The following is a 69,018-nucleotide window of genomic DNA, read 5'->3' on the forward strand; positions in this document are numbered from 1 at the left end:
TAGAATGCTAGCCTTGGGGTGGAGGGCAGGGGAAAAAGCCCAGGACAGCACCAGGACCTGAGTTCAAGCCCCAGGACTGGCCAAATAATAAATAAACTATCCTTTCTTTGAAACTTTCAGAAATGATCATTGGAAAGGACTAGGAATAGAAATGGATCCCAGGAGTAACCTGTAGAAAAGCTATCCATCCCTCCTATGTGGTAAGATTTTAGGGAAAAGGCCTAAGGCTTCCTTTGAGGAACAGTCCATTTAGGTAAAGCTGTCCTGTCCTCTTTGGGAAGTTACCTGTCTTTTCTCTGGAGCCGGGAGTGTGCTCTCAGATCACGTGAATTCAGATGTCCCTGGGAAGGACACCATGAAACGACACAACGACTATCAGGAGCCTGCCCCCATGTTGTATGTCCGTAGTTCAGGAGGACTGGGCCACGGGAAGGCAGAATGGAAGCGAGTGGTCTGTACGCCTCAGGAGTGTTCCGGGGGGAGAATAGTACTACAGGCTTCCTGGAGGGGGCAACTGGAGCCAGGCTGAGAGAATGGCACTGGTGGCAGGATAAGGAGGGGTTAGGAAAGTAAAGACCCATCTGTGGGTCTGGGATTGTGGCTTAGCGGTAGAGCGCTTGCCTAGCGTGCATGAAGCCCTGGTTCGATTCCTCAGCACCACATACACAGAAAAAGCCGGAAGTGGCGCTGTGGCTCAAGTGGCAGAGTGCTAGCCTTGAGCAAAAAGAAGCCAGGGACAGTGCTCAGGTCCGGAGTTCAAGCCCCAGGACTGGCAAAAAAGAGACCCATTGGTGCTACAAAGCAGAGGGGAGCTTCAGGAGGGCTTTGAGGAGAAAGGGAGGTGCTGCATTATTGGCTGCTGACAGTGTGAAAGAATGACCGCCCGGTGTTAATGGGGGGGGGGGGGGCGCAGAAAGTGGCGGGCCTGAGACCCGAGGCGCTGGTGTCAAGGCCCCGTGGTGGGACTGGAAGGTGAGCTCAAGCTGTGCAGCCTCGGGGGACCGGAAGTGGTTGCTGCGCCTGAGGGGAGGGCGGTCCTCACCACGTGCCCCAGAGTCTCCAGCTGGCACCTCACCTGCAGGGGTCCACATGGAAAAGGGGCACGCAAGCGCTGAAGGGAAACAAGACTTTGGGCCTACATATTCAGATAGCTCAGTTTTTCCTTTTCCTGTGCATTTTTTGTGAGCAGCACTTGAATGAGGTTTGTGCAGTGTATGGAGAGAACAAAAGCCTTCTTTTCGTCAAGGCTAGCATTCTACCACTTGAGCCACAGCTCTGCTTCTGCGTATGTGGTGCTGAGGAGTTGAATCCAGGGCTTTGTGCATGCTAGGCAAGCACTCTGCCACTAAGCCACATCCCCAGCCTGGGGGTCTTTCTCTTTTTAGTGCTGTTTAGTGTTGCCATGACTGGATGGGTATAAAATTTCTGTCAAGGCTGGGAATGTTTTACCTCTGTTCCGTGGTTCTCTGTAATGACTGTCCAGCCCGGGTGGCTGTGATACCTCTACACCCTGGTAGTTGGGTCCCGACTTTCTTACACATGGTTATACACCTCTATAGTCTTCCAGGTACAGCTTGCTTTGATTCTCTGCTCCTCCTGTACCTCAATGAGCAAGTCTGTCTTTCAGCAGCTGCCGCCACGAGGCTCCTTCCAATGGTGATGAAGAAGGCGAGGGCAAAAATATAGTATTGGCCTAAGCCAAATCAGCTAGGCACCAGCTGTAGGGAAAGGAGGAATCCGTAAGGAATTATGTCCTCCAGGTTGTCTCTAGCCAGTGTGGAAAATGGGGGCAACTCCTGCCTGAATGAGGCAGGGTTGAGTGGGGCTGGCACAGACTACGTGGACTGTCAGTACTATAGCCACCATCTCCAAAGATAAAAACACAGACTTACATGAATTGATTTTAGGTTATCAATTAAGAGGAACCGGTTTGCTCTGAGAAAAGAGATTTCACCACCCAGGGAGCAAGGAGATGAAGATTGTAAGCATTTTCTGTTCTGAATAATAGATGAATAGAGCTTTGGGTTGCATACACATTTATAAGGAAATAAAAGGCATTTATTGTTGTCTGTGGCCTGATAAGAGATCAGGGATTATATCAGACTTAAGTTCTTAGGGGGAAGAGACCAAAGCATAGACATCATAGACAACAACTTACAGCAGGCCCATGTAACCTCTGTGGAAGGTGGGTCCTCGGGTGTAAGGCTTGAGAAATGACTTACAAAAAGCCAGGCATAGTGATACACACTACTTGGAAGGTAAAGCAGGAGTTCTAGGTCAGCCCAGGCAAGGTTAGTAAGATCCTATCTCAAATGCAAAATAATAGAACAGCTGGGGGTGTTGTTCAAGTGGTAAAGCACTTGCCTATTGAACACAAAGCCCTGGACTTGATCTCCAGTACTGAAAAAAATTGTCTACCTGTTGTTGCTAAGACAACATACAGGTACTTCCTAACTCTGTGAGAACCTCAGACTGGGGGACATGGTCTCTAGCCTATGATGTGACCTGTGGGCCATGAGGAAGGGCAGGAGATGGGGGCAAGCATGGCTTTCTGCTTAGAGGCATCAGAGATAAAGCTGGGAGGAGTAGCAGAGCTCCAGCAGTCTAGAAAGAGCCCATGTGTAGGCCCACCACGAGGGCAGGGATGCTCCACTGAGCGCCACGACAGTCTGCTTCAGGTTGGCTTTCACAAGGTTGGAGATGAACATGCAGGAGACTGGAGGCGAGAGGAACATGGCGGGAAGGGAGTTCAGGGTGTTTGCTGGTTTGATCCTTAGGGAAAGCAAGCTGTCTTGGTCAGACAAGGTATCGGGCTGCAAAGAAGTCTTGACAAGCATGTCACCTGACCCCACACAGACCTGAAGCTGTCATTTAGAATGGTCCTGAGCAAGGTGTGAGCTGAGCCTTTAGACTCAGCCTCAGCTATGCACTGGAGGCTTGCTGTCCCGAGACAGGGTATGACTCTGGGTAGGGAGGCTCTCTTCAGTTGGGAGCAATTTCTGCAGAGAGCTGCTCTGCAGTATACCCATGCAGTTTGGAGCTAAAATTCTGACACTAAACTTGGACATGGGTGATAATGGCCCCCCTGATTCAGTCTTCTGTGTAAGTTCTAGGAGTACCTCTTCTGAAGAGATCTGAGAAGTGCATTCTCACGGCCACTAGTTTCCAATGCCTTTCAGGTCCTTAGTGTAGTAACTCACGAAGCTCAAGTGCATTTCCTGCTCATGAGTTCTGGGTGTCTTGAGACACCCTGGTATCTTTCAGTATGTTCCTTATTTTTACTTAACTTTCAGTGTATTGCAAGTACTTACAACACCAAAAACAGCAAAAAGACCTATGATCAAAATAGTAAGATGAGAGCTGGGCACCAATGGCTCACACCTATAATTATGTCTATTCAGGAGGCTGAGATCTGAGGGTTGGGTTGTGACGCCAGCCTGGAAAGGAAAGTCTGTGAGACTGTTTATCACCAATTAACTACCAAAAAGTTGGAAATAAGATGGGCACTAGTGGTTCACACCTGTAATCCTAACTACTCAGGAGATTTGAGATCTGAGGATTTCGATTCAAAGCCAGACGCCCAGGCAGATAGGTCGGTGAGACTCTCATCTCCAACAAACTACTCAAAGACAGAAGCAGAGCTGTGGATCAAGTGGTAAGTAGAGTTCTAGCCTTGAGCAAATGAAGCTCAGAAACCGCTCCCCGGCTCTGCATTCAAGCCTGAGGACTGGCACTAAAAATCAATCAATCAATCAATAAACACTAGTAGTGGAGTGGTGGCTCAAGTGGTAGAGATTTATCTTTAAGTGAAAAAGCTAAGGGACAGTGCCAGGCCCTGAGTTCAAGCCCTAGTACTGACACCCACCCTGCCCTCCAGAAATAGTAATCTCATCTTTTCTAGTACGACGAAAAGGAGGTAGAAATTATAGTTTCTCCCATGCCTTGGGGTTCTAGAGTTACACTGCACCTTAACACACTCTCGCTTGAGCCTTACATTAACCCATGAGCACAGGTAGGACGGGCACCTCTCTCTGTATTTTGTAAAAGAGCAGTTTACTTTCAGCAACAACATAAATTACACTTGAATGGAAAAGCAGATGTAAAATAGAGAATGGAAAAAGATCCACTATATGAACACTTGCATCTAATAATAAAAACAATAAACCAAACTGGGCACCAGTGACTAATGTCTGTAATTCTAGCTACTTGGAAAGCTAAGATCCAAAGGATCATAGTTTGAAGCTAGATCAGGCAAAAAAGTCTGTGGAAAAAAAAAGCTGGGCTGGCCAGGTGCTGGTGGCGCCTGCGTGGAACCATAGTACGCGGCAAGCTGAGAACTGAGGACCACAGTTCAAAGCCTGCCCCGTAGTCAGTCACAGAAAAAGCCAGAAATGGGGCTGTGACAAGTGGTAGAGTGCTGAACAAGTAGAATAGCTGAGTTCTTATCGGGGTTCGCGACCCCTCTCCCCACTTCTCCAGAGGAGATGCTCAAATCCCAAACTATGAAAGAACACTCGGCCTTACCCTCCCGCCCGCGGAAGGAACAAAGCGTGTTCTCATGGCCTGCGCTGAGCTGAGGAAAGGTTGCCGAGACCCCCCTCCCCCCTCACGTGTCCGAGGCCGACGCGGGAAAGTCAGTTCCAGGTTGTTGTGCCAGTCTGTCTCCTCCCAAAAGGAGGGCAGAAGAATTTATTACGGTGACGAAGGTGGGAAGGAGAGGGGCTTGGGGTGACTAGATGGAGGCTGGTGATTGGCTGAGCTGGGCTGTTCCGCCAAGAGTGGCACCCTGGGACTCCCCCACAGGCTGACGTCATGCCCCAATAGAACCGCCCCTGGGCTCCGGCGGCGCCATCTTGGAGGTATCCACATGGACCTGAGATCGAGACGGGAGGCGGGCTGAGCCAGAACTACTCCTTCCGGTTCCGGACCCGGAAGGCGTGGGAGTGGCTTCCGGCCATGCGGCCCCAGGGCGGGAGGAGGGGAGGGCCGGTCGGGGACCGCCCTCTGTGTATACAGCCAGCATCCCCACAACTCCTTCTCCTTTATTTTTTGAACAGCAGGAGGCGCCTTACTCGAGGGCGCACCTGTCTTAGGTTGCCTCCCCCGTGGGAGATCGTACCCGTCATCGGCAAAAAGAACGCCCTGGCACTTCAGGCTCACCTACCTGCCGGGCGGCCAGCCCGATGGGAGAACTCGGGGAGAGCGGCATTGGCATTCGAGAGAAAGCCCTGATGTTTCTGCCTCATGCCTCTGGGCCCCGGCCAGTAGTGGGTTCTAATGGGCGTTATGACTAACCTCGTGGGGTTCCCAACTGGTCAAAAACAATGCCACTGTTGACCCGAACAGCCCTAGCCCGTTGCCACAGAGACCTGTTTTGACTAACAGAAGGTAAGGCAAGCAGGGTGCAAATGTGAACATAAGGCACTTATAACGTGAACAATTGTAACACAGGGCGGATGCAAACATGAACAGTTGTAGCACATGAGCAATTATAACACAGGCACAATGCAATAGAGGCTCTCTTATCTGGCTCAGTCCATAAGAGATAGAGAAGTCCTGATCCGATCTGGTGCCACCCGAGATGACGCAGACAACATTCCCTCTCTCCAGTAGCGAGGTAGAAACAGGTCCAAACTTTGGCTCTGGCAACTTTCGTTGGTCCACAACAGCCAAGGCGCTGGTAGCTTAAAGCATTGGTTAGTAAACACTTTAACGTAAACATTTGGACCAAGGTGCCAATTTCTTTGCTTATTGTAAACATTTATCATAAAACATTAAGGTGTCAAAACCCTTTAAGCTCCTATTTCCCTGCAATGGGGTCCCTAAGATAAGCAGCAAGGGGAGGAGCAAAGGAAGCAACAACAGTGTGCAAAATTTTCCTTTAGTTCATGTGCGACGCTGCAGACGACGGTGCCACAGCAAAACACTGTGCCACGGGACGCCAGGCGATGCCCAGGAAGCAAGCCGAGCTGGCACTGGTCCACCACCAATGTACACAGGCAGGCTTTCCGTCTCCCCATGGAGAATCCACCAGGGTCTCTGTTTTTCCTAGAGAGAGTAAGGGGAGACATCCCTCAAGGGCAGGTGCCCTTGGGTGGTCGGTCAGATGAACAATATTTTAAGTCTCTAGCTGGTATCCAGATTGGATTCGGTTCCCCAATTGGGAAAACGCATGCGAAGCCCCTTCCCGCACTGATAAGTGGGTCCGGGCCTCGCCATGCTCCTGTGAGGGGGTCCTTCCAACGGACTTCCACCTTTACGTAAGGTGTTTGGCTTGACCAGTGTCTCTGGAAAGCCGACAGAGGTTGGTCCTTTGAGAAATTTAAAATATTCAATGTAAACATCGCTGTCCTCAGCTGGTCATGGGGGTTCCCCCCCTTTTTGTTTTAATAATTGATCCTTCAGGGTCTTGTTATGCCTCCTAATTATGGCCTGACCCCTTGGGTTGTATGGTATTCCAGTGGTATGTTTACTATTCCACATTTGGAAAAAGGCCTGTAAAGGCTTGCTGGTGAAACAAGGTCCATCCATTATCTGTCTTTACTTGTAGGGGGAGCCCCAGGATAGCAAAACAGTGTAAGAAGTGGCTCTCAGCGTGCCGGCTCCTTTCACCCGTATGGGCGGTGGCCCAGCAGGCATGAGATTGGGTGTCTATAGACATAAATATATATTTCAACCTTCCAAAAGGAGCGTAGTGGGTTACACATCAGTCTGCCAGATAACATTAGGCTGTAAGCCTCTGGGGTTGACTCCAGGAGATTGCAAAGGAGGGACTTGCAGAAAGGGCATACATGACTTGCAAGTCCTAATAATCTTTTTTAAATCTTTTATAGGAACTGAAGGAAATCTCTGATGTAACCCTCTCCAGTTTAAATGCATAGGCTCGTGGAATCCTTGGGCCATTTGAAGGTTTTGAAGCTGTTAAGACAGCCATAGCTGTAATAATCCCGTTAGTGGCCAGCTGGTCGGCCATACAATTACCTTGTGCCAGGTCCCCAGGCAATCCTTGGTGTCCGCGAAGGTGCTATAAGAATATAGGCTCAGCCCGCTCTTTTAACAGAGACCTGACTTGGATCATTAGAGGGGTGATTGGGTTCTCATCTAACTTAATATATGAGGACACTAGGTTTGGTAACAAATTAACCACATACAAACTGTCAGAAAACAAATTCATCAGCTGTTTGACATGGGTCAGTGCCAGGGCGACTGCGTACAGCTCCTTAAACTGCGCAGACCCGGTAACTGCTTCAAAATAATGGGTGTTTCCTTTCCCACAGGCAGGGGAGGAGGCAGGGCATACCACCACGGCAGACCCCGCACTTCCTCCATCTGTAAAAACATGTGCAGCCTTGACAAGAGGCCTGGTAGAAAAAAGCACAGGAGGGGTCCATTGTAGCCTGGAGAATGAGGTCACCCACCTCGAAGTTCCATAATGGCAATCTAACTTCCCCATAAAACCCTCCAGGGCACTAGACACCCGTTTATGGTTCCTTCTGACCCATTCAAAATCTGACAGCCAGTAAGGGAATGGTTAGCACATCAGGATCTCGCCCATAATGCCTTAGGGACCTGCCCTTAATTATTAAGTCAGCTAGCTGGTCCAGCTGGGAATAAACCCTGGGAGCTCCTCCCACCGATGTATGCACCCATTGAAGAGGCTCGCCAGACTGGGTAATAGCGGCTGAGGAAAGCTCAGACCCGGGGAGGATCCAAAGACAGAGTGGACACTCAGTCTTATAGTGAGCTAACTGTGCCACATTTAGGGCCCTTTGGATTTTCTGGAATATTGCTTGAAGTGATGGCGTTATTGTAATAACATCAGTGGGCGCTTTGCCCTTTAAGGAGTCATGGAGTGGAAGCAGCTCTTCTGTAGGCAGGTGAAGCCAAGGCCTTAGCCAATTAATCTCACCTAGCAGTTTTTGCATCTCTACCGGAGTATAAGATGACTTGAAGGATAACGGGGGTTTAAGGGGGCACACGGAGTCTAGTTTAAGTTCTGCCCCTAAGATCTTAAAGGGGTATACGTTCTGAATCTTGTCACTGGCTATATGCAGTCCTCCTCCTTGTAGGAGTGTTTGTAATTTCCTATAGGCCGAGTCAAACACTTGGACGTCGGCTGCCCCAATAATGATGTCATCCATATAAACATAATAGAATAATATCTGGCTGGCTCCAAAGAGGTTGGAGGACTTGTGACACATAATGCTGACAAAAGGCTGGACTATTAGCCATGCCCTGGGGCAGAACCACCCACTCATACCTTTGGTTTGGCCCCTGGTGGTTAACTGAGGGCACGGAAAAGGCAAACTTTTCACAGTCCTGGGGGTCAAGGGGAATGGAAAAGAAACAGTCCTTGATGTCAATTACAATCAAATGTCTATCTCGAGGAATGGAGGGGGATCCATGGCAGCCCCCTCAAGGGGTGCCCGCGGGAATTATCCGCTCACTAATTTTCCTTAGGTCCTGTACCATCCTCCATTTACCTGAGGCCTTTTGTATAACAAATACAGGGCTGTTCCAAGGGCTCATCGAAGGTCTAATATGCCCTAGGGACAGTTGTTCTGATACTATTTCCTTTAATCTCTCTAACTTGCTTGAGGGGAGCGGCCACTGTTCCATCTACACCGGGGGACCCGGGAGCCATCGAATGGCAAGGACGGTAGGAACAGTGGCCTTTAGAATTGGGGGTGAGGCCCTGTAGAAGAAACAGGAGCCTCCTGACTTGAGGTCTCAGGAGGAGGCACTCCCTGATGGCCATTAGGGCCACCTGACGGGCCCTGGCCTGAGGAGACCATGGCCTCGGCCTTCTCTAAGCTATCCCGTCCCAGCAGATTGTCTGGTAAGCCTGCCATGATCAGGGGACGCACTTCTCCCTTATTACCATCCGGATCATTCCAGGCAAGCCGGTTCCTAGTTACTTCACTCTCAACTTCGCCCCCTACTCCTGTCATCTGGGGCCCAGAGATCAAATCCAAACAAGGAGGAATTTCCTCCTTCCTTAATGTAGTCTGGTCAGCTCCGGTATTGATTAGGCATCGGAACCTTTTCCCGGCTATAGTAACCTCCATATTTGGCCTGGTTCGTGAGACTATCGGGACCACCCAGCGGGCCTCAGGTTGGTCATTAGGCAGGTCGCCGGGTTGGTCACAGGGCTGGTCACTAGACTGGTTGCCTCCTTTGGGTGATGGGGCTGGAGGGCGCCCCACTGCTAGTTTAAAGGCTTTCCCCCAGCATCAAACCTGGACTTGCACTCATTTTGCCAATGATAACCCTTCTTGCACCGGGGGCAACGTTTCTTAGGCAGCACCTTAGTTTGGCCTGAGTGTCCTCCTGATGAGGCACTAGGTCTTACAGAGCCTGAAGGACATTCTCTCTTGAAATGGCCACGGCCACCACACCCATAACACTGCCCTCTGCTTACCTCATTGGCCGCGGCAGGCGCGGGGTCCTCATCAAGCGAGGCAGTCAGCGCCTGTGTCCGGCGGGTCCGAGTACTGAGATCCCGACAGGCAAATATCCAGCTTTCTAGAGGCTCATCCTTCATTCCCGCACAAGCTAGTTTGTGGTCTGGGCTCATTCTGTCCCACACCAGGGACCTGACAAGTTGGTCCAGCTGGAACCCAGGAACCTTCTCCTGAAGACTTCCCTCCACCCTCTCGACAAAGGAGGCGAGGTCCTCTGCCGCCCCTTGAGTAACTTCTAGTGTTGGGGTCTTTGGGGGCTCTCTCTCTAAGGATCTCCATGCCCACATCCCCAGGGCCCACACCCGTCCCCGGCAGGGGGCAGGAAGAGGGACCTGTTGAAAGTTAGTAACATGTGGATTGGTGGGCCCATACATCATTTCGAAGGTGATGGGGATTGGGGGATTGGCTGCTCGGTAGTTCTCAGCCTGGGCATAGCACGCATTCCTAAAGGAGGCACACCATTTCAGGTATTCTTTCCTAACAAGCAGGAGCTGACCTACGCGCCTCCACGTCTGTGCGGTGCAAAGCCGGTGGTTCAGGCCACGGAGTAGGATGTGAGCCCAAGAAGAGTTCGGTCCCTTTTCATCGACCGCTTTTCTAAGATTTCGAAATTCCTTGACTTCCCCAGGCTCCCACCCAATCGTTACGCTTCTCACATGAAAGTCTACCGTGTCACCCATGCCTGGTAAGAAGTCCAGCAGCGGCGGAAGCGGCGATGACAGCAGTGGTTGCGGCGAAAGCGCGGCGGGCTTTCTCGGGTCCAGGGCGGGGTGTCTGGTGGAGGATGGGGGGAGCGACGGCAGGGGCTGCCGGCTACCGCCCTTCCTGGCCGCGTGTCTCGGGAGCGCGGCATCTAGTCCGGGATTCTGGAAGCTAGGCCCATCAGGACGGGGCAGGTCCGCGGGAGGGTCGCCTCCTTCTCCCCGAGGGCTCTCCTTTACAGCCCCCGCCCGACCCAATGGATTCTCTCCTGTGGAAAAGCAAGCGTTAACAGAGGTGATGATCGGGAAGATCACGAGAGGGAGATCGTCTCCCAACTCCTCTTCCTTGCCATCCAGCTCCCTCCCCAGCTGGCCCCAGGCTTCCCACAAAAGTGGGTCAGCTTTAACCAACCATGGGATGGCCTGGGTCAACTTTTCCCAAATCCGCTTGGTGGCAGAATCTGAAACAGTCTGTCCGGTATTTTTGAGCATGAACCGTAATATCTTAACAGCTGGTTCACTCCATTGGCTATGCGTTTGACCCATCTTGGTGGGGACCCTCTCCTCTGACAATCCACTTACTCAGCGCAATCTGTGGAGTCACTGAACCCCGAAATTCCCGGCCGTGCATTCCTCTGCCTGCCCCGCGTTCGGGCGCCAAGTTCTAACTTCAGTACTGGCAAAAACAAAAAGGAAAACAGTGAACCAAGAGTAATAATAGTGTCTTCTTGGAGTGACTGCAGTTTACTGCCACCACTAACCATGTGATTCCTACCACATGCTCATTCAATTTAGCTATTTGGCTTCTGATGATCCCAGATGGATCATGGAGTATGAAATAGATAACTATAAATGTAGTTTTTATAGCTGGCACAAATCAATACTGCCTTTGGACCAATGTATACAGTTATTGTTTTGGTGAATAACTTGTGGTAAAGACCAACAAAAAGGTTTCTTTTTGGAGCTAGCAGAACTAGTAGTAGTCATTCATTCACTTAGGACTCTATCAACTTTTTTTTTTTTTTTGGCCAGTCCTGGGGCTTGGACTCAGGGCCTGAGCTTCGTTTTGCTCAAGGCTAGCACTCTACCTCTTGAACCACAGCGCCACTTTCCAGCCTCTTCTGTTTATGTGGTGCTGAGGAATTAAAGCCAGGGCTTTGTGCATGCTAGGCAAGCACTCTACCGCTAAGCCGCATTTCCAGCCCCTCAGTTTTTTTTTTTTTTGGTCAGTCATGGGGCTTGAATTCTGAGCTTGAGCTGTCCCCGAGTTCTTCAGCTCAAGGCTAGTGCTCTACCACTTGAGCCACAATGCCACTTCTGGTTTTCTGGTGGTTTATTGGAGATAAGAGGCTCATGGCCTTTCTGCCCAGACTGGCTTTGAACCATGATCCTCAGAACTCAGGGTCTTGAGTAGCTAGGATTACAGGTGTAAGCTACCAGCACTATTAACTCTTCAGCCATCATAATCTCATCTGCAGAGATCCTATCCTCCTTTGCACTGGGTTAGTATATTGATATCATGCTAATTGGAAGTAGCACCATCTTAAGATATGTGTACTAAAGAGTGAGAAGTCAATTTTTCAGTGAGATGTTTTTATGAGGTAAGGTGAACTATCCCTCTCAAGGTGAAGCGTAAGTTGCAACATCTGGCCTCTCTTACTGCTAAGAAAGAAATACAGTGTCCATGGGATTTTAGATTTTGGAGACAACTCATAGCTCACTGGATTCTTCTAACTCATCTTCTAAATAGCCTAAAAGGCTATCAACTTTGAGTGGGGCCCAGATCAAGAGCCATATTATCCAGCTGGGAATGTGGCCTAGTGGTAGAGTGCTTGCTTAGCATGTGTGAAGAAGCCCTGGCTTTGATTCCTCAGCACCATATAAGCAGAAAAAAACAGAAGTGGCGCTGTGGCTCAAGTGGTAGAGTGCTAGCTTTGAGCCTAGAGAAGCCAGGGACAGAGCCCAGGCCCTGAGCTCAAGCCCCAGAACTGGCAAAAGGGGGAAAAAAAAAAAAAAAGGCATTATCAGGAGCCCTGCCTGCCTGGCTAGCTACTCTACCACTTGGCCCATGAGCCAGTAAAAGTGGCGATGTTTGGAGTACTAGTGGTAAGCAAGCTGCTGTGTGCACCACAGACAGCCCTTAGGAGTTTAAGTCAAGCTACTCTCTCTGTTGTGAATTTTATTTCAAGGAGCTTTGGCATCTGTTTGAATATTAGACTCATATAAGAAGCTGGACTTACATTTAAGGGAGTTTAGTTTTCATCTCAACATAATCTATCTAGTTGTCTGCCACGTGCAACCACCTTGTAACCATTTCCCATGGGTCAGTGAGATGCGCCGTTGACCCCTTTTCCCTGCATGGACCTGCTTCACTTCTGCCTCTCAAACCGGGTACAAGGTTCTTTTTGGTTAAATCTCACTAGACTTATACTATATGGAAGTCTGGGTAGTGCTCTGTTGACCATAATACAACACAACATATACACACACAGTTAAAAACATTCTTTCGTTATTTACTACTTAAGTATGTAAATGTTTTCTTGTGCTAGCTTAACTTTCTTTTTAAAAAAGTTTTGGTGACTAACATTTTTAACCTCCCTACAAATGATATTATTCAACCAGTGATACTAATTGAAAAGAATTATTAGTTCTATTTCATTATGAAAAGTTTCCAATAATTTTTTTTGTCCTGTTTGCCAGTCCTGGGGCTTGAACTCAGGGCCCGAACACGGTCCTTGGCTTCGTTTTCCTCTTATGTGATGTTGAGGAATCGAACCCAGGGCAAGCACTCTACCACTAGGCCATATTCCCAGCCCCTCCAATAAATTTTATGCTTGATAAGTATTTGAAAATGGGTGCCAGTGGGTTACACCTTTAATTCTAGCTACTTGAAAGCCAGCTTAGGTACATAAATCTAGCAGACTATCTTGAATTAAGCAGCAAAGTGGCAGGCTGTATGTAGTCATGGCTCCAGTGGTAGGATGCTAACTATGAACAAGAAAGCTGCAAGAGCAAAAGGTCGTGAGTTCAAGACCCAATACTGGCACAAAACACAAAATAATTGTTCCAGGTCTTGGGAAAATAGCTCATGGTTAAGCATTTGCATATTTTGCAACAAGCTCTGAGTTTAATTCTTAGTATTAGGGTGTGTGTGTGTGGAGGCGGGGGTCATGTATGCTAGTACCAGCTTCAGGCTCTTGCCTGGCTTCTTCATTCACTGCCAGGGCTCTACCACTTGAGCCAGAGCTCCATTTCCAGCTTTGTGTTGGTTAACTGGAGGTAAGACTCTGCAGGATTGGTCTGCCTGAGCTGGCTCCAAAACTCGATTTTCAAATCTCTCTTTCCAGAGTAGCTAGGATTATAGATGTGAGCCACCAGCAACTGTTTAAAAAGTGTTTTAATGTAAATATATCTCATTAGAGTAAAATTCTGTGCGGAAAGTAGATAAAGGAAAAAAAGCAACAAAGTAAAACTTACAATTTTTGAAAAAAAGTTTACAGAGTGTTAGTGGTACAATCCTGTAATACTAGCAGTTGGGAAGAAAAAACAAGAAACTGAATTAGAGGCTGTTAGTCTGATTTCCTCCCTCTCCATCTCAGGAGATACTCTACCATCTTAGGCCTTGCAGTAAAGCACAGCCCTTCTCTGAAATTAGCTGACACAGGGCCTTTTGAAGCAGGCAGCTGCTCTACCACTTGAGCCACAGGGCCACTTCTGGCCTTTTCTGTTTATGTGGTGCTGAGGAATCAAACCCAGGGCTTCACCCATGGTAGGCAAGCACTCTATCACTAAGCCACATTCCCAGCCCTTGTGAGACTCTTATCTCCAATTAACCACCAAAAAGCCAGAAGTGGCTCAAGTGGCAGAGCACTAGCCTTGAGCAAAAAAGCTGAGGGACAGTGTACAGGCCTTGAGTTTAAGAGCCAGGGCTCGTTCATATACACACAAAAAATTACAGAAGCCAGGAGCATGGGAGGCTCATGCCTGTAATCCTAGCTACTCAGGAGGCTGAGATCTGAGGGTGGCAGTTCAAAGCGAGCCCCGGCAGGAAAGTATGTGAGACTCTGATCTCCAGTTAACCATCAGAAAACCAGAAGTGGCACTGTGGCCCAAGTGGTAAAGTGCTAGCCTTAAGCTGAAGAGCTCAGAGACAGCGACTAGGCCCAGAGTTCAAGCCCCACCACTAACCAAAACAAACAAACAAAAAATTACAGAAAGAGTATTGTTGCAATCACTTAAACTCATGAAGAATCTAGAGAAACAACTTAAAAATGAAAGAGAATATGATTTGTCAACAATGTTTTTAGGATATAAAAACTAAAAGAGCTATACTGAGTTCCAGTCCCAACACTAGCATGTACAAGTGTGCGCAGACACAGACACAGATGCAGAACAAAAGCTTAAAAATGGGGCTGGGGATATGGCCTAGTGGCAAGAGTGCTTGCCTCGTATACATGAGGCCCTGGGTTCGATTCCCCAGCACCACATATACAGAAAATGGCCAGAAGTGGTGCTGTGGCTCAAGTGGCAGAGTGCTAGCCTTGAGCAAAAGGAAGCCAGGGACAGTGCTCAGGCCCTGAGTTCAAGGCCCAGGACTGGCCAAAAAAATAAATAAATAAAAGCTTAAAAATGTTAGAAAGTACTGTGAAGGGTAGAGAAAATGATGCAGGATTGGTTTAACAAAAATTCTAGGACTGGGAATGTAGCTTAGTGGTACCAGTGCTTGCCTACCATGCATGAAGCCCTGAGTTTAATTCCCCAGTAATAAACAGAAAAAGCTGGAAGTAGCGCTATGGCCCAAATGGTAGAGTGCTAGCCTTGAGCAAAATAAGTTCAGCAACAATGCCCAGGCCCTGAGTTCAAGCCCTAGGACTGGGGGGAAAGATCTAAAGAGTTAGAATTGATTCGGAGGTATAGAGATAGCAGAAACATACATGCCATATTTTAAAGTTGTAGCTCACTGATAGAATATGTGTACTTAGCATGTGCAAGGCTCTGGGCTTAATCCCCAGGACCAAAAAACAAAAACAAAAAACGCCAAAAGCAAAGCAAAAAGCCTGGCTGTGAAAGGAGATAAGAGTCTGAAAAACAACACAATGATAATCGCTGGGTGATAAACAGTGATAAAACTCTGGAGGTAACTACATTCTACTCCAGATTTTCTAGCTAACAGTCACTATATTCTACCCCTTGAGTCACCCCTCCAGTCCAGGTTTTCCTGACTCAAGCTGGCTTCAGTCCCCCAGGTCTCAGCCACCGGAGTAGCAATCACTGTGTTCCTCTGATCTCAATTTTAAACCCAGGTTCCTGAAATCACAACATTACTAGCCAATGTCCAGCCAAGGCAGGATAGATGTGGAGACAGAAATTATATTACGTTTTAGTATCAAAAGGATCAGATTCAGAGTTAAAACTAAGATATCAACTCAACAAGTAGTTAAGTGGCCCTCCCCCCACAAGTACTTCTGGATGTTAAATTACAAGATGGGAGCCCTACTACAATCTGCCTTCTCCTGGGAAATAATAAAAATCTGGGAACTTTTCAAGGATGGGTAAAGACAGAAAGAAAGGAGTATCTGGCAAACGGCAGACCAGTTCCCACTTATCTTACCCTAACTCACTAAGGCTAAGGACTTGCCAGGTCATGTGAACTTGCCCAGCTCAAAAGGTACAAAGGTTACTGATAGGAGCTGCCATTCTTGTGTCTTTCACTGCCAAGTCCTGCATGGGGAGCAGGAAATGCTTCTCTTTCTACCTACTTTAACTCTGCTATACTAAAATAAATACTAAAATAAATCCGTGCTAAAACTTTCTCCTCGTGAGACTCTCCTTTTGTGAGACACTTAAAATGTTTTTCATGAGTGGATCTCAAAGGCCTGTTGAAGCTCAGCCTGGGCGCTGTCTCTGAGCTTATTTTTGCTCAAGATGAACGCTTTGGCCATGTTTCATGGATTCCTACCAAGGCTGGCTTCGAACCACGAACCTCAGATCTCAGCCTCTTGAGCAGCTAGGACGAGAGGCATGACCCACCTGCGCCTGGATCTGTCCCCCTGTCTTTAAGTGGGTGCCATTATAGTCTGCTCTGCAGAGGGGTGGGATGGTAAGTCTCTACAATATGAGTATGCATAACCCCCGCCCCCCCCCCCATAAAGTTCTTTTGCTCCCTGTTTGTGGAGATTCTGCTTGGGGAGTGGTTCCATGCTCTCCTCACCTGCTCTGCGGTGTTTCATGGTTTCAGACTCACCTAGGGGCGATTGTTCCGTTACAATCCTCTCGGTTTTGTCAATCAGCCCCGTCAGTGGTAAGGAAACCACTTCGCGTAAGGGTTTCCTATTGGGTGTCCAGCCACGCGTCGTCTTTATGAGGTCGGTCGGGTGCGGGGTGGTACCTCACTGTCGCTCGAAACCACGTTAGCTAGGTCGTTCCCCGCGCGAGGCCGGCCGGTTGGGGAGGCCTGTCCGCATTCCTGTTGGGTGGGAAGGGCACAGACTGCTTCCGCCTGCTGGGACCGCTGCCCACGTGGGTGTCCCCGGCGGGCTCCCGGGATGCGGACCGCCCTCCGAGGACCGCGCCTCCGAGGGGGCGGGGAGACCCGGCCGGGCGCGTCACACCGCCTCCCCCTCCCCCCCCACCCCGACCCCCTCCCCGGGCCTGGCGCGCCCCCAGCGCCCCGCACGGGCCGCGCCGAGAGGCCCTGCCCGGACCCGACGTGCGGCCCCGAGGACCGGGCGGGGACCCCGCCTCTAAGCACCAACCCACACCGCTCGGGATTCTCACCGCACCTGGCCGCGCCTCTCCGCGGGCGGGGTCGGGGAGACGGCCCGAAAGGGCGGTGGCGCCGGGGTCCCACGGTCACGCTCCGAGGCGCCCTTGACCAGCCCTCGCCGCCGTGTCACCTACCTTGCTGCCGGTGCCGCGGCGCAGGCGCGTCAGGGCGGGCGCGGGCCGTGACGAGCGCTCGGCGCCACCAATCAGAGCCCGAGGGTCCCCGCCGCGCCCAATCGGAGCGCGGGCGGCGCGGACGGGGTAGGTTGCGGGCGGGCGGCGCGAGGGGCAGACGCGGAACGCTCGGGACCTCGCCTGCCGCCGGCCCGAGCTGCCCGCCCGGCCGTCCCCGCGCGCTCCGCAGCACGGGTCTGGGCGCCGGCGGGCCACGCGGAGGAGCGGCCGAGCCGGACCCGGGGCCCCGGCGCAGCGGCTCGCTCCCCGAGGGGGGTCCGACTTCCTCAGCCGTCGCTGCAGGGACATGAGGGGCGGCGCCCGGCTTCGGGGCCGCGGGACGGGCGCGGGGAGAGCCTTTTAGGCGCGGGCTCCGGGGACGGCGGCCTGCGTGCCCCGGGCGGGCCGGTGCTCCGCGGAGGCCTCGCGGCGGGCGGGCGGGCGGGCGCGCGCGTGTGCGCGGACGCAGCAGCATGTTCCCGCGGAGGCCGCCGGCCGCCCTGGCCGCCTGGCTGGCGGGGACGCGGGGCGGGGGCCTGCTGGCCGCGCTGGCCAATCAGTGCCGCTTCGTGACGGGCCTGCGCGTGCGGCGCGCGCACCAGATCGCCCAGCTCTACGGCCGCCTCTACTCGGAGAGCTCGCGCGGCGCGCTCCTCGGACGCCTGTGGCGCCGGCTGCGCGGCCGCCCCGGCCATGCCTCGGCCCTGATGGCGGCGCTCGCCGGGGTCTTCGTGTGGGACGAGGAGCGGATCCAGGAGGAGGAGCTGCAGAGGTGAGCGCGGCGCTGCGCCGCGGGCGGGGGGGAGGGGGGGCCGTGCGAGCCCGGGGGGAGGGGGGCCCGAGCGAGCCCGGGGGGAGGGGGGCCCGTGCCGGGGGCCCGAGCGAGCCCGGGGGTGGGGGATCCGTGCCAGGGGGGAGGGGGACTCGTGCCCCCGGGGGCCCGAGCGAGCCCGGGGGGAGGGGGGGCTCGTGCCGGGGGCCCGTGCGAGCCCGGGGGGAGGGGGGCCCGTGCGAGCCCGGGGGGAGGGGGGCCCTTGCCAGGGGCCCGAGCGAGCCCGGGGGAGGGGGGGCCCGTGCCGGGGGCCCGAGCGAGCCCGGGGGGAGGGGGGCCCGTGCCGAGGGCCCGTGCGAGCCCGGGGGGAGGGGGGGCCCGTGCCGGGGGCCCGTGCGAGCCCGGGGGGTGGGGGATCCGTGCCAGGGGGGAGGGGGGACTCGTGCCGGGGGCCCGAGCGAGCCCGGGGGGAGGGGGGCCCGTGCCGGGGGCCCGAGCGAGCCCGGGGGTGGGGGATCCGTGCCAGGGGCCCGAGCGAGCCCGGGGGGAGGGGGGCCCGTGCCGGGGGCCCGAGCGAGCCCGGGGGTGGGGGATCCGTGCCAGGGGGGAGGGGGACTCGTGCCGGGGGCCCGAGCGAGCCCGGGGGGAGGGGGGCCCGTGCCGGGGGCCCGAGCGAGCCCGGGGGTGGGGGATCCGTGCCAGGGGGGAGGGGGACTCGTGCCGGGGGCCCGAGCGAGCCCGGGGGGAGGGGGGCCCGTGCCGGGGGCCCGAGCGAGCCCGGGGGTGGGGGATCCGTGCCAGGGGGGAGGGGGGACTCGTGCCGGGGGCCCGAGCGAGCCCGGGGGGAGGGGGGCCCGTGCCGGGGGCCCGAGCGAGCCCGGGGGTGGGGGATCCGTGCCAGGGGCCCGAGCGAGCCCGGGGGGAGGGGGGCCCGTGCCGGGGGCCCGAGCGAGCCCGGGGGTGGGGGATCCGTGCCAGGGGGGAGGGGGACTCGTGCCGGGGGCCCGAGCGAGCCCGGGGGTGGGGGATCCGTGCCGGGGGCCCGTGCGAGCCCGGGGGGAGGGGGGGCCCGTGCCGGGGGCCCGAGCGAGGCCGGGGGGAGGGGTCCCCCGCCCGGCCCTTCGTGGGGACGCCGCCGCGGACGGAGCCGTCTCAGCCACCCGCGGGGTGCCTGCCCATTCGGTCGATGTCTTTTTCTGGTCTGGTGTCACTGCACGTGAGGCGGACGTCCGTCTAGCCACGCGGGGAGACTTCCCAGGCTAAGGAAACATTGTAAAAACACACGCTCGACGTTGCCAGCACGGGGACCTTTGATCCTCGTTATCTGTAACAAATCCCCAAAAGTGCGAACTCAGAATGGGACTTAATCTTACCCCGAAGCTGCGATCCACCTGGGAGGGGAGTGGGGGGGGATGCCCGGATAAGTCTCCGTCATGGTGACTCGCGTCTCGGCTGGCCTAAGAGGCTGAGGGATTTGCCCGATTTGCACGAACCATTAGTGCAGACGTGTAAATTTATAAGGATTATTTCAGTCCTTTGATACTTGGACACTTCAGGAATACTGTCCTTGGGCTCTCAAGTCACACTCGCCGCTAATACTCGTGTGCAAAGAGATCAGTACCATTAACTTCTAATTAGAACTACTAGTAGCTCCAAATTTGAGACGTGGTCGTTTTTTGGTAATCTCATAGGGAAACCTCTTTAGCACTTGCATTTTCTTTTAAATTTAAGTGTGCTCCACAGGAGCACGCTGCTTCTAACAAAATCTGATTTCTATCCCTTTTCACTTCCCATCCCAGTTCTCCCCCAGCCCCTGGTAAGTTCCACAGTCTGTTTATTCTACACAGTGCTTTACAAAGAGACAACCTGTTATTCTACATTTTTGCTTTAGTGTAAAAAGTGGAAATACAGCAGTAAATTTTATTCCACAGACAGGAGAGGTGAACACTGAGATGCCAAGCAGCTATTTTTGCAACACTGAATTGTGGGTAAAGCAACTCCATCTTAAGTACTGGAAATACCTTTCCTAGCAGGAAAATTCATGTGACTTAAAATAAAAAAAGCAGCCAACCTTGTTGACAAATAAGGAATGAACTCTTTTTCTTAGTTCTTCTTATTCTGTTATTACTTTGTTGTATTCATCAAGTTTCTTGTCAGTAATAAAAAATGGGGAGAAAACTTTCAAGTTAAGAAAATCCAGTTCACTGGGTTTTTATTGTTTGGTGATAAGATACCTGTATTTGCACATTGGTAAAATTTGAAACAAAAAAAAAACCCTCAGTTGAGTATGTTCAGGGGAAAGGAGGAAAATCAGAAGAAAGTCACAAAAGATAACTAAAGAAAAGGAAAGAGTTCTGGGAGTGGATGTTAAATAGAGTTGATGCTTAGATAGTTTGTGTATGTTTATGAATGCTATATCCTGGAGCCTCTGGACTAGAGCTTCATTAGAGAGAGCTGGAGGGGAAAGCCAGATAGGAAACAGTGCAGTAAACAATCGCAGGAGTTAACATGAAAGATTTGCCAATCTCTAGGGGCTCACACCTATAATCCTAGCTACTCAGGAGCCTGAGATCTGAGGATCAGGGTTAGAAGCCAGCCAGGGCAGGAAAATTGGTGAGATGCTTATCTCCAGTCAACTACTACAAAACTGGAAATGGCTCTGTGGTTCAAAGTGGTAGAAACCTAGCCTTGAATGGAGGCCAGGAGTTCAAGCCCCATGACTGAGAAGAAAGTTAAGATGAAAGTATTCTATTTAGAATACTTTTGGGTGGGAGTGATGGGAATTGAGACCAGGGTCTTTCTGTAGGCATACCCTGAAACCCAAATGTTGCTACTGTGTGTGTGTGTGTGTGTGTGTGTGTGTGTGTACATGTATATGTACATGTATATGTACACTGGGTCTCGAACTCAGAGCTTCAGGACTGTCATCTACAACCACTTGAGCCATGCTTTGGATTCTGGCTTTTTGCTGGTTTCTTGGATTTGTCTGCTCAAGCTGGCTATGAAATAGGATCCTCAGATCTCAGTCTCCTGAGTAGCTAGGATTATAGGCGTGAATGAGCCACTGGTGCCTTTTGGTCTTTTGGGATTCTTACTGTCCAGCTCATGCTTGCATTCAGCTTTTCATGTATTTTTAAGATTTGATGTTTGTTACTTTAGTAAGGAAGCTAGTGTAAGACATTGTATATTATTGTGGTATAAGTTTTTACTTGATGTTTAAATATTTGCTTTAGAATAAGCGTGGCTGAGGTGATTACATCTAGTTTGGAACATACAGATTTGTTTTAGTGAGAGTTTTGGGGTAGTTTCCAGAATAGAGCACAGTTGTCTCAGGTCAAGCACATTTCTTTCATTGTTGATGGGAGAACATGGCCCCTAAATTACATCCTTTGGCCCATCTGTGTGGCGTGGCTTCTGTATCAACTTGTCCAGCATAAAGTAATTCTCATAGTGTTGGTGTGTTCTGGCTTAATAGGAAAAGCAGCATATGCTCATGTTTTTTCTTTTTCTTTTCTTTGTTTGAAGTCAGGGTCTCACTATATAACCCAGTCCAAACTGGAAACCAACTGGTGTTGTTTCTGCCTAACTCAGATCTGTTCCACCACATTTGGCCCATGTTGGTTTTTATTTATTTATTTTTATTTTTTAAATGTTATTTGAGTTTCTATTCACAGTGGAAAAGAATATTTTCTAAATTTTGATGCTTAATAACATGCTACTGAATAAGATCTTACTAATCTTACTTAGGCAGAGAAGTAACTTCAGCAAGTGATTTTGATTCACTGCTGGGGCCAGCTGCAGAAATCAGATCTTTTAAATACTTGCTCTAGTAGTCTTAGCCATTTGGCTTCAAGTAAACAAACAAAATAACTTTGCCTTCTATTTTTGATGCTAGCTGGCATTCTCTGAACCTAGAACAAATCTATCGGAAAAATACAGAAGTAATTTTTTTTATTGCTTTGGAACAAAAAGAGGAAGGATATTAAGAAATAAAAAAAATCTAGGAGAAAATGTTCCATTAACATCCCTTTTTTTTTTTTTTTTTGCTTTTTAAGTTACAGCTCATTGCTCTGGAAGTTTGAGTAAAATAAGTGCCAGTAAAGCTTAATAAGAGAATGCTAGCCATCTCCTCTTTCTGTCAGAATACATTAAACTTTTCAGTATGTTATTAACTGGATAAATGGTCAATGGAAAATCCATTTGGCATAAAGGCACTCTTTTTGGTCACTGTTACTTTGGTGTATTTTACTGATAAGCCTTTCTTAGATCATCAGAACAACATAAAAGGGGCCTCAGTTTTTTGAGATTATCTGTTTTACCACTAACCACAGCTGCCATGAACTAGTTTAGATCTTATTTCAAGATGTGTCCTAAATTTTAAAAACTTGTGACTTTGATAGTGCTTTGGAATTTGAGTAGGGATTTTGTGAGATGTGGCAGCTGTCTGACTTTCCTAATTGCAAGTATAGCTTCATCACAGTCATTTTGGAGCCTTGTCTCACACTGTGTGCTGTGCGGAGGGCAGGATCTCTGGCTGAGTCAGGAGGAGGGGCTGTGTGTGTAGGAGAAACAAAAGTTTCTTACTGATTGATTAGGACAGCCAGGTCCTGGATGACCCAGGAGACCCCTGTAGAAGGGGACATGCCCTCAGATCATAACTGGTGGTAGTTGTGTTTTAAGGAAGAGGGGAAGGAACCATGCATGTGGATCTAGAGGACTATGGGGACTGCCAAGGTCTCTAGCCGGTAAATGAGGTAAAATAACTTGGCAAATAGAAGGAAAATAGGAGCAGAGGCTCATTAGGAAAGAGGAATGCGCTTTTTTTTTTTTTTTTTTTTTTTTTTTGGCCAGTCCTGGGCCTTGGACTCAGGGCCTGAGCACTGTCCTTGGCTTCTTCCCGCTCAAGGCTAGCACTCTGCCACTTGAGCCACAGCGCCGCTTCTGGCCGTTTTCTGTATATGTGGTGCTGGGGAATCGAACCTAGGGCCTCGTGTATCCGAGGCAGGCACTCTTGCCACTAGGCTATATCCCCAGCCCAGGAATGCGCTTTTAGTAGACTGAAAGTGGGGGTTTTTAGAGTGAGAATGACTTGTGTACTGTGTTTTATTGTGTGCCTCTAGTTTAGCCTTTCTCAAGTACGGAAAGACATTTCCTGCTGGAAAAAGAAGCCCAGGCTATCCTTCCCCTTTTACTAATCTACTGACTTGGTTACCATTTGGGGAATAATCTCTTCTGCCCTTTTCTATTATTAACTAAGTCTCTTAGATGTGAATGTTTAGACACTGATCCTGTTCAAATGAGATTTGGCATAGCAGACTAAAGAGATAGATGTACCCACCCATGTAGTATGTGTGATAGCATTTGTGTGGGGGGTACTGTCTGCTATGTTAGTGTATGGAAATGAGGACTTTTCAAGTACTCTTAAATCTTGGGACACAATAGCTGTATTGATAATTTACATTTTCGTGAGGAAGTCTAGCTCTATTCCTGTTGTGCTAGTCAAAGAATGTAAGCTGGAGGTGGTTATGCATGTGTGTCCCCCAGCTTGGGGGAGAGTATGCTAGGCTAGAGGATGATGGCTTGAGCCTAGGAGTTAAGGGTCAGCCTAGACTAGAGAGCAAGATCTATCTAAAAAATTTTTTTTCCTGTAGTTGTTGATTTTCTTAGAGCCTTTTAAACCATGATTCTTTTTTTTTGGGGGGGGGGTGTCTTGAACTCAGGCCCTGGGCAGTGTCCCTGAGCTACTTCTTTTGCTCAAGGCTAGCAATCTACCACTTAAGCCCCAGCTCCACTTCCGGCTTTTTCTGTGTATGTAGTATTGAGGAATTGAACCCCCGGGCAAAGCACTGTACCACTAAGCCACATTTCTTTTATAAACTCCTGGTATTCTATTGGGGAACACAAAAGATTCCTAACCCTTCTTAATTATGTAGTAGGAAAGACCTTCATCAATGTTGCTTAATTATTATTGAAGTGTGCTCTGTATCAGTTGGTGCTACTGTAATGCAGAAATGGAGTCACAGCCATTGCCTGGCCAGGTGCTGGGGGCTGTCACAGACATCCTGGATCCTGGCCAGGGGATGGGAGACTGTCCTGTCCACCCAGCTCCAAAGCCTAGAGGTGTGACAAGCCATCTTTTGAATTGCAGATGCCTGGCTCTGTGGGTAGAGTCTGGAAGGCCCTGCTTTGGGACAATGCCAGTACCTTGTGTTCTTCAGCCCCGGGGGAGCTCTGCTCCTTGTGCTGTGTTTCTGTAAAGTGCTGTGCTGAGGCTTGGTCTCCTTGGGGCTGCAGGGTTTGTAATTGGCCTGCCTGGAACCACTAGCATCCCTAGAAAGACTCTTCTCATGACTGGTTTTATATCTGATTTAAGGTATATTTTACCACCCTTCCCTAGTAAGGGATTTCAGCTGCACTCAAAATGAGATATTTCCTTTCATAGATTATTTTAATCAAAGGGGGCCGGGAATATGGCCTAGTGGCAAGAGAGCTTGCCTTGTATACATGAAGCCCTGGGTTCGATTCCTCTGCACCACAGATATAGAAAAGGCCAGAAGTGGCGCTGTGGCTCAAGTGGCAGAGTGCTAGCCTTGAGCAAAACGAAGCCAGGGACAGTGCTCAGGCCCTGAGTCCAAGGCCCAGGTCTGGCAAAATAAATAAATAATATGTATGTATGTATGTGTGTTTGTATTTTTTTTTTCTTTTTTTTTTTTTTTTTTTGTGGTGGTCCTGGGGCCTGGATGCTGCTGTCCCTGACCTTTTTGTGCTCAGGGCTAATGCTGTACCACTTGAGCCCATAGCTCCACTTTAGGCTTTTTTGGTAGTTAATTAGAGATGAGTGTCTAATGAGTTTTACTGCCCTAGCTGGCTTTGAATCTCAGTTCTCAGATCATAGCCTCTTGAGTAGCTAAGATTATAGGCGTGAGCCACCAGTTACAAATACAGTTATATTTAAGAAGTAAAATTTTCCTTTGTACACTATATGAATTTTTCCTTCTTCCCTAAATACAACCATTATCTCAATTTGTGCATATCATCCCTATTTCTTTACATACATGAGATATAATGATACATATGATAGAACTTTATGCAGTTCTGAATAAAGTACCAACAAACTGAATTTAATAACATAAAAGAGATTATGCCCCATGAACAAGTTGGATTTATCCCAGGAAAGTAAGATTGGTTTATTACATGGAAGATTACTATGCCACATTAACAAAGAAAAGGAAAAAGGTACATGATCATTTGAGATTTTACAGATTAAGAAATGATATCAGGTGTTGGTGGCTCATGCTCACAATCCTAACTACATAGGAGGCTGAGATCTGAGGATCTTGGTTTGGAGGCAGCAGAAAAATCCTTACACTCTTATCTCCAATTAGTGAGAAAAAAGCAGAGCTGGAGGTATAGTTCAAGTGGTGGAGTACCACCTATGAGCAAGCAAACTAAGCAAGAGCAAGGCCATGCGTTCAAACTTTGGTCCTGGTCCAAAAAAGAAGAAAGAGGAGGGCTGGGTATGTGGCTTAGTGGTAGAGTGCTTGCCTAGTGTGCACAAAGCCCTGGGTTCGATTCCTTAGCACCACATATATAGAAAAAGCCGGAAGTGGTGCTGTGGCTCAAGTGGTAGAGGTGCTAGCCTTGAGCAAAAGAAGACAGTGCTCAGGCCCTGAGTTCAAGCCCCAGGACTGGCAAAAGAAGAAAGGAGGGAGAAGGAGAACAATAACAACAACAACAAGGAGAATATGAAGAGGAAATGGGGATTGACCAAGTGATTTGTTTGACTTAGTTCGTGATGGGGCTGTGTGCAGCTCAACTTGGAGAGCTCACCTGGCCCACTCCTGGCATCGGGTTCAGTCCTCTGTGCTGCTCAACTTCATGCAGGGTGGGCTAGGTAGGATTCAAACTTGGAAACTCAGCTTTCACTTAACAGATAGATACTGTTAAAGCTACACGTTCTGTAGGTCTTTGTGTGGACACCTCATTCCATAGGAATGATAACTGCCTATCCCATGCCTGTTTTTGTCTTTCTAGATCCATTAATGAGATGAAACGGTTGGAGGAGATGTCAAGCGTATTTCAGAGCTCTGGAGTCGAGCACCACCCTCCAGAATCAAAATCCCAAACAGAAGGGACTGAAGAGTTAAAGGACAAAGAGGAACCATGGGAAATGGTGATGGATAAAAAACATTTTAAGCTGTGGCGGCGCCCAATTATAGGCACCCACCTTTACCAGTACCGAGGTGAGCTTGCTTTTTATGTGTGTTCCATGGCTGCCCAGGTGATGAACACTTCTGTTTGTTTGTTTTTTGCCAGTCCTGAGGCTTGAACTCAGGGCCTGAGCACTGTCCCTGGCTTCTTTTTGCTCAAGGCTAGCACACTACCACTTGAGCCACAGCGCCACTTCTGGCTTTTTCTGTACATGTGGTGCTGAGGAAATGGAACCCCCCTGGGTTTCATATATATGAGGCGAGCACTACCACTAGGCCACATTCCAGCCCCTGATGAGCTCTTCTGGTTCTCATAATTCCTCAATCTGTTTGGTTCAGGCTGTTTCTTGGGGAAAAAAAAAACTGTGTGTGTTTGTGTGTCTGTGCATGTATGTGCACGTGCATGCACATGTACGGGAACATGTGCCCTCCTTTGCACGTGTGTTCCCTGGTCTTGGGACTTGAACTAGGCCGGTCAATGTCCCTGAGCTTTTTTGCTCAAAGCTAGTGTTCTACCATTTGAGCCACAACTCCACTTTCAGGTTTTTGTACTTAATTGGACAGGGAGTCTCACAGACTTTCCTGCATGGGCTGGCTTTGAACCTCAGTCCTCATCTCAACCTCGTGGGTAGCTGGGATTACTGGCACCTGTCTTTGCTCAGATTTTTCACTCATGGTTAGCGCTCTACCACTGGAGCTGTACCTCCAATTTTAATTGGAGATAAAAGGCCCAGATTTGTCTCCCCAGGCTAGCTTCTAACCTAAGTTTCCATAGCTAATGTTAATAGGTGTGAGCCATTAGCACCTGGCTTGTCATGTTTTTATTTTATTTATTTATTTTTTCCATCATGGGGCTTGAACTCTGGGCCTGTCCCTGATCTCATCAGCTCAAGGCTAGTGCTCTACCACGTGAGCCACAGTGCCACTTCAGTTTTCTGGTGGTTTATTAGAGATGAGTCTCATGTAGTGGCTGAGACTGTGGCCTAGGCCAAGGCCCAGGCTGGCTTTGAACTATGATCTTCAGATCTCAGTTTTCTAAATAGCTAGTGAGCCACGAGAGCTGGGCTTATTTTGTTTTATTTATTTAAATTTTGTTTTGGGGGGGGGGCAGTCCTGAGCCTTGGACTCAGGGCCTGAGCACCGTCCCTGGCTTCTTCTTGCTCAAGGCTAGCACTCTGCCACTTGAGCCACAGCGCCACTTCTGGCTGTTTTCTGTATATGTGGTGCTGGGGAATCGAACCCAGGGCCTCATGTATACAAGGCAAGCACTCTTGCCACTAGGCCATATCCCCAACCCCCCCCCCCCTTTTTTTTTTTTTTTTTTTTTTGCCAATCCTGGGGCTTGGACTCAGGGCCTGAGCACTGTCCCTGGCTTCTTGCTCAAGGCTAGCACTTTGCCACTTGAACCACAGCACCCCTTCTGGCCATTTTTTTTCTATATATGTGGTGCTGAGGAATCGAACCCAGGGCTTCATGTATACGAGGCGAGCACTTTTACCTCTAGGCCATATTCCCAGCCTATTTAAATTTTTTTGTATGCCAAGTGACTCCCTGGCTAGAAGTCGTGTTAATCTTGCTTTTCTGTCTGAGCATGATTTCTAGTTTGAGACCCTCTTAACATCTAGAGTTGAAAGGGGAGGTGCAAATCTCAGGAATATGATGCAAGTATCTCTTCTTTCTTGTTATTCTAGTTTTTGGAACCTACACAGATGTGACACCTCGGCAGTTCTTCAATGTTCAGGTGAGTTAATTTTTCTCTCCACATTTGTAGCTTCCTAGCCCATCAGTGGCACATCAGTTACCATTGTCCACATAATTAATTTTTCTAACTCAAATGATACTGGCTTTGATATAGCCACATCTTATCCACATCCCATAGCATCTGGGTAAACCTTTTTCTGGGGGGAGGGGGCTGGTTGTGGGGCTTGAACTTGGGGCCTGGGTGCCATCCCTGAGCTCTTTTGCTCAAGGCTGGACCATTCCACTTTGAGCCACAGCTCCACTTCTGGTTTCTGAGCAGTTATTTGGTCATCAGAGTGTGTTTTTGCTAGGGCTGGCTTTGAACTGTGATCTTCAGATCTCAGCCTCCTGAGTAGCTAGGATGACAGGTACCAGAGCCATCAGCACCCGGCTCTGAGTAAACATTTGACTTATAAATGTGAGGACGAGACATTCTGCCTACCATCTCCCACTCGCAGCTGTTGAGCAGCATTGAGAAGATCCAAGTTGGAGGATAGATTCTGATGCTTTAACATATTTATAAGGATTTTGGTTTTTGTGTTTTTTTGGTCCCGGAACAATTCAGGGGCAGGTTACAGATTTATTCCTAAATCCCCCAGTGTGTATTTCCTGAAACTGTGCGTACATTTTTAAAATTGAATTATATCAGTGTGTTTGTGTGCCAGTACTAATGGCTGTTGCTCTACCACTTAAGTCATGTCTCCAGCTTGGCTTTTTGCTGGTTGTTTTAGAGATGGAGTCATGCCAACTTTTCTGTCCAGGCTAGCTACAAACTGATTCTCCAAATCTCAGTCTCCTGAGTAACTCGCATTACAGGCTCCTGGCTTGCTAAACACTTTAATATGATCTGGTTTTATCAGTTGGCCCAGTAATGTCCTTAATAAAATTTTCCTCTTCAGTTCAACCCAGTTAGGATTCCATTTAGTTACCATGTCTCTAGAACTTCTTTTAGTCTGGAACATTTCTCTGATGAAGGTATTTATTTTAAAGGTGCTGAGTATTTGTTGGAGTGGGAAGATGTTTAAAATAAAAATGAGGGGCTGGGAATATGGCCTAGTGGCAAGAGTGCTTGCCTCCTACACATGAAGCTCTCGGTTCGATTCCCCAGCACCACATATATGGAAAACTGCCAGAAGGGGCGCTGTGGCTCAAGTGGCAGAGTGCTAGCCTTGAGCGGGAAGAAGCCAGGGATGGTGCTCAGGCCCTGAGTCCAAGGCCCAGGAATGGCCAAAAAAAAAAAAAAAAAATGAGAAGGGAGTTAGGACCACCTAGAATTCTACATAGAAATTTTGCTTCCTGGTATTTGCATTTGTTTTACCAAACTATTTACAAGTTGATTGTAACACCTACTAATAACATGCAAGTGCACTTTCACCTAGGTACTGGATTTTTGTTCGTTTGTGTTGTATTTTTGTTGATTTTCATGTGCATAATATGTCTGTCTTTTGCAATAGAGATAGTCTCCCCCCTTCCCCGCTCCCTTCCTTTCCCCTTCTTTCAGTGTAATGGATAGAACTAAGGGCCCTAAACATGCCAGGCTAGTTCTTTACCACTGAACTACATCTCCAGACCTTGTTTTCTTTTTCTTTTTGTTTCAGACCTTGTTTCTTTTGAGACAGGGTCACCCTATGTTACTCAGCTTGAAATTGAGATCTTCTTACCTCAGTCTGAGTTTTGGGATTACATGCATGAGTTACTAACCTCCCTGGCTGCCTTTTTTGTTTTGTTTTGCTTTTGTTTTTTTGTTTTGTTTTTTGCTGATCCTGGGCTTGAATTTGGGGCCTGGGCACTGTTTATGAGCTTTTTTGTTAAGGGCTAGCACTCTGCCATTTGAGCCACAACTCCACTTCCTATATGCTTGTTATCTTAGCAGCCGAGCGGCTTAACCAGGAGGAGTATGAGTTTAAGGCTAGCCTAGGCTACATAGTAAGTCTGTCTCAAAAACTAAAAACCAAGGACTGGATATGTGGCTTAGTTGTAGAGTGCTTGCCTAACGTTCATAAATACCTGTGTTCGATTCTTCAGTACCACATAAACAGAAGAAGCCAGAAGTGGTGCTGTGGCTCAAGTTGGCAGAGTGCTAGCCTTGAGCAAAAAAGAAGCCAGGGGCAGTGTTCAGGTCCTGAGTCCCAAGCCCCAGGACTGGTAAAAAAAACAACCTAAAAACCAAAGTCAGGCGCTGGTGGCTCATACCTGTAATCCTAGCTACTGAGGCTGAGATCTGAAGAGTGAGGTTCAAAGCCAGCCCTGGCAAGGAAGTCTGTGAGACTCTTATCTCCAACTAACCACCAGAAAACCCGAAGTCTTGAGCTGAAGAGCTGAGGGACAGCACCCAGGCCTAGAGTTCAAGCCCCATGACCAGGACAAAAAACCCTAAAAACCAAAAAGATTAAATGATTCACTTTCAATTTATGAAAGAAATGTTACAAATGTCTACAGAAAGCATAGCTATACCGGGAAATGGAAACATGGTTTCTTGTTGTTGCTGCTATATTGTGTTTTGTTTTTTTTTTTAGAAGTGATAAAGCGGGGGGAGGGGGGGATGCAGAAATGGTTGGGGGAACAATGAACAAAATGCAGTCTTAGTGTTCAGTTTCCACTATGTGGGAAATGAACTGCAGATTGTGGGCAGGGAACTGGAGAAAAGCAAAGGAAGGGGTGACATTGTACAAAAAGAATTATACTCATTACCTGAAATGGCAACCACTCTGTACAATACCTTAAGGATCACAAAATGACTTCCATATATTTGAAGCATAGCTATCTATGCCTTTTACACTTTAATTTGTAGTTCAGATCACTATTTCCCCACAAAGGTTCTGAGTCAAAAGTCCAAGCTCTTCTTGGTTCATACTCTTCTCTTTTGCAGCTGGACACAGAATATAGAAAAAAGTGGGATGCTCTGGTGATCAAGCTGGAGGTGATCGAGAGGGACGTGGTTAGTGGTTCTGAGGTTCTTCACTGGGTAACCCATTTCCCTGTAAGTATTCCTACTTGTGGGTTTACTTCTATCAAGCCCATGTGGTACACATTACTAATCCTCTCCCTTCGTTTCTTAGTATCCTATGTACTCTCGGGATTATGTTTATGTCCGACGATACAGTGTGGATCAAGAAAACAACGTGATGGTGCTGGTGTCTCGGTAGGTGTGCTTGCGTGGCTCTTAGCAGGCTCCCCTTAGCTGTGCCTTTCACTCATTGGACTCTCTCCGCTTTGGTATTCTCGGCACGCACATAAGTCTCCCGGGGAGGCTTTCTAAAAGCAGCCAGTTGCTCCATCTGTTCCAGCTGGAAGAGGAGTGGACTGTGACTGGTTAGGAAGACTGATAGGATGCAAGATTTTAACTAAAAAAGAAGTGCTACATAGTGAGCTGTACATTGCCAATTGAAAAGGGACTTACCTCATTTTCTCAAATTAGTTTGTAATGAAAATTTTTCAGTTGTACAGATTTTTTTCTCAGAATAACTAGCCCCGTTTATTGTCTTGTCTTTCCTTGCTTAGTTTGTAGTATTCATCTTAGTGATCCCACCTGTTTCCTTGGTTTAATAAAGCAGAGCCAGCTTTTCAGATCCTCTCTTTGACCTTAGCTATTGTTTGGCTTACATTGAGGTTTACTGAAGTTTGATTTTCTTCACCTTCCCCCATGCAGTGCTGTGCAGCACCCCAGTGTGCCAGAGTCTCCAGAGTTTGTGCGGGTTCGATCCTATGAATCCCAAATGGTTATCCGTCCCCACAAGTCCTTTGATGAGGTGAGTTTTACTTCACCTAAGAATAATGTCTTGAGGCTAGAATTTTCTTTGTCTGCACTAGGGTAGGGGATAAATGGCTGGAGGGCAGTGGTTCTCAAACTTGGCTTACAGCAGTGTCCTCTGGAGCTTATTAAAGTCCATTGCTGGGCCCTCGCCTCAGCCTGGCTTCAGAGTCTATATTTGGGAGAATTACTAAGGCGAGACCAGGTTTCCTATCTGGGAACCATCTTCTGGAGACCAATTCCCCAACCACCCACTCTAGGGTGAAACAAATGGAAAATCACCAAGGTCTAAGGAATAGTAATTTGTGGGATGCCCTTTTTTTTGTTTGCTAGTCCTGGGGCTTTTACTCAGGGCCTGAGCACTGTCCCTGGCTTCTTTTTGCTCAAGGCTAGCACTCTGCCACTTCAGCCACAGCAACACTTCTGGCTTTTTCTGTTTATGTGTGCTGAAGAATTGAACCCAGGGCTTCATGCAAGCACTCTACTGCTAAGCCACATTCTGAGCCCTGTGGGATGCCTTTCACCTGAGAGCTAGTTAAGAGAAGCTAATTTGGGTGTATGTCAGCTGCTTTCTTCAGGAGTTGGAGTGAACCTGGTGGGCAAAGCACTGAAAGCCTGGATTCCTGCTTCCTTGGCAGTAAAATGGGAGTGCTAGATTAAAGTTCTCTCCCTGATTTTAAATTCTGTGACTCTTCTTAGAATAGTGGTGTCTTTTTTTGGTTTTAAGACTGTTCTTAAGACGTAGCTCAGCCTGGATTCAAATTTGCAATCCTTCTCCTCTGCTTTATCCACCCAGGTTCTGGAATTGTAGTTGTGCCACCATGCTCTTTATAAAAACAACACACACACACACATACACATTTTCTGGGGAGTGAGTATACCTACTGGTGCCAGTAGTTGCTGACTTTAGGTCTGTTTTACTTTATAATGGCTTGGTTTTTCCTTACTGCTTTTGTTTTAGAGTTCAGTGGAGTGTGGGTGTGGTACTGGGATTTGAACTCAGTCCTTTGAGCTTTCTAGGCAGGAGCTCTACTGCCTGAGGCCATGTTCCCAGCCCTTTTTGGTTCCAGTTAAATAGGGTCTGGAGTCAGCTTCAGACCTCTGTCGTCTTATTCCTATAGTTCAGAACTAGCCCAAGCAAAAAGTTAGCAAGGCCAGTTTCACTCAGTAAGCTGAATGTGGTGGCGCATACCTGTGCTCTCAGCTCCATGGGAGGTGAGGTCAGACTGGGGACCAAGCTGCGGAGGAGGAAGACAGGCCTTGCTTCATTCCCTGTGCGGCTTTTGAAATCTGAACTAGGTCCAAGTATTCCTGGGGTGGGGGGGAACTTGAGCTGGCATGTTGACACTTGTCAGCACAGGGAGACTGAGGCAGGAGCATTACAAGTTAGAAGTCTTTTTGGACTACAGAGTGAGTCTGAGGCCAGCCTAGGTTAAATAGGGAGACCCTGCCTCAAAAACAGAAGGTTTAGAAATGATGTTAGGATGAATAGCCCTTTGCAGAGTGGATTGTATCTAAGTGGCACCCAAGGAGTACTTCTTCCACTACATTAAGAGAACTAAGAATTTCTAAATTGTTATTACAGAGGTGATGTATAAAGATCATTGTAATTCTTAAGTATTTTTTTGTGAAAAGCTTTTATGAAAAGGACTAATTTTTGTGAGAAGCAAGGACAACGATAGGAATAAGTTCTGCTTGTGGTTAGGGACGTGGATACTAAAAGGGAGGGTAGCCAGGTGCCAGTGGCTCAACGCCTGTAATCCTAGCTACTTGGGAAGCTGAGATCTGAGGATCGCAGTTCAAAGCCAGCCCGGGCCGGAAAGTCCATGAGATTGTTATCTCCAATTAACCACCAGAAAACTGGAAGTGGCACTGTGGCCCAAGTGGTAGAGCACTAGCCTTGAGCTGAAGAGCTCAGGAACAGCACCCAGGTCCAGAGTTCAAGCCCCACATCAGATGGGGATGAGGGTGGAGTGGGGGTAGAATTTGTAGAGGGAGTGGTAGATTACATACTTGAAAACCTGGTAAGCTGGATACCAGTGGCTCACACCTGTAATCCTAGCTTCTCAGGAGGCTGAGATCTGAGGATTGCTGTTGTAAGTGACTCTGGCTCAAAGTGGTTATGGCTCAAAGTGATAGGTTGCTTGCCGTGAGCAAAAGAGCTCATGGACAGTGCCAGGCCACACCACCAGCCAAAACAAAGAAAACACAGGTAGCTCACTTTGGATTTGACAGATGGAAAGTAGATCCTTTAGCCAAGGTAAGGTGTTGTGTTCATTTGACTTTTTACTTATGGAAAATTTAAGACGAATACAAATGATACTGAAGTAGAGGTAATGGCACAACAAATGTTTTCCCAGCTTCAACAGTTACCTGCTCTGGTTAAACTTGTATTATCTGTATCCTTTGTGCTTTTCTCATATATGAGTATACACATACACACACATATATAATATATAGTTTATGTTTTTAGTACTGGGATGTGAACTCGGGGTCTTGCTCTTGCTAGGCTAGCATCTTATTGATCCACTTATCCAGTTTAGTCTTCCCCTAGACTACTTTGAAATAAATTCTAGCTTTACTATAGAAGATAGTATAAATATCTTAGTATTCTAAAGATTCTATAGATATTTTAAAAATATTACTCTGATATCATAATTATGGCTAAAATAATTGAATATCGAATCAGTGCTTGAATTGCTTTTAATTCTTTTAAAATTTTATTTTGTTTCAGTTTATTTTTCTTTGGCTTATTTGAACAGAATCCAAATAGAACTATACATGAAATTCATTCACTGTCTCTTGAGTTCCTTGAAATGAGTGTAATTCCTTCTTCTTTTTCTCTTGGATTTGTGTTGGTTGAAGAATCAGTCTTCTTAGTCCTGGGCTTGTGTGATACATTATATAGTTTATTACAGACTCGTTACCCAGAGTCTGCAGTGTCACTTACCATGGGCTCTGTCTCCTGTCTTTTCATGGGTGTTAGTAGTTAGACCTAGAGCCTTTAAAAGATTTAAGTTAGTTTCTTGTTCTTGGTAAGATCACTTCATCTATCCGTCTATTTATGGTGCATGCCCTGAAGGGCTGAAGGGCTAGTGCTGTTCCACTTGAGCCTTATCTGCGTAGTTGGAGATAAGAGTTTCTAGGACTTTCCTGCCCAGGCTGGCTTTGAACTGGGATCCTCAGATCTCAGCCTCGTGAGTAGCTAGGTCACAGGTTTGAGCCACCGGCACCTGACAGTAGGACCACTTTATTACAAGACAGATAACATGTTTGGGTTGGCCTTTTGTGAATTTAGAGGCGATTTCTTTTTTGTGTGCTAGTATTAGGCTTGAACTCTGGACCTCTTGCTCAGCTTTTTGGCTCATGACTTCTGGCCTTTTGCTGGACAACTAGCGATAAGAATGTCTCCTTCCTTAGCCCATGAGTAATTTATTTTCCACTTTGAATTTAATTTTGTTTTATTAAATTACAAAAAAGTACTTGAGGGCTTCTAAAGTCTAATCTATAAATAAGGAAAATTGAAAGTAGTTTAGTTTATTCTTGTTTCTCCCATCCAGTTTCCTTCCTTCCTGCATTGTCCATTGTCTTCTTTTTTGGCTCCTTCTGATACTGTAAGCATGGGGATGGGAATACAGGTCCCTTGACTTCCTAGCCCAAGTGTTTTCTGGGTAGAATGATTTAAAGTCTTTGACTCGTGTTAACCTCATTCTGGGTGGCCAGCCTTTGTGGTGGCTTCTAGTACTTTTCCTATTTGATAGCCTCTACCTCTCCTTCTGGGACCCCTGTTTATCCTAGTAACTACCTGCTCCCAAAGCAAGCACTGGAGCGAGTTTCTTTTCCCCACCGCACCTAATTGGGTGCACACCCACCACACCTAACACAGGGGTGCACACCCACCACACCTAACACAGGGGTCCACACCCAGCGCACCTAACACAGGGGTCCACACCCACGGAGCAGACGTTCACACGTAAACAGTCCACGTTAGGGAAGTGGTAAAAGATGAAATTCTGCCACTTCTGGTTGTGACCAAGTTTACTTTAAGGCAAGTGCGAACATAAAAGTGATTTTCCTTGTTCTTGCAGCTGGAGGTCATTGGCTTAGGCTTCTCAGGATCAGGAGGCTTTAAATCTCCAGCTGAGCCAGAGCTGGGCCCAGGGTTGCAGTTCTCAACTCTCACTGTGTATATGGCAACATTGTGTTCCGCCTCTTCATCTGAAAAATAAAAGATAATTGTACTTGCATGGTAGGCTCAATGAAAGAAATTGAAGCAATTTCGGACACATAGTGATACATATTTGGTGGTTCTGTTATTACTAGTATTATGGGGTGGGGGGGTTCCATGTTCCCCTAAGAGTCCACCACTCAGAGACAACCTCAAGCAAAAAGATGGGTTTATTGGGGAAGCAAAAAAGCAAACTGCCCATCCGGAGACATACAACAGACTTGGGTGCTGAAACTACGCCTGTGAAAAGCGGGCTGGCCGGCCAGGGACACAGTGTAGACTCGGGAGCTGCCACCGTGACCCCGAGCAGTCCTCAAATTGGGGTTTATAAAGGTAAAAGCGCAGCGCAGATGTAGGGCTTGACGCAGGGGTACAGCAAACAACAAATGAAGCAAGCGTGGCATTAATGTGGGAGGTTGACGCAGGGGGTAGAGCAAATAAGCCATTTGCAGAAGCAGAATTTTGGGGTCAGATTGACCTAATAATCAAGATGGAGTCAGCTCTATTCCCCCCAACATTTCCTACCATGTTTCCCTAATCAAGATGGAGTCAGCTCTACAACACTAGTAGGAATAGGTAAAGATTAACATCTTTGCTCGTGCTAGTTGCTCATGCCTGTAATCCTGTCTATTCAAGAGGTTGAGATCTGAGGATTACAGTTTGAAGCCAGCCTAGGTAAGAAAGTCTGTGAGACTCTGATATCCAATTAATCACCAGAAAACAGAAAGTGGAACTGTGGCTCAAGTGGTAGAGCATTGTCCTTGGGCAAAAAAAAGCTCAGAGACAGCCCTCAGGCCCTGAGTTCCAGTCCCCAAACTGACAAAAACAAAAAATAAGCTGGTCTAGGCCTGGTGGCACATATATTTGTGGTCTCAACATTCTAGAGGCTGAGGCAGAAGGATTATGAATTTAAGGCCAGCCTGGGCTACAATTGAGACTCTTCCAAACACTCCCTCCTCCCCCACAAATGGAAATGACAATGATGTAGTGATGATATGCAGCTGGGTTATAAGAGAAAAGACAGGAGTAATATGGAACAATTTGTATGTACCTCTTTTTCCAGCAGCATGAATGTGTCATGTTTCTGGCCAAAAGATCTAGTAGAGACTGACCCACATTTTTATTGGGAACTGGTCACATAACGTGCTCTTATTTGTACGAGATAAGATTTTAGACTCTGAAAAGGAAAGCCTGTGTTTAGTAGAAGCCACATGATTTGTTTTGCCTGCGTACCAGGAGCTAGCCTGTCAGTTGATTGTTGACTGGACAACAAGTTCACCCTGAAGGCCTGGGACTGTTATTCATAGTCCTAGAGCCAAGTAGGCTTAAAGCTCTAGGACTATGAATAACAGTCCCAGGCCTTCAGGGTGAACTTGTTTTGCACAGGGTAAAACAAATGATATTCCCTGCTCCAGGGTCTGATCATCATGGTTATTCTGTGGTAATGATACAGAGGTTGGGGTGGTTAATTCAAATGTCCTCATCTTTACTGTGTTTTTTTGTTGTTTGTTTGTTTTCTTTTGTTTTGTGTTGTGTTTTGTTTTCCCAGAATGGCTTTGACTACTTGTTGACATACAGTGACAATCCCCAGACTGTGTTTCCTCGCTATTGTGTTAGTTGGATGGTTTCCAGCGGTGAGTAGGACACATGGAACTTGGGTTGAACATTCTGTTTTTCTTTGTTTCCTTAATGCCAGCAGAGCTGGCTTTGAACCTCAAGCCTCAGATCCTAGCCTCCTGAGTGGCTAGGATTACAGGTGGAAGCCACCAGCACCTGGCTTCTGTATTTTCTTATACCTGAAGGGAAGAATGGAGAGATTAGTGATCTATTGTCTTTTTTTCACTAGTACTTGGGTTTGAACTTTGGGCCTTCAGGTTTACTAGGCTTGTGTGCTCTACTACTTGAGTTATACCTCCAGCCCAGCTTTTTGCTGGTTATTTTTGGAGATGAAGTCTTGTAGACTTTTCTGCCTGAGCTGGCCTTGAACTCCAACCCTCCAAATCTGTCCCCTGAACAACTAAATTACAGGTATGAACCACTGGTGATCAGAGATAATGTTTCTGTTTGACGTTTACCTAATTAAGTTGGCAGCTCTTTGACTTTGCCCTTGATAAGTTACTGTTTTTTGGGAGTTCTGGGGTTTGAACTCAGGACTTTGCACTTGTTAGGCACATATACTCTTAATTGCCTGAGCCATTTTCCCAGCGTACTCCCTATTTTTCTGTGCTAATACTGAGACTTAACCTTGGGCTCACACTGTCCAGCCCTTTTGAGATAGGGCCTTCCTTTTTGCCCAGGCTAGTCTGGATTGACCTTCCTCTCCAAGCTTTTTCTTTTTTTGCCAGTCCTGGGCCTTGAACTCAGGGCCTGGGCTCTGTCCCTGAGCTTCTTTTGCTCAAGGTTAATAATCTACTACTTGAGCCCCAGTGCCACTTCTGTCTTTTTTCTGTTTATGTGGTACAGAGGAATCAAACCCAGGGCTTCATGCATGCTAGGCAAGCACTCTACCATTAAGCTACATTTCCAGCTATCTTTCACATTATTTCTAGCACATTTTCTAGGTTCATCGGTGTTATCTAGTATGTACCAGTACTTCATTTTTTATTTTTGTTTCCGTTTTGGAGCTTGAACTCAGCCTTGCGCTGTTCTTGAGCTCTTCGGCTCAAGGCTAGTGCTCTACCACTTTGAGCCACAGCACCACTTCCTCAGTACTTCATTTTTATTTTTATTTATTTATTTTTGGCCAGTCCTAGGCCATGAACTCAGGGCCTGAGCACTGTCCCTGGCTTCTTCCTGCTCAAGGCTAGCACTCTGCCACTTGAGCCACAGCGCCACTTCTGGCCATTTTCTGTATATGTGGTGCTGAGGAATCGAACCCAGGGCCTCATGTATACGAGGCAAGCCATATCCCCAGCCCTCAGTACTTCATTTTTGTGGATAAAAATATACCACACTTTGAAATGTATAGATTTTATGTAGATATGTCTTTGTTTATCTTGGAGAAATATTTAATAATAGTATCACTGTTAAAAGTAGTTTGTACCTAAAATTTTAGCTGTCACGCTTTGTCAGAGTGACTGTACTCTTCAGCAACAATTGATGACAGTTGTAGTGACTGACAGTCTACTGACTCATCAACAGCACTTGGTGGCTATTGTAGTGACTGACAGTCTACTGACTCACTCATCAACAGCACTTGGTGGCAGTTGTAGTTTCTCCATGTCTTCATCAACACTTGTTATTGGCCTGTCATTTTATTAGAGCCATCTGATGGGTGTGAAATAGTATCTCATTGTGGTTTTAATTTGCATTTGCCTAGTGGTTAGTGATGCTGAATATAATTTCACATACTTGTTGAACATGTGCATATCTTACTTGCCCACCTTTTAATTTAATTTTTACTCTTTAAGATTTATTTTTTTTTTCGGTCAGTCTTGGGGCTTGAACTCAGGGTCTGGAAGCTGCTCCTGAGTTCTTTTGCAAAGGCTAGCGCTCTACCACTTTAAGCCACAGCATCACTTCCAGTTTTTGGTGGTTAGTTGGAGAAAACAGTCTCATGGACTTTCCTGTCCAGGCTGGCTTTCAACCTTTGAACCCCAATCCTCACATCTCAGCCTCCTGAATAGCTCGGATTACAGGCATGAGCTATGGCACTTGACAGTCTTTTTTTTTTTTTTTTTTTTCCAGTCCTGGGGCTTGAACTCGGGGTCTGAGCACTGTCCCTGGCTTCTTTTTGCTTAAGGCTAGCACTCTACCACTTGGGCCACAGCACCACTTCCGGCTTTTTCTGTTTATGTGGTGCTGGGGAATCGAACCCAGGGTTTCATGCATGTGAGGCAAGCACTCTACCACTACGCTACATTCCCAGCCACCCCTACCCCTACCCCTACCCCCCCACCCATCCAGCCTCTTGAGTAGCTAATATAGGCATGGACCACTGGTGTCCTTGCTCATTATGCTGTTTTCTGCTACTCAGAGGAGGGTTGTAGAGGCGTGTGCTGACAAATGATCATTTTTCAGCCTTCTTGGGATTTAATTGGTCCGATCGGTATGAAAGGGTCAGTGCTCACAGGTAGTTTTCACGGCAATATGTGGATGCGATCTGGGAGGCAGCTGTCACACCAAGGTCATTCGGGCTGTTATCTTCATAAGGAAGAGCAAGCTTCCTGTGGTCAGAAGACAGCCTTCCCTTGTTGGCCGGCTGTTGGTTTATACGTCAGCGTAACTGGACTCCTCCATCTCCTTACAGGCATGCCAGATTTCCTGGAGAAGCTTCACACAGCCACTCTGAAAGCCAAGAACATGGAGATCAAAGTGAAGGACTACATCTCGGCTAAGCCTCTAGAAATGAACCCTGAGGCCAAGGCCACCTCCCAGCCCTCTGAGCGGAAGACTGACGGTAGTCATGGCCCTGCTCAGATTGAGTATGCCTGAAAGACTGTGGGATGTGGATGGACAGACACTTCTAACCCTGTCTCAGTCCCTTATCACTCTGATACAGCACGGGGACAAGCCACATGTACTAGAAGGCATCTGCTGTAACCACCAATGCAAGATAATTCACTAACTGGAGTCTTGACTTCATTCAGAGCCCTTATTGTTCTCTCGCAAACGGAGACTGCCCTATTCTCAGGCCAGCCATTTTGAGATTCGGTGTTTCTCTGAGCTAGTGTGGAGCAGACCTCTCACCTCAGGCCCAGAAGGGGATGACTTCCATTTGCTTCTTCCATGTAGATTCCTTGCTGACATTCCGTATCTTACCTCCGGTTGTGCAGGGTGTGGGTTTCCTTCCATCCTGCAGTGGCCTGGAGGGTGGGGGTGGCTGTTCATCTCTCACGGTGGGTCACGGGGATACTCTTGGTAACAGGTCTCGTGTGGATGGGTGCAAATGATACTTGGCCATGTTAAGTGCCTTGTCCTCACCTTTTTATCTTTAGGGACATGAAGTTTGTACCAAGAAGTTCCTCCTCTTGCAGAATACCACCCCACTCAAAGTTGTATTCATTGGATCATTGCTCCTTTGCCAGCCTTAGCCATTGCCAGGAATGCTAGAGGCGAACCCTTTTAGACTTCCGTATCACCAGATCCTTTGGCAGCATCAATGGAAATGCACACCAAAAAATCTTTGTATTAAAAAGGCCGTGGGGGAATTGAACTCTATCTCTCCGAACCCCTACTGCTTAGAAAACACACTGTTTTGGTTCAGGCATTTTCCCAAAGTGCAGGTTTGATTTATCCTCAGAAGGCTAAAGGCAAGAGAAAGGGAGGCTGTGCCCTCGGGCTGTAGGCAGGCCGTGCAGATGAACAGACGCAGGCATGCCTCAAACTCAGTGCTGTGGGAATGTGGTTTCTGTGACCCTTTCTTTCCTTGAAAAGATTTTTCCTTCCCTCTCCAGAACTGAAATAAAAGCAGGCCGTACTGGTGGGGTGGTACCAGATGGTACTGGCTTAGTTGGCTTCACTGGTTTTCCTTTGGGAAAATAGGGATCAAATTTTAAATCCTCCCTTTTTTTCTGGAGTTTCTTCCTTTTTTTCCTGCTTGCTGCACTATTGTGGTGTTGAAAAGCAATCTAAACCTGAGACTAATTAAGCCCCTCCTTGACCTTGTAGTTGTTGATTCAATTTTGTGCCAAGGAAACAACTAACAGCCCCAGTGTTTTGTCTCTTCTCGGAGCTGTTTGCAGATCAGAGTTGCATTGAGCAGTCTGGCATCTTTTTATCAACATTTCTCTCCCCTAGGACCTGACAGAAACCAGAGAAAGCTCTCTGGGTCGTGTCTGAGCTTGGCGCTGTGGTTGTGACCAGCTGTGTGCGTGCGAGTCTGCACAGGAGCTAAGTGGTTGTGGCTGCCTCATCTTCTGACTTACAGTAATTTGGTTCTGTACAGTTATGTCATTGTAATGATTTTGCTCTTAACTGTGATCTTTTTATCAAATGTGTGAATAAATACATAAAGATTGGTACAAAGGAGTATTTGCCTGTGGACAGATGGCGGTGGGCAATGGTGAGCTTACCATTTCATCCCGAGCAACGTGGAAAGGAGCGCTGCTTGAGTTGCCTTGGGGGAAACATGGACACACAAAGCTGGCCACCTCTTTCTAGACTAGGCCCTTTCCGAATGAGCATCCAGACAACTGCAAATTAACCTCCTATTTCCCCTTTAGCATCTTGGTCTGCTAACTCATGCATACCCTTGGTGAGAAAATGGTACCGTGCTTTGCAGTAGTGAAGCCCAGGGGGGACTTGGGCAGGAGCCAGTGGAGACCTCTGTGGAGGAGGGCAATCCGGCTCTTGGCAGAGGAGCCTGGTGGAAGGTGGGTTGGTTTATAGGACATTTGTTCTGTCAGAACCCAAATTTCTGTGGAGGATTGGTGATCTTCAGAGCACTGTGAGGACAGCGTGAGTTTGGGGTTCGTGGAGGATTGTGCCCATAGGAAACACGAGGTGAGCAGGCGAGCCTCTCCAGTGCACGGTGTTTCCTCGCTCCGGCCCTCCAGGGACCCCCGGAAAGGATGACCACATTGGCTGCTATTGGGGCTTGCTCAGATGGTGTGTGTATATGTGTGTGTGCGCGAGTAGGGGGAGGGGGAGTCCAGGGAGTACCACCTGAGCTTGGTCTCCAGTTCTTGCCTTTGGCTGATGCGTTGGGACAGGCTTGGTCTCGAGGGTTTGTCTGCGCTGGCTGTCCACAGCTGAGTCCTCAGATGTACTTTCGTAGCTAGTCACGGGGGCGAGCCACTGTCACCCTTCCTGGACTGGTGGTGAACACGTCTGTGCTTCCTCTTGCATACCTCCTGTGTGTGTGTGCCAGCCCTGGGTTGGGACGCGGCCTGGATGCTGGCCCTCGGCTTTTGTGCTCAGGCTGGTGCTCTGGAAGTTGAGCCATTGCTCCATTTCAGACTTTGGGGGGTAACTGGACTTCTCTGTGCAGGCTGGCTCTGATCCTCTAAGTCGCTGGGATCACAGCACGAGGCACCAGTGCCTGGACCTTCTATTTTTTAATGATTGATGGGAAGCATGGCGTTTGTCTCTTCCCTCAATGCCTGAGCTCCCCTGCCCCCTTTCGGTGGTCCCAACCTCCTGAGTAGCTAGAAGGCTGGGCTCACAGGCATGAGCCATCAGCATTTGAGTGTGCTTTTGATCACATGGATGCTAGGTACTAACAATGACACTTGGGATTTTCCCTTTTGCCACCCAGATAACTTTATAGCCCCTTCAAGCCAGTTTAATACCATGTGTTTATCTCTTCGGCCATTTTTAATTTAGAAGAGTAGACAGCCTACCATTTGTAATATAGCTTCACCTGTACTTCATATGAATAGTACAGTATGTTGGTTCTCAAACTTGACTAGCTGGTGTGAAAGTGTTACATGTCTACTGTGTTCACACAGAGAAACAAGTTTTAGTCTTCCCAGATCTGCTTGCTTCTGCTGTTACGTCTTACCACACCGTTAGCTTACATGGAACTCAGAATCAGCCAATAATAACTCATTTCTGAGCACTGTACTTCATGCTTTTCTCTAATCCTAGAACTGTGAGTATGTAGCTAGCCACGTGTAGAAGAGGAAGCGGCAGCAGTGGTTAAGTGTGTGTCTTGCTTAAAATCACACAGGAAGTGTTGTCGGCGCTATGCTGCCAACCTGACTTTGACCTCCAGAGACCCCTCTGGCAGCCTGGTTCCACACTTAGGTTCATTTGTCATAAACACAGTGCCTGCCCAGGTTCCTTCCCTTGGAGTGCTGACTGGTTTTGGAGATTGGGTCAGTGGCTCTTTTGATTCATTCTTGGTAGAGGTGTGTGTGTGTGTGTGTGTGTGTGTGTGTGTGTGTGTGTGTGTGTGTGTGTGTGTGTGTGTGTGTGTGTGTTTGGAGATTGGGTCAGTGGCTCTTTTGATTCATTCTTGGTAGAGGTGTGTGTGTGTGCGCGTGCATCCATCCGTGCATGTCCATGCCAGTCCTGGGGCTTGAGCTCAGGCCCTGGGCACTGTCCCTGAGCCTTTTTGCTCATGGCTAGCACTCTACCACTTGCCACAGCTTCCCTTCCAGCTTTTTTTGAGTAGTGTATTGGAAAAGAGAACCTCATGGACTTTCCTGCCCTGTCTGGCTTCAAACTGTAATCCTTGGCGTTCAGCCTCCTGAGTAGCTAGGATTGCAGGCGTGAGCCACCGGCGCCAGCTCATTCTTGTTAAGTTTTATGTGTCTTACCTCTTCCCACAGTTGCACCCAGTACAGTGACTGGTTGCTTGAGTTTTTCTTCTTTCACTAGTTGAGTGCTGGTTCCTGAGTGAAGCCACGGTGTATAGTTGGAAGTTTATTCAGCTTGGTGTGGGACAGAAGTCTAAAAATTCTCATAATGGCCAGACACGAGTGGCGCACACCTGTAATCCTAGGTATTCAAGAAGCTGAGTTCTGAGGATCATTGTTCAAAGCCAGCCCAGGCAGGAGAGTCCCTGAGTAACTCCCAAGTAACCAACAAAACGGCAGAAGTGGAGCTGTGGCCCAAGTGGTAGAGCACCAGCCTCGAACAAAAAAAGCTAGGGGACAGCGCCTACGCCTCAATCCCCCCCAAATTCTCATAATGAAAGTATTCGTAAAGTGACACCTATGATTTCTAATAAGTACATTTAAAAGTCCTAAAACTTGATAGGGTGTGGACGAAAGAAATCCCAATGTACTTCCAGCATCGCACACACAGAAGTTGGGCTGCTCATTCTCACATCTACTTCCATGGCTAGCTGTGATCTGCAAATGTACTTAGCATTTTTAAAAGTAGGTAACAAATGACCAAAGTTACCATCTGCTTTTATTTTTACATTTCATGTATTACGTCTTTTGTTTGGAGACAGACAGGGTCCTGCCGGGCTTCGCTCTACCTCCATCCGCGTGGAGGTCCCGGGCTTCTCCGCCCCTTCCGTGTGGCCCTCTATCGCTCTCACGCATCCCCTGGCCAGTAGGGATTGACTGCGGGAGCGAAGGCCACGCGCAGCCTCGGTCAGCGTGTGGTCGCGGGACGCCCTGCCCCCTCCCCATATTTCCCAAGGAAGACACGGGCGCGTGGACTTCTCGGAGAACCCTCAAGGGGTGTTCTGGTTTAATAAGGGAGGGGCTAACAGTCTTATACCAGCAGTGACGCGCGAAGGAGAGGGACTGACTGGGAGCCAACGATAGGCCAAGGGCGTGTCCATCACAGTGATGTCACAGAACTTCCTCTATGGGCGGAGACCACAGCCCCCCAAGGACCGGGTCTCTGGGGCCTCCAGCCGCCATGGTGGTACAGCTTGCCGCTGAGGGGCAGGTTGAAGCGGGGAAAGAGGTGGGACGGGCTAAAGCCAGCTGTCCCCTCTTAAAGGCACAGCCATCCCCAACAGGGTCACACTATGCAATCAATCCCTGGCTGGCCTTGAACTTGTTACCCTTCTGCCTCCACCACCAAAGTACCAGGGTTTCAGGTGGCTAACAGTATTATGTGATTTCTTCCTTTCTTTTCTATTCTTTTCTTTCTTTTTCCCCTCCCCCCTCCCTCCCTCCCCCTCTCCTCTCCCTCTCCCTTTCTCTCTTTCTTTCCTTTTTATTTGTATGCCAGTATTGGAGCTTGAACTCAGGAGTCTTGGGCACTGTCCCTGAACTTCTCTTGCTCAAGACTAACACTCTACCACTTGAGCCACAGCTCCACTTCTAGCTTTGTGGCAGTTTGTTGGAGATAAGAGTCTCAGACTCTTTCCCAGGCTGGCTTTGTACTGGGATCCTCAGATCTCAGCCTCTTGAGTAGCTAAGATCGCACTTAGGAGCCATTGGCACCAGACTTCAGTAGCTATTCTTGAAATCAGATTTCAGTAGATAACCTAGCAATCAGTTGCTATTTTAGAATTTTACCTGGCATTTACATCAAGCCAGTTGCTCTGAACTTGTGAGGCGTTACACCCCATCTGAAAATCCTGTTAGGCACTGTCCCTGAGCACTTCTGCTCGAGGCTAGTACTCTACCACTTGAGCTCCACTTCCGGCATTTGGCTGGTTAGAGATCAGTCTCTTCAGCCATGCTTCCAGCCTGGCTCTTTCCTGGTTAGTTGGGAGATGGAGTTTGAGAGAGATTTTCTGCCCTGGCTGGCTTCGAACTGCAATCCAAGGGAGTCTGCCACAAAAGCCCTTTTTGATTTCCAATTAAAACAACAAGGAGACCAAGGGGACTAGAGCTTACCTGTACCTTGTCAAGAACTGACCAAATACTTGCCAGAATTCTGCAATGACAAAACTCAGTAGCTGTGATGAGTTTTAGCACAGATATGTAGCTAAATGGACATATTAACAAATGACATTTACACATACATACACACATGGAACACACATACACACTGTGCACATAGTTTTTACAGCATGTAAAAATGAATTTCAGCAGTAGACTCTTCTTTCGGAATTCCAATAGTAAATGACTGCCTGTTAAACCCAACATTCACCACGTGGTCAATGCTAGAGAAAAGAACTTTTAGATATCTTTGCTGACAAAGCACATTGGTGGTCAAGCCTCAGTTTCAGAGGTCTGTGAAAAGAGGCAGCTTTGTGAGCAAGGCACACAACGATGGTACGACTTGGGAATTTTATAAAGTAAGCAAGTATGCAGGAAGATGAGAGAGAGGGAGAAAAAGGAAGAGAGAGAGGAAAAGAGAGAAAGAGAGCCTGAATATAAGTGCCTTCTAACCATTTACCATTGCAGTGGCAAAAACTATCTGTTTTGAGTAATTCGAGCAGGCCTCATTGCACTGTCAAGAGGTGTGCTAGCAGTGTCCCGGCTCAGGTGTGACTGTGATGCAAAACCCAAAAAGCACGGGAGGGAGGCGCCTGGTGAGTGGATGAGCTTACTGGGCAGAAGCGGCAGAAGCGGACCGGAGCAGCAGCAGTTTCACTCACCAGGGTAGACAAGTGGTGTGGAGGTGGATGTGGAGGCCAGCAATGATAGTGAAAAGTGCCACGTGGCGTCTCGCAGCAGTTCGGTTCATGGGAAAAGGGCCATCAGGACGGGATACTCCCAGAAAAAGAAGAAAAATGGATGGGAATTCCGCCTGTCCTGACTCTTAAGCCCCATCCGAGTCACGGCACCATATATGTTAGGTTTTTAAAGTAGGTAGCCGGTAAAGGAGAACGCCACGCGGTATTCAGGCAGGAGAGAACGTTTATTACCGAACTGCTGGCCTGTGGCCAAGATGATCCATGGCTGGAGAGAAGGGAGAGAGAGAGCGAGCGACCCCCACCCAGCCCTGCTTTATTTAGGGCAGGGGCAAGGGGTGTGGCCAGGTGGATTAGGATGTGACCTCAGGGAAAGGGGAGGTAACTGCCTCCAGGTCTGCAGGTTACCCAGGTAACTGGGTGGAGACTTAATGAGGTGGGGGCATCTGCATGTAGCCCTCAGGGAGAGGACCTAACACTAACCACCTCCAGCTAGCTGTAGCTATGGTGCTTCATCCATCCTTTAGCACTGAGGGCAGTTCTCGGAGCACTCGGAAGAAATCCCTTTTGCGTAGTAGTGTCTGGCATGGGATTCCGAGGCCCACCTCTTCATTTTTGCCTTGTGCTGGCTCCTCTGTGTTTGTGTTCTTACCCTCCTGCCTTTAAGCCACATGTCCTGTATGCTGTGGACCGCTTGGGTTGCTCGAGGAGTTCAGGAATCTTCATTAAAACAAGGACGGGGAAGAATGCAGTCAAGATTCCAATGTATATCCTACAGAATAAGGGAGATGGAGGGGAGCGGAGGGGAGGGATGGGGAGAATGCGGAAAGGGGTTACATTGGAGGGGAGCGGAGGGGAGGGATGGGGAGAATGCGGAAAGGGGTTACATTGACCAAGATACATTGTATTCAGAAGCTGCGACTCCTTTATACAACTACCTCAGGATTATGCTAATTATAAAGCAAGCACTAGTAGCACACGCTTTGATTTCCCCTATAGAAGTGACTAGTTGCCTGGTCTGCACTTCCACTTCTGGAGCTCAGGACTCACTTGAAAAGTGTGGATTCCAGGAGGAAGAAACCGCTATCTCTGCACTTCATGTTCTCTTTTAAAATGTCACCATCTTCCATTTACGTCAGAAGATGGAGAAGGACCACGCTACGCAGCAGTCTTGGGACAAAGTCCTCAGGTGATTGTGGAGTGGTCAGCCTTGTGCCTTCCTATCTTCCGGGAGCTGACCCTCAGTTGTGGGTACTTACAAATTCCATCCTGTTGGTGACCAGAGTTGTCGGTGACAACTATGGGCCTAACCAGGCTTCTAAGAGAAAGATTTGTTACTGCTTTAAGAAATTCATGGGGGGCTGGGAATATGGCCTAGTGGCAAGAGCGCTTGCCTCGTATACATGAGGCCCTGGGTTCAATTCCCCAGCACCACATATACAGAAAATGGCCAGAAGTGGCGCTGTGGCTCAAGTGGCAGAGTGTTAGCCTTGAGCAAAAAAGAAACCAGGGACAGTGCTCAGGCCCTGAGTTCACGGCCTAGGACTGGCCAAAAAAAAAAAATTCAGGGGCTGGGAATGAGGCTTAGAGGTGGAGTGCTTGCCTAGTATGCATGAAGCTCTGGGTTCATATTCCTCAGCACCACATACACAGAAAAAGCCGGAAGTGGCGCTGTGGCTCAAGTGGTAGAGTGCTAGCCTTGAGCAAAAAGAAGCTCAAGAACAGCACCAGGCCTTGAGTTCAAGCCTCAGGACTGGCAAAAAGAAAGAACTCGGAGGTGCTGGTGGTTCACATCCATAGGCCTATAACTGTAGCTATTCAGAAGCCTCAGACCTGAGGATCATGATTCAAAGCCAGCCTGGGCAGAAAAACTCCTAAGATTATTCAACTTGCCACCAAAAAGCCAGAAGTGGAGCTGTGGCTTAAGAGGTAGAGTGACAGCCTTGAGGAAAAGAGCTCGGGGACAGCACCCAGGCCCTGAGTTCAAGCCCAGGGACTGACACACACGAGGCCAGCAGCCCTATGGGAGTCAGCTCTGGTCTGTCAAGGGTGCTCACGCGCTCGGGCAGTCGTGCGGCCCGCTATCGCCCGCAGCGCCCACCGGCAAGCTGGGAAGCCGCGGCTCGGGGCCCTGGCGGGATCTTCCCTGCGTCTGCGTGTGCGTCTTCAGTTTGCATTTCCTGAGAGGGGGCCGAACCCACTGTGCGAACAAAGGCAGTAGTGATTTGTTTATGGGAGTACGGGGCTCTGAACCCTGGGCTTGTAGCTTGCTGGGGAGACACTCTACCACTTGAGCAGTCACTCCAGCGGCCTGCAGATGGAGTCTTGTCGCGGAAGGTACTTTAGACGACACAAGCGCAGGTCTTGAATTTCATAAAGGAGAGCTGCAGGGGTGCCGCCAGCCTTGTGATTTTCAAAGACCGGGTGGATGAAATGGTTTTAGTGAGTGAGTTACACCGTGTCCCCCGTCACTCCTTTCTGGTTGTGGTGGTTACACAGCAGAGACTTTCGATTCCCCCCCACAGAGACCTGGCCCACTGGGACCTTCAGTGAGGGTGCTGGAAAGCACTCCCCTCTCCCCGAAAAGAGCACCCTGGGGGGGGGGTATGATAATCAGCTAACCAAGCACTGAGCTGCGGTGCCTGGCCGCCGTTGTGGGGGCGCGGTTGGGCCTCTCCAGCTCCAGGGGTTTGCTGGCTGCCGGCATTTGGCCCCTTGGGGCTGCCTCCACGCTCTCGGGGTGCATGCCTGGTTCAGGGGCACCCCTTTCCTAGAGACATGGGCCTCCCTCGCCAGGCGGCACCCCGCCCCAGTAGGACTCCGTGTTATAAAGGGCTGGCCGTCCGTCTGTCCCGCAGCTCCCGTGTGGAGCAGCAGGGGGCAGGGCTGGGCCGGAGCTTGGTCCCTGCCCTGCCTGCTAGGAGCTCCGACGCCCCGGCCCGCGCGCAGTTCAATAGACGACAGGAAGCGGGCCAGACGACCACGGCCGCGCGGGCGGGCGGAACGGGGGGGGGGGGGGGCAGAAGGGCTTGCATTTGACGGGCTCCCCCGAGGTGGCTAAGGTGTGTTCGTGGGGAGGGACGCAGGTGACCCGAGGAGCCAGGCGCGAGCTTTGCTTTGCTGCCCCTCCGTCTGCTCGTGGCTGGCGGCGGAGTTTCCAATCTCCAGGGGTGGGTTTGCCTCGGCCACCGGGGCTGGTGGCCGGGGGGAAAGGCCAGCTGTCCCCGGCAGCCATTCCTCTGTGGGCCATGCTTCCTTGCCGTATTTAAGCGCCTTAAAGAAGACGGGATGAGGTGACAGCCAAGCCGCCACCTCTGACCTCCTTATTTTTGGTGGTGACTGGAGATGAGTCTCGTGAACTTTCCTGCCTGAGCTGCCTTTGAACTGCGGTCCTCAGGTAGTGGCCCACCAGTGGCCCACGCCTAGAATCCTAACTACGCAGGAGGCTGAGATGGAAGGATTGGTGTTTGGAGCCAGCCCTGGCAGACAGATTTGAGAGACTTGTCTCCAATTAACCACCAAAAAGCTGGAAGTGAGCGGAGTGCGGGGGGCTCGCGCCTGTCATCCTGGCTACTCAGGAGGCTGAGCTCAGAGGATCATGGTTCAAAGCCAGCCTGGGCAGGAAAGTCTGTGAGACTTTTAATCTCCAATTAACTACCAAAAAGCTGGAAACGGAACTGTAGCTCAAAGCGGTAGAGTGCTAGCCTTGAGCATAAAAGCTCAGGGACAGCGCCTAGGCCCTGAGTTCAAGCCCTAGGACACACACACACATACACAAACACACACTCTCCCTCCCTCCCTCCTTTCCTTCCTTCCTTCCTTCCTTCCTTCCTTCCTTCCTTCTTTCCTTCCTTCCTTCCCTCCCTTCTCTCTCGCTCTCTCTCTCTCCCCCCTCTCCCTCAGACACACACGTGCACGCACATGTGTATGCATAAACACACACAAAGCTGGAAGTGGAGGCTTGACTCAAGTGGTAGAGAGCTATCTTTGTGAAAAAGCCAAGCAAGAGTACAAGGCCGAGTTCAACCTTCAGTATTGGCACACTCATACATACATAAATAAAAATTGAGGTTATTATTCATGTATAACTTTTTTTTTTGTCGGTGGTGGGGCTTGAACTCTGGGCCTGGGCCGTGTACATGAGCTCTTCAGCTCAAGGCTAGCGCTCTACCACTTGAGCTGAGCACCACTTCTGGTTTTCTGGTGGTTATTTGGAGATGAGTTATCACAGACTTTCCTGCCCAGGCTGGCTTTGAGCCATGCTCCTCAGATCTCGGCCTCCTGAGCAGCCAGGATGACAGGCCTGAGCCCCTGGCACCTGGCTTCAGTGATTTCTTTTTTAAAGCATAAAGTTGTACAACTATTAGTAATGATACTGAAAAATAGAACACCTGGATCAGGGCTTTTGCGTCCGTGGTCTCAGGATGGATTCCACCGAGGGAGAAGTAAATGGGCAAAGGTTAACTGAACAAAGTGCTCCGTCGGGCTTCTGCTAGGCGGAAGGGTGTGCAAGGGGGCGCTGCCCGCGGTGCATTGCGGGGTTCATCGGCGTCTCTGAGAGCTGCCGGCCTCTCCAGGTCATCGACGGCCTGGACCACGCCCGCTCCCCGGGCCCATCCGAGCCTCCAGAGGGGAGACCCGCGCCGACCGCGTGCGCACTCGCTGCTCACCTTCACGCGTCCCGGGCGCACACGCGTGGCGGCTCCCGCGGGGCGCGTGCCGGGCGCTGTGAGCCGCGGGGCCTCTGCTCCGTGGCCTGGGTGGCCGCGCTGTCCTCCCCGTGCTCCAGCTCCGGGCATCGTCCTCCCTCCAGGAGCGCTGGGCCGCCGCGCTGCTCTCCTCCCCGCCCGGGCCCGGCGGCCACACTGCCCCCGACGGGCCTCGATCGCGGGCCGCGCGGGAGCCGCCCTGAGCCCCGCGGGAAGGCGCCCTCGGGGCTGCGCTCTCTCACTCCATGCGGTCAGGGTTTCCCGCGCTGTGGCGGACGCCGGCGCTGTGCTCGCTTCTTACCGGAGTCACATGCGGCGGTGTAGACGGATCCCTGCCGGGCATTTGGGTCGTTTCTAGTTTTTACTATTATGAACACGACTCCTCTGAGCGTGCCCGTGTGCTCTGGAGACCAGCTCGGGACTCGACCTCGGGGCGTCTCCCTGTGACCGGCTTCCTCCCTCACGGCGGTGCCCCCCCCCCCCCGCGGTGCCCTCCCCCGACGGCCGTGCCCTCCCCCCGCGGCGGTGCCCTCCCCCCGCGCCGTGGCGTCCTGGGCCTCTGCCGGGGCTGACGTGGAGCCCGGTGCCCTGGCCTCAGCTCCGGAGCGTGGGGAGGTGGAGGTGCGGAGCCTCCGGACGAGGCTGCGGCGCCCTCGCTTCCTTGCGGGAGGCTGTGGACTCCACTCCTGGGCGGCTGGGCTCTCGCTGGGGAACTGGAGATGAGTCTCCCGGGCTTCCTCCCCAGCTGCTGCGCAACCTCCGTCCTCCCGGCCCGGCCCCCGTCCTCCCGGCCCGGCCCCCGTCCTCCCGTCCCACCCTCCGTCCTCCCGTCCCGGCCCCCGTCCTCCCGTCCCGGCCCCCGTCCTCCCGTCCCGGCCCCCGTCCTCCCTTCCCACCCTCCGTCCTCCCGTCCCGGCCTCCGTCCTCCCGTCCCGGCCCCCGTCCTCCCGTCCCGGCCCCCGTCCTCCCGTCCCGGCCCCCGTCCTCCCTTCCCACCCTCCGTCCTCCCGTCCCGGCCTCCGTCCTCCTGTCCCGGCCCCCGTCCTCCCGTCCCGGCCCCCGTCCTCCCGTCCCGGCCCCCGTCCTCCCTTCCCACCCTCCGTCCTCCCGTCCCGGCCTCCGTCCTCCCGTCCCGGCCCCCGTCCTCCCGTCCCGGCCTCCATCCTCCCGGCCCAGCCCCCGTCCTCCCTTCCCACCCTCCGTCCTCCCGTCCCGGCCTCCGTCCTCCCGTCCCGGCCCCCGTCCTCCCTTCCCACCCTCCGTCCTCCCGTCCCGGCCCCCGTCCTCCCGTCCCGGCCCCCGTCCTCCCGTCCCGGCCCCCATCCTCCCGTCCCGGCCCCCGTCCTCCCGTCCCGGCCCCCGTCCTCCCGTCCCGGCCCCCGTCCTCCCTTCCCACCCTCCGTCCTCCCGTCCCGGCCCCCGTCCTCCCGTCCCGGCCCCCGTCCTCCCGTCCCGGCCCCCGTCCTCCCGTCCCGGCCCCCGTCCTCCCGTCCCGGCCCCCGTCCTCCCGTCCCGGCCTCCGTTCTCCCGTCCCGGCCCCCGTCCTCCCGTCCCGGCCCCCGTCCTCCCTTCCCACCCTCCGTCCTCCCGTCCTTCCCAGTGGGCTTCTCCCCCCAGCGGGCTTCTCTCCTGGTCTGACTTGGGGGGACGACTTCCTTCTTCCCACCGAACCCCACCCGGCAGCGCGGTGCCCACAGGGCCTCGCGGGCTCTGCAGAGCCACCCACCAAGCCCGGCGAGCCAGCGCTGCCTCCGCCCGGAGCGCCTGCATTCTAGCGGGTGAACTTTCTTCTATTTTTACTGACATGACCCCCTAGGTATGACGTCATTTTGAAGTGTGTTTCCCACTCCTCTTCCTCCTTTCCCATGGGGCCGTCCCCTCCCCCCGTAGCTCCATGGGACGTGTCACGTGTTTACTTCGTTCTTCCTTGCCTCTCCCCGCCTCGTTCAGATCTCACAGCCACCACAGGGCCCTACACAAAGCGCCCGACCCTCGTTGTTGAATGAACAGAGGGGGGAATGAAACGTCAACTTTTCATCTTTCTTTGTCTTTACTTAATTAGCTGATCTATTTATTGGTGCAAGTCCCGGGACTTGAACTTGAGGCCTGAGTACTGGCTCAGCTTTTTTGCTCGAGCATAGCACGCTACCATCTCTACTTCCAGCTTGTTGCTGGCTAATTGAAAACGAGTGTTTCTCAGCTTGGTGTTGTGGTTTTGTTGCCTAGGCTGATTTGAATGTCAGCTATGAGTTTAGGGATATAGGAACGCTGGGTAGTGAGCCATAACACCTGGCTTCATGCTGTATAAAATTTGAGATGCCACTTTTAACAGTAGCTATGTTGTTTCTTCTTCTTCTTCTTCTTCTTCTTCTTCTTCTTCTTCTTCTTCTTCTTCTTCTTCTTCTTCTCCTCCTCCTCCTCCTCCTCCTCCTCCTCCTCCTCCTCCTCCTCCTCCTTCTCCTCCTCCTCCTCCTCCTCCTCCTCCTTCTCCTCCTCCTTCTCCTCCTCCTCCTCCTCCTCCTCCTCCTCCTCCTCCTCCTCCTCCTCCTTCTCCTCCTCCTCCTCCTCCTTCTTCTTTCTTCTTCTTTCTTCTCTTCTTTCTTCCTCTCCTCCTCCCCTTTTTCTTCTTTCTCCTCCTCCTCCTTTTTTTTTTGTTAGTCACGGGGCTTGAAGTCAGCACATGGGCTGAGTTTTTGCTGAGCTTTTCTGCTCAAGGCTAGCAGTCTACCACTTTGAGCCACAGCATCACTTCCAGTTTTCTGGTGGCTAATTGGAGATGAGTCTCATGGACTTTCCTGCCCAGGTTGGCTTCGAACTGCAATCCTCAGCTCTCAGCCCCCTGAGTAGCCTGGATTACGGGCGTGAGCCATCGGTGCCTGGCTTGCTTCTGTACTTCCCAGTTGGTTTCATTGGCCGTTTGTCTATTTCCATGCCACAATGACACTTTAAACATCCCTAGACTTTTACCGTTTGTTTGTGTATCAAATGGGACACATTTCCCCCTCATTGTTCTCCGCTTTCACGCCTCTCCTTGCTGCTTTGGTTCACGTTCTCTTTCGGATGACATCAGAACCAGCCTGTCAATCCTGCTGTAGCTTATATCTCTAGATGTCCCTACCAGGCTCATGGGGTACAGGCTTGTCACTAGGGTGGTGGGGGGGGGTGGCAGTGCCTCCTGGGAGCAGAGCACCATGGGAGGGCTTCAGGTCAATGGGAGCAGAGCACCATGGGAGGGCTTCAGGTCATTGCGGGTATGCTCTTAAAGGGGCCCAGCTTGTTCCTCCTCCTCACTTGCACTTCCTGGCACGGCATGAGTGGTTTGCGTCTCCGTAGGCCCCCCCCCCCCGCCCCCAGCCCCAGACAATGAGGCCAATTGATCCCGGCTGTGACCTTCAAAACTACAAATCAAAACAAACCTTTTCTGTTTATAAATTGTTCACCTTGGGCATTTATTATAGTAACAGAAAGCTGGGCATATTTTTTAAAAGATCTGTGGACCAGGTGCCAGCGTCTCCTGCCTGTAATCCTAGCTACTCAGGATCATGGTTCAAAAACAGCCCATGCAGAAAAATCTGCAAGACACCATTTCTAAAATACCTCACAAAAAGCACAGCTAGAGGCCTAGCTCGGTTTGTAGAGTGCTAACGGAGCACATTTCCACCCTAAGTTCAAACCTCAGCACTCTTGCGGCGCTAAGGGCATACCAGTGGTAGAACACTTGCTTTTGATAAGGTAAGCACCCCAAAACAAAGCAAACCAAAAACCCGTGAACTTTGAAGGGGGCTGTGGCTACGGAGGAAGTTGAGATTTGGAAGATCATAGTTCAGTCAGCCCAGAAAGACAAGTCTGAAAGAGTCCATCTCCAAAATACCAGCAAAGAGCAGGGCTGGAGGTGTTGCTCAAGTGATAGAGCACCAGCTGAACAAGCAAGCAGAGCAGGTACCAAGTCTTGTTCCAACTCCAGTGCTGAATAAAGCAACAAACACTGAAGCACACGCTTGCTGTTTTGACTGGAGTGGTGTATATGGGAAGGTTAAGTCCCCTATTGGACATGATGTAATTATTCATACAGCTCCGGCGTATCCTGCAGTTTCGTTGTATGTCTGTCCTAATATAGGCCCGCACATTCTTGGTAGGCTTATCTTTGATATCTGGTAGCGTCTATAAGAGCATTCGTTTTGGTATGATTTTTGTACATGGTTGGCTGACTTCTCTTAGGAGTCTTAATGCATGTTAGATGATTTTCGCAGATTTTCACAACAGGCAGTTGCATTGTCTCCAAATCATGGTGGTTTTGTTCTTTTTTTTCTGCCTCTTTCTTAGCCCACGGGAGGTGGGCACCCCCGCACCGGCAGGCTTGCCCGTCCTGGGCCTCCGTCAAGAAGGCTCTAGACCGCCCCGCTTTGGCGGGATGTTTGTCTTCTCCCTTTTTCCCAGGGTCCTAAGGCATCCTGCTTCCCCGTGGGCTCGTGAGCGTTCCCACGGGCGTTGTGTGACAGCGCCCTTGCTATGGTGGACACGGGAATTTAGCCGGGCACAGGACAACAAAGCCTTTCTTACGGTTAGGGGTGGCCAGGCGACTGTGTTCTGGACATTGGGTGTGAAGGGGAGTGTCGGTAGACCTTCCTGGAAGGGCCCTGTCTGCTGAGTGGACCATCAATGAGAATAGAGGAGCTCGCGCAGACGGCTTAGACTCTGGGGTGACCTTGGAAATGGGGACCACGTGTGACAGAGCTGCGGCACAGAGGGACCGGTGTGGTCTGGAGTTCGGGGTTTTTTGGAGGCAAGCCTCCATGTCAGTCCTGGCTCCTGCGCTCCTCCTCAAGCCCACGCCCCTGCCCTGTCCTCCAGAGCGTGGTCTACCACCCCTGGGGCCCCCGGAGGCGCGGCGGTGGTCTCCCCACGTTCGTGGGCTGAAGTCTTGAATTCCTGGGCGCGGCCGCGTGGAGAGGCAGAGCCGGGGCGGTGTGGGCGGAGGGGACGGAGCCCCGTGCACACACGCGTGTCTCTGTCTCGGTCCGGGGGAAGGCTTGGCCGTCCTGGGGTCCGGCCCCCACCTTCCTTTCCTACATGCCTTCTTGCTCTTCTCATTTCTGCCATGAGTGGGGGCAACATGAAGCCCTCCCTGGTGCTGTGCCCTTGAGACGCGGGTATTTTGTTATAGCCCCCCCCCATAAAAAGCAAGGACAGAGCAGGTTTCAAGCAGGCTCCCTGCAGTTGTTTGGATGCAATGGGGAGCGGATGAGCTGGAAGCCAGGGTGGCCCGGGGTGTCGTGACAGCCCCCCGGGGACCACCAGGAAGCCATCAAGACGGAGGCCTACTTCTGGGGGGAAGAGTGGGAAAGGGGTCCCGACATGATTTCTGTGCTGTGCCACACCGCATTCCTAGGGGAGGCCTCAGGAAGGAGGGGGGAGCGGCTCATCAGAGGGGGGGGGGTAGAATCCCAGGGAACGGGCCCTTGTCCTTGCCTGCGGGGGCTCTGGCTGACCCCCCGGAAGCAGAGGCTGAGGGAGCCGCGGGGGGGGGGGGATCTCCATCCGGGTCACACGAGGAAGGGGTGTGGTGTGGGAAAGGGAGGAGGAAACCAGCTCGGCCCCTGCTTCCCCGAGCCCAGGGCGGCCCGGACCCGAAGGGGCTGCAGAGGCGCCGGCCGAGCGACTGCCTCTGGGGGTCCCTCGCCCTGCGTGTGGCTTGGGGACACTCCACTAGGAAATGACCCAGGTGCTTAGTACCCCGGTCACTAAGGGTGGGACCCGGGCCGAGCGGGAGCTCCCGCCTCCGTGTCCACGGATTCCACGTCCGTGTCCACGGGTCCCGCCTCCGTGTCCACGGATTCCACGTCCGTGTCCACGGGTCCCGCCTCCGTGTCCACGGGTCTCACGTCCATGTCCACGGGTCTCACGTCCATGTCCACGGGTCCCGCCTCCGTGTCCACAGGTCCCGCCTCCGTGTCCACGGATTCCACGTCTGTGTCCACGGGTCCCGCCTCCGTGTCCACAGGTCCCGCCTCCGTGTCCCGCCCTCCACAGGTTCCAGACCTTGAAGTTATGTTTGTTCCTAACTGGCCGGAATCTGCTTCATCCTTGGGGATGGGCAGCCAGGCTCTGCCCCCCCAGTTCACACCCTCCAGATCTCCGCGTCCTGGTGTCTCCAGCCCGATTCCCGCCCTGCCCGCGGAGCCTTTACTGAGCCTGTGCTAGGCAGCTGCCCTGATAGATGTGTCAGGAACAGATGGTTGGGACACACTCGGATGGACGCCACCCCGCCCCGTCTCAGGCCCTTACTGGGCCTGAGGCCACAGAAGCAGCCTTTTTTTGGGGGGGGTGGGGGAGTTATCCCAGGCTTGAAGCTAGGGCCTGGGTGCTGTCCCGGAGCTTTTGTGCTGAGGTCAGCGCTCTGCCTCTTGAGCCACACCTCCGCTTCCAGCTCTTCCGATAGCTGATGGGAGCTAAGAGTTTCATGAAGCTTCCTGCCTGGGCTGGCTTTGAACTGCAGTCCTCAGCTCTTCAGGAGCTAGGATGATCCGTGTGAGCCACGGGCACCCTGCCGGAGAAGCAGCCGTCAGTCGTGATGAAGAAGCAGCCGTCAGTCGTGATGAAGTCTCTCCGGCGAACCACCCACGAGCCGGAAGCGGAGCTGGGGCTCAGGTGGTGGAGGGCTAGCCTTGGAGACGAAGCTCGGGGACAGCGCCCAGGCCCGGGGTGTTCAAGCTTCAGGATCGGCATGCGCACACACACACGCACACACACACACACACACGCACACACACGCACACACACACACACACGCACACACACGCACACACACAGCCCAGAAGGTCCGGCTGGCCCGACAGGGCCCTCTGACGATGGCCAGCGCTGAGGGCTTCTCTCTCCCTCGGGTTTGTTTTCTAATTCTCCCCACCAGTAAGCGAAGCTCAAGGGTTAGGCATTGAAATGCCAAGGGGGGGGGAGCCCCGCCACGGCCGAGGCCTGGGCAGGCCCTCCTGAGGGCCTCCGGGAGGTGGGGTGCCCGCGGGCTTGAACGCATGTGGCGATGGTTCTTCCATTAGTTCAAGGACTCGCCCTCGTGGGTTCTGGAAGCTTCCTGGGATGGTGGCTCAGTGGATTCCCAGAGCCGCTGAGGGAGGCCCCACGCCGGCCCCTTCCCCGGTGACACCGGGACTCGGGCGCCGTGACTCACCAGCCGCCTGCCACCCTCCCTCCGGCTGCCAGGGGGAGGACACCTGCAGCCGCCTCGGGGCTAGGGTGCCAGAAGTTTCCATTTCCGTCCCTGACTCTGGTACCGGGGCCCTTTGCCAGGTTCTCCCGCCCTCCCCCGCCCACTACCACCGCGGGGCTCGCTGTGGGGGCGGCGGCCCCTGGTTTCCTGTCTGTCCCTCACCCCGGGACTCCAGAACTAGGTGGCCACCTGCTGTCCCCCGCTTAGTCCTCCTGGGGTCGAAGGCCAGCAGCCCTCACTGGGTCCCACCCTCTCAGCATGGGCTGGAGGGGGGGAGGGCGGGGGGGGGGGGGTAGCAGGGCACCCTACCAGGGGTCCGCAGGACGGATTGTGATTGCCCCAGGGGAAGCCCAGGGTGGAAGCCGAGGGCTACATTCTCCCTGGGCTCCCCGGTGAGTCATTTCCCCTCCGGGCCTCAACTGCGGAGGGGGCAGAGGACGACAAAGACGGTCCCGAGGCGAGGTGGGGGGGCGGGGGTGGGAGGAGCCAGGCAGCTCTGCGGCCCTCCGTCTGGGGCAGCTGAGGCCCCCTCCCCCCCTCCCGGAGGAGGCCACCCGGCTCTGTGCTCCGAGTCTAGGAGAAGTGTGCAGCCCACAGGGGGCCGTGGTGAGCCAAGGCCCGGGGGGGGGGGAGGCGTTGGGGACCGGTGACGTGGGGGCACCTGAGCTTGACATCGCTGCCCACCAAGAACCAGAAAACAGGAGCAAGACAAGCTGGGCTTCGGAGGCTCACGGCTGTCATCCCCGCTGCGCGCGAGGCTCAGAGGGCCGAGGTTCAAAGCCAGCCCGGGCAGGAAAGTCTAAGACTCCGATTAACCGCCAGAAAACCAGAAGTGGAGTTGCGGCTGGAGCAGTCGAGCACCAGCCTGGAGCAGCCTGAGTTGAAGTCCTAGTACTGGCCCCAAAAGAACAAAACAAGACAAAGAACAAGAACGACCTCAGGCTTTGTCTGCCTGCTGAGGGGTTAGTTCACCCCAGAGGCCAGAGTGAATTGTTGGGGGGAAAGACTTTGGCTATCATGTTGGGGTTCGGATGGGACCAGGGCCAGTGCTCAGCACTGCAGGGCCTGGTTAATTCTGAAACCACCTAATTGCCTCCTGCCGCAACGTCACGTTAGCCTTAAACCAGTCGGTCCCGTCACTAGAGGCGCCACAGTGTGCCAGAGTGGGCTGCTCTCTCGCTCTGTGTGCATATAGATGTACACGCACACGCGCACACGCACACGCACACACACGCACACGCCTAGGAGCTGAATCCAGGGGATCGGCTCTCTCAATGTTGCCCAGCTTGGCCTTGAACTCACCGTCTTCCTGCCTCACCTTCCACTTGGCCATGCCAGGCTGTACTGGGTCTCAGATCATCTCCCACTCTCGACTCACGTGCGGAAGGGTTGAAGACAAGAGCTGGCCCATCTAGGTCGCAGCCACCTGCGAGGTGGAGCCCCCAGGCCCCAGGTGGACACGCGTGTCCCAACGGCGCCCGTTGCGTGGCGTCCTCCCAGTGGGAAGAGCTGCCAAGGCCGCGGCCTGTGCTTGGGTTCTTCCCCCACCCGGTGGGCGGTGGGCTCCGACCTTGGCGTTGCTCACCTCGGCGGGAGAGGCGAGGCCGGAGGGAACACAGGGATGGAGGTGGTCAGCCATCCCTGACGCTCACTGACGGGACGTGGTGACAGGTGAGCGCTGGGCCTGGGGCTTTGGAGACACCGCCAATGCCAAGTGGTTGTGTGTGTGTGTGTGTGTGTGCGCGTGTGTGTGTGCGTGTGCGCGCGCACTGGTCCTGGGGCTTGAACTCAGGGCCTAGCCACTGTCCCTGGCTTCTCTTTGCTCAAGGCTAGCACTCTGCCACTTGAGCCACAGCGCCACTTCTGGCCGTTTTCCATATATGTGGTGCTGGGGAATCGAACCCAGGGCTTCATGTACATGAGGCAAGCGCTCTACCACTAGGCCACATTCCCAGCCCACAAATGGTTCTTATTTTTAGCCCAAATGAAGCAATCGCAGGACTGGCGTGAGGCTTCTGGTTGATGTGGCCCCAGGACCCGGGGAGTCGGTGGTCAGCTTCTGGAGGGGGTCCTCTGGCTAGATCCATTAGCGACTGAAGACCGTTGGCCCGGGACCCTGGGCTGGGGTCCGAGTTCTGAACAGAGGGGCCTGGGAGGTGAGGAGGCCCAGGGCCAGCGCCGGCTGTGCCTCGTCGTGGGAGCTGTGGAATGGTGCGGAGGTCAGCCGGCGGTCTTCCTGCCGCGAGGAGGGGTGCTGTCCTGAGAGAGGGGAGCTCTTCCAGGCCGGTGTCTCCCCTCGGGAGGCGGGTTGGGGAAACTGTCGGGCGTTCTGACCCGTGCCGGGCTCCGGGCGGGGCGCGGGCGGCTCCGGGCCGTGCGCGTGGCGACAAAGCCGCGCGTGGCTGGGACTCGCGGAGCCTCCGCCCAGCGCAGCGCCCGGCCCGCCCCGGTGCCCAGCGGACCGAGGGGAGGCCCCCTCCCGGGACAGCACTGACCGATGACACACCTGTGTGAGAGATGGGGGAAGGGGTGTGTGCTGGTGTGCATCTGCGGTGTGTGGTGTAAGTGTGTATGCTCTTCTGTGAGCAGCAGAAGCGAGAGGCCAAACCCGCTAGCGATGGCCCCACCGGGGGGTCCCCAGCAGTCTGAGGGCCCTGCTAGCCCCCCGGGGAAGGGACGGTCCCCGGGTCACCCCACCCGAGCGGGCTGTCTCAGGACTCGGGCGGGGCCGAGCTCCGCGTGGTGGGAATGGCCCTCAGGACCAGGGTCAGGTGTGCAAGGGGGCGTGGTCCGCGAGGGCGAGGGGGCCCGCGTGAGGAGGGGCGTCTGCGAGGCTGGCTTCTGGCTGGGGGAGGGGAGGGCCTCGAGGGCCACAGCACGGTGTGATCGGTGGGTGTGACCGAGCGTGCACAGGTGATGGAGAGGCTTCGGTGTGATTTCGGGCCACCGTGGGTCTGGGGCCCTACGTACAAGTGCGACTGTGTAAGTGTGAGGGTTGTGTGTCTGTGTGCACAGCTGTGTATGTGTGCGCGCACAATCATCTCGGGTGTCCCAGGTGACTTCGTGAGCTGGTGTGGTTGTCGTGGCTCATGGGGCTTGAACTCAGGGCCTGGGCGCTGGCCCTGCGCCTTTCCGCGCCAGGCTAGCGCTCTACTGGGGCTCTTTGGGCCCCAGTGCCACTTTCTGATGGCTGATGGGGGATCAGAGTCTCCCGGCCTTTTCTGCTGGGGCTGGCTTTGAACTGCGATCCTCGGAGTTCAGCCTCCTGAGTGGCTAGGCTGACGGGTGTAAGCCAGGAGTGCCGGGCAGCTTCTCACACTGTTACTGTGGCGGTGATGTACAGAGGGCTGCAGTCACCCAAGCCAGGTAAAGCGTCCACTTCTTCATGGGCGATGTCGCCCCTTCCCTCCATCGCTCCCTCGTGTCTTCCGGTTCGTGTTCCGCGTGGTGAGCACCAGCGCTGCGTCGGCTCCCCTTTGTCCCTCCACGTGGCCTTGGCTTCTCCCAGAGCTGCCATCTTCACGGGACGCGTCATCCGACGTGGGCCCCGATTCTCCCTTATCCTCTCTAGCCCTTCCTTCCTGGCGCCCACCCCCGGCCATCTGCGCCCTCTCGTGCTAAGCCCCTCCCGCCCACGCGCCCTGCCTCGGTGGCTTGCTCAGCCTCGTTCTCAGCCCGTTGGCCTCGTCACGGAGCGAGAGCCCTTCTTCCAGGCACAGACGTGCGGATGGTGGGCGGCTTCGGCTCGGCACCCAAGGCTGTGCTCTTCCTTCTGCAGCGTCTATTTTGATTACGAAGGTGATGCACAGAGGAGCTGGTTCCTCACGTCGTGTCGTGAATACGTTTTCTCCTGGGCAGTGTCACCCACCCCTTCCCTCACTCCGGTTTCCCCTCCCGTCCCGCCCACAGCTGCTTACTTCATTTTCCACGTAGTGTCCGGTGGGCACCGCTGAAGCCTTGCCCCGGGCGCTCTGCCCGTCTTCTTTCTCCTGGCTGCCACCTCCAAGGACCTCCAGCGTCCTTTAATGGGGGGGGGGTGTCAGACCTGCGCGCCCCGCCGGCGAGCCCCGGTAGCCCGCGTGCCCCACCGGCGAGCTCGCTCCCGCTGTGTCTCGATGCGCGTGGCCCCCCCCCCCCTGCTCTAGAGGCCTTGGCCAGCCCCTCGTCACCCGTCCGGCCTGAGGCCTCCCCGTGACCCCCTCTTCTGCTGTCATTCCCCTCGTGGGTGTCAGCCGCTGTCCTGCCCCCGGCTGGCTGGCATGACCTCATTTATTTGTTTACCGTCTGGTCTCCGCTCGCGTGGCCAGGTGGCCCCGGAGGGCAGCAGCCTTGCCTGTCCTGTTCCGTCCCACAGGGGACCCGGCGCTCGGTAACCACCCGGTGACTGACGCCCCTGGGACGGGAAGTCTGGAGCGAGGGGTGCGCCCGGGGCCGGGGAGGAGGCCTGGCAGAGCTTGTGCTTGAACCCAGGAAATCAAGTTCCCCATACAAGTTAGGCTGGGGCTCTCGCTGACATCATCCCTGGAGTATTTGCTTTCTGGAACCATGGACGGCTCTTTTTCCTGGGAGCCTGGGTGCCGAGGAGGCGGGCCTGGGACGGGGCCCAAGGGGACACAGGCTTGCACCAGCCCCCCTCCCCCCGCCCCCCCAAGGCTGGGTGCTGTGTTTCCTTACAAATGCCAGGACTCGGATGCAGTGAGGGTCCCCTTGCCCACTTGTACTAGGAGGAGCAGGTCCCCTAGAAGAAGCCCCACTGTGCCCAGGGGTAATTGATCCCCCCCTCTCACTCTCTCATACATGCATGTACATGGATGTGGAAATGAATCCAGCTCCTTCACCCACGTGCTGGTCCGCTTTTTTTGGGGGGGGGCAGTACTGAGGTGCAAACTCAGGGCCTGGCCACTGTCCTGGAGCTGTTTTGCTCAAGGCTGGCACTCTAGCGCTTGAGCTACAGCGCCGCTTCTAGCTTCTCGGTGGCTAAGGGGAGGTCAGAATTTCACAGAGTGCCGGCGTGGCCTGGCTTCAAGCTTTGCTCCACAGATCTCAGCCTCCCGAGTGGCTAGGATTACAGACACCAGCCACTCTGTGAACCTCCCGTTTCACCTTCCCCGGGGGGAGGCTAGATGCGGCCCGGCGACCGTCCCTGCGCCCTCTCCCGTGTGTGGGACAGGCTCTCATGACACCGGGGCGTTACCCGCACGCGAGGGTGGCCACCGTGCAGCGCCCCATCAGAGGTCTGGCACAGGAAACCCGACGCCAGCCCGGCTCTTCACTGCCATCGCTCTCGCTAACTGCTCCCGCCCCTGGGGACATTTGCTGAGGAAGGAGAGGGAAGGAAACTGCGGTGCACCAGCCGGGCATTTGACTGCAGAAGGGAAACCCGCTTTGCGGGGCGGCTGCGTGGACGAACCGGAATCCCAAAGGCTGGAGACAAATGGCACTTAAGCAGCCTTCCGAATAGATGGTTACAAAAGAGAATAGCACGGAGAGTCGTCATTTGTCCAGGTTGAGTCTCACAGTTGGTTTTTTAAAGAGCTTTCAGAGTTGCTTTCAGAGTTTTTCTTTTCTCTCATTCAGAGCCCGAAGCTTGAGCGCGTAGCCTTGCTTGTGCCGCGGAACCGCGCCTCCCGCTCAGTTCTTCACGTGTCTTTCAGGCGAGGCCCCGCTGCTGGCTGGGCGCAGCTGAGAGGCGACTCGTCGACCTTCGGGCTTTCCGTTGTTGCGGGGTCATAGGCTTGGGCCTCTGCCCAGCTCCCGTCTCATGGACCTTCCTGCTGGGCTCACTAGAACCACGATCCCCCCAATCTTAGCCTCCGTGTAGCTGGGGGCGACAGCTACAGCCCATGGCTCCAGGCTATGAGGTCAAAGGGGTTTAGGGAACTTCTCTGCCCCGGCTGGCCTCACACCACCATCCTCCCATGTGCAGCCTCCCAAGTTCAAGTAGCTAGAGTCGCGGGCATGAGCTCCCAGTGCCTGGCTCTGCCACAAGCTTGTAATTAAAGTGGGAGTAAAACTGAGCCCCAAGCTCACCTGATAAAAGTTTGTTCCACGACAACCAAGCCAGGAAAAACCCAAAACAAAGGCAGAAAGCGCTCTGTGGCTCCCCTTACCCTCTAGCGATGAGAAGTAAGTTTCTCTCTCCAGAACACGCCGCGGGTGGGGCACCCAGTCTAACTGGGGCCGTCACCCAGTCCTCCAGCCTGCACCCGGGGCTCTGCCTCCCGTCTGCTGCCTCCCAGGAGGGTGGGTGGGGGTCGGGTGGGGGTGGGGGTGCTGAGAGAGCAGCAGGTGTGCTGTCCCATGGCCGGTCCAAGAGGGGGTGGGGGGATGTGGGCGCCTCTATCCCAGCCCTGGGCTTTCATCTAGGTATTGAGGGTGGGGGGTTCCCAACTCTGGAGGCCCCTCCTCCATGGCTAAGCTAGAACCTATGCCCCAGCGTTGGGAGGGGGACAGTTCTACGGCATTGAGCGAGGGACACGGATGATCTGCTGGGCAGGACCCCCGGGGATGGGGTCCCGGAACAAACGTTCCGCTCCTTTCTTTCTCTGCAAGGGCGATGCACCCTTCAGGACCCCAGGGGCTCGGTCCCGTGGGGAGCCGGCGCGCGCCGCGGTGCTGGATGAGGCCGGGCCCCGCTCGCGCGGCGGCCCCCCCCCCCCCCCCCCGCCCCGAGCCGCGGCCTCACCCGCCCCCCGCGCGCGGCCCGCAGGGCGGCCCCGTGGAGATCCTGCCCCACCTGTTCCTGGGCAGCGGCAGCCGCTCCGCCGACCGGGGGGGCGCTGGGGGCCGCGGCATCACCGCCGCCCCGACCACGTCGAGGGGCTGCTCCGCTGCCGCGCCTCCCCGAGGAGGACCACCCGACGGCCAAGATCGGGCCCGCTTCCCCGAGGCCATCGGCTTCATCGGTGAGGGGGTGAAGCGGCTGGGGGGGCTCCCCAGGGGTCCCCGCCCGCCCGCCCTCCCGCCTGACCTCTGCCCCCTCGCCCCGGCAGACTCCGTGAAGGACAGCGGGGGCCGGGGGCCGCTGCACTGCCAGGCGGGCATCTCGCTCGGCCACCGTCTGCCTGGCCTACCCGATCCAGAGCCGCCGGTGTGGCCGGACGCGGCCTTCGACTTCGGGCGGCAGCGCCGCGGGCTCATCTCCCCCCACTTCGGCGTCATGGGGCAGCTGCTGCGCCACTGAGGCACAGGCCCTCTTCTGCGGGGGGCTCCTCGCCGGCCTGCCACGTCCCCCCTCGTCCCGAGAGGGGTGCTGGGCTTTCGGATCTGGTGCTCTGTGGCTAGGGGTTCAAGGGCAGGCCCTCATGCCAGGGACAAGGACGGGGCGCGTCTGCACTCTCCTCTTCCCTCCCCCGGCAGAAGTGGACGAGACTCCGCACCAAGGCAGAAGTGGACGAGACTCCGCACCGCGGGCGCGGTGGCCTGTCACCACTGAAGAGACTCCGCACCGCGGGCGCGCGGTGGCCTGTCACCACTGAAGGGACTCCGCACCGCGGGCGCGCGGTGGCCTGTCACCACTGAAGAGACTCGCACCGCGGGCGCGCGGTGGCCTGTCACCACGGAGCCTTTGGCAGCTTGCAAGCCGCAGGAAGGGAGCTGACCCCGGAGCCCGGGCGAGGGGCGGCCCCAGGCCTGCAGCCCGAGCCTGGTGCTCCCGGGGGGGCTGTCATGGTGGGAAGTTCTTGCTCGCGCGTGTGTACGTAGGTGCGTGTCACCACGCTGGAAAGTTATTTGTGTTCAGTTGACAGTTAACCCCCCTTCCTCCCAGCCCTGCGGGCGGGGGTTCGGAAACTTAGCACTTTATATTTATACAGCGCGTCCAGGATGTGTCAATAAAATATTGTGTCCCGAGTGTGATCTCCAGCCCATGCCCGAGAGAAGGTTCCAGCGCGTTCCCTCCGCGGCTGGCGTCTGGGAAGCGGGGAGCTCTTCCCGGGCAGGTTCTGAGCTGGACGGCGAGGGCTTGGGGGGCGGTGTTCTGGCGTCTGCGTCTCGGAAGGGGCCCGGGCTCCCTTGGTCACACCCCAGACATGCTTTTTTATTGGAATATGTAAGGTGGATCTAGGGGTGTATTCCAGTGTGTGGCTGCTCCTGTGGGGGTGTGCACAGGCACTGACCCCCCCCCACCATGGTGGCCCCCCACTTCAGACCTGCTCCCCATCTCCAGAAGGCACGGGACGGGCTGGGGAGTGGTGGGTAGCCCCTCGTGCGGCCGGGAGCCCGGGAGGCGCGGGCCGGGCCAGCAGGGGGGGCTCGCCTCGAAGGCTGCGCGGCGGCGCTGGGGTCGGCGGGCGCGGGGTGGAGGGTCGGGCTGCCGGTCCCAGCCGCTCACGTGGCCGTCTATCGGGTCTGCTCCGTTTCCTCCTTGCCGACTCACTCAGGATTTGTCCCCACCGCCTCGGGAGGAAGCAGCTTCGGGGGGCGTGCTGAGGGCGTGCCGGGAAGCTGGCTCTGCTTCCCTGTCTCTGAATCTCACGTTCCCCAGCTGTGGAGTCGGCTCTCTCCTCAGCCCTGTGTTCAGGGTGTGAACGGTCGTGCTGGTCACAGAAGGCCCCGCTGGCCGTCCTCAGGGCGGTGGCTTCCGGCCGAGGGGCGCATGGGGGGCACTCAGCGTGCGCCTTCGGCCGGCAGGCCGGCGCTGGCTTTGTGACGATGGCTGGATGGGGTGCAGTGCTGCCGTCCAGGCCTAGCCCTCCCGCTCTCGGGGGAGGACCGGGAGGAGCAGGGGTGTGCTCAGCCTTCCCGCGGGACCTGCCTGTGGTTCCCATGGCCAGCACCGGGGGGGCGGGGGGCATCCTGCACCTCCTGCTACACAGCCCCGCCTCTCACAACAGCACTGGTGGCTCGGGCTGCCCTCCGCACCCCAGCCGCGCCCGCCTCCCGCCCGGGCTGCTGTTCAACGAGTGCGCTTCCTCATCGCTGCTCCGTCTGTTTGCTTGTTTGTATTTTTATTTATTTTTTGCCAGTCCTGGGCCTTGGACTCAGGGCCTGAGCACTGTCCCTGGCTTCTTTTTGCTCAAGGCTAGCACTCTGCCACCTGAGCCACAGCGCCACTTCTGGCCATTTTCTGTATATGTGGTACTGGGGAATCGAACCCAGGGCCTCATGTATAGGAGGCGAGCACTCTTGCCACTAGGCCATATCCCCAGCCCGCTTGTTTTTGTTTTTGTGCTGGTACTGGGGTTTGAACTCAGCGTCTCACACTCTCTCTGCTTGCTCAACCGGCACTCTACCACTTGAGCCACACCCGCAGCTCAGCATTTTGTTGGTTAATCCGAGATGGAGTCTCACGCACGACTTTTCTGCCTGGGTGGCTTTGAACCTCAGTCCTCCAGGTCTCAGTCTCCAGATTAGCTAGAACCCCACGGGCGCGTCAACGGCACGTGGCTGGGGGAGTCTAAGGGTGCAGACGCTCCACTGCCTGGGTGCTGGCGAGGGCTGTGGGGGTTCGGGCTGAGCGGGGCGTTTCGGGCGGGCACAGGAGGTGGGTGGGGAAAGGGTCTCCCCAGCGGGAGGACCAGGTTCTGCCCCGGGCTGGGCCTGGGCCCCGCCCACACCACCGGTCCTCAAGGTGCTCCTGCCCTCTGGTGGCCGGAGGGGATTGTGGAGGAGCCACTCCCGGTGACCCTCCCCACGCCTCGCCCACCCCTTGCCCTCCCCACCCCTCCACCCACACCTCCCCCTCCCCACGCCTCCGCCCACGCCTCCCCCTCCCCACGCCTCCGCCCACCCTTCCCCCTCCCCCTCCCTCTCCCCCTCCCCCTCCTTCCCCCCTCCCTCCCTCTCGTGCAGGCACTGCATGCCTGTTTGAAGCAGGGGTCATTCCTTCCTGTTGGTTTGTTTTGAAGTTGTCTATGCTGGGGCTGGGGGGAGCCAGGCAGCCCCCCCAGGCCTTGGGGAGGACGCCCTGGCCCCCCCTTCTGTTGTGCTGTCTCAGGAGTGGGGTGGTGAGGCACCTGGGTTTGTGTCTGCGTTTCCATCCCAGGAGCACCCTCCCCCTCCTCCTGTCCGGGGTGGGGGGTCCCCCAGAAGGCCGCCTGTGTGGGGAGCCGGGCGGGGGGGGGCGGGGACCCTGGGCACGCCCCAAAGCTCCCAGCTTCCCGGGGCCCCGGCGCGGGCGCTGCTCCACTTGCAGACGCTTAAGCCTATTTTTCTGCCTCTTTCCTGGCGGGTCGGTTGTTATTTTTATGTGAAAGACACACGACGGAGCCTTCAAAAAGATGGCCCAGTGAGAGCGCAGGCTACCGGCGCTTTGAGGCCTCGCAGATGCTGTGCCAGCCGCCCCCTTCCGGGCGGTGCGCGCTGCGGTGGGGCCGGGCGAGGCCGAGGGCCGCGCGGAGCGG

The 69,018-nt window shown here is 52.7% G+C and overlaps 3 protein-coding genes across 3 annotated transcripts; 1 reads left to right on the forward strand and 2 right to left on the reverse strand.

Moving 5' to 3' along the window:
- Window positions 1-2,564: 2,564 nt before the first annotated feature.
- On the reverse strand, window positions 2,565-16,466 carry LOC125356795. The gene is made up of 5 exons (XM_048353501.1): window positions 16,410-16,466; window positions 10,748-10,841; window positions 9,422-10,434; window positions 8,768-8,951; window positions 2,565-2,716 (listed from the first exon to the last, which is right to left on the reverse strand). Exons 2-5 carry the CDS (start codon window positions 10,794-10,796, stop codon window positions 2,565-2,567), a joined length of 1,398 nt encoding a protein of 465 aa, XP_048209458.1. The 5' UTR covers window positions 10,797-10,841; window positions 16,410-16,466.
- A 44-nt stretch (window positions 16,467-16,510) lies between these two features.
- On the reverse strand, window positions 16,511-17,579 carry LOC125356796 (translation initiation factor IF-2-like). Its single transcript, XM_048353502.1, has 2 exons — window positions 17,066-17,579; window positions 16,511-16,631 (listed from the first exon to the last, which is right to left on the reverse strand). The coding sequence occupies exons 1-2, from the start codon at window positions 17,577-17,579 to the stop codon at window positions 16,576-16,578; spliced, it is 570 nt and encodes a 189-aa protein (XP_048209459.1). The 3' UTR covers window positions 16,511-16,575.
- Stard7 (StAR related lipid transfer domain containing 7) lies at window positions 17,247-41,775 on the forward strand. Its single transcript, XM_048352327.1, has 8 exons — window positions 17,247-17,876; window positions 25,911-26,119; window positions 27,778-27,827; window positions 30,696-30,806; window positions 30,886-30,968; window positions 31,476-31,575; window positions 37,355-37,439; window positions 40,055-41,775. The coding sequence occupies exons 1-8, from the start codon at window positions 17,578-17,580 to the stop codon at window positions 40,237-40,239; spliced, it is 1,122 nt and encodes a 373-aa protein (XP_048208284.1). The 5' UTR covers window positions 17,247-17,577; the 3' UTR covers window positions 40,240-41,775.
- Window positions 41,776-69,018: the final 27,243 nt, after the last annotated feature.

Source organism: Perognathus longimembris, chromosome 8, assembly GCF_023159225.1.
Source record: "Perognathus longimembris pacificus isolate PPM17 chromosome 8, ASM2315922v1, whole genome shotgun sequence".
Lineage (NCBI taxonomy): Eukaryota > Metazoa > Chordata > Mammalia > Rodentia > Heteromyidae > Perognathus > Perognathus longimembris.

Bases quoted from the DNA above. Each gene is read 5' to 3' on its own strand.
- LOC125356795 (XM_048353501.1), bottom strand. From the start codon at position 10,796: ATGCACGGCCGGGAATTTCGGGGTTCAGTGACTCCACAGATTGCGCTG. The intron at 10,435-10,747 runs GTAAGTGGATTG...GCTTTTCCACAG, and splicing joins GACTCCACAGATTGCGCTGA to GAGAGAATCCATTGGGTCGG. The intron at 8,952-9,421 runs GTAAGCAGAGGG...TCTGGGCCCCAG, and splicing joins CGCCTGCCGCGGCCAATGAG to ATGACAGGAGTAGGGGGCGA.
- Stard7 (XM_048352327.1), top strand. From the start codon at position 17,578: ATGTTCCCGCGGAGGCCGCCGGCCGCCCTGGCCGCCTGGCTGGCGGGG. The intron at 27,828-30,695 runs GTGAGTTAATTT...TCTCTTTTGCAG, and splicing joins GGCAGTTCTTCAATGTTCAG to CTGGACACAGAATATAGAAA. The intron at 31,576-37,354 runs GTGAGTTTTACT...TTGTTTTCCCAG, and splicing joins CCCACAAGTCCTTTGATGAG to AATGGCTTTGACTACTTGTT.
- LOC125356796 (XM_048353502.1), bottom strand. From the start codon at position 17,579: ATGCTGCTGCGTCCGCGCACACGCGCGCGCCCGCCCGCCCGCCCGCCG. The intron at 16,632-17,065 runs GTAGGTGACACG...CCCACCCAACAG, and splicing joins GCCGCGGCACCGGCAGCAAG to GAATGCGGACAGGCCTCCCC.